A 71719-nucleotide genomic window follows, 5' to 3' on the forward strand; every position below is an offset into this window, starting at 1 on the left:
AGCCCTCCCACACTTCCATTGTCTCTTGAAAGTCTTTTAAACCATCACAGAAACCCCAGCTCTTGGGATTTCACATTGTTTCCCACCCTGGCCCTTAATTCTGTGTTCCTTTCTCACAATAGAAAAACCTTCTATCTTAAAGTTAGAATGCCTGGGATTGGACCCTGGCTCTGGACCTTACATGATGAATGAACCTGGACTAATAATTTGAGGGATAAGAGAATCATCATCATCATCAAAGTGCTTATTGGTTGACTTTATCTACCATTATCAGCATCAAGCTTCACAACAAATCACTGGAGCAGCTGTTATTCTTGTCTACATTTTATAAGTAAGAAAATGTGTCACAGAGAAGCTACCTACACTCGTTCTTCCAATCCACAAATGTTTTAAGGTACATATATGTGTGAGTGTGTAAGTATGGATAAATTCTCTCTGTTGTCATGAGCCTATCAGGTAGGTATTATCATCATGATAAAGACGAGGAGACTGAGTCCCACAGAGACTTTAAAATCTGTCACACATCAATGAGCGGCGAAGGCAGAATTGGAGCTAAGAGCTGACTGTCTGCAAAACCCAAGCTCTCTTGATTAGATAGGATTCTGAAATTTCTCAACCACAATTTCCATGTTCGCACATGAAGACCCTAATAATGCCTCCCTCCTCTTAGTGACTATGGTGAAGACCACGGTAGGTGAAGGATGCCATCTGCCATAAGCCCAACGACAGTTGCCTATTTCTCGTCTTTGTCTATGCACACCAACAGTGAGGAGTCTCTCTGGCGGGCTGCCATTTGCTGACTCCGGGTTCATGTGTTGGCTGCAAGTTAGATTCACTCACCTAATTTTTTAGGGCCTTTTACAACTGTATGAAGTCATTTGTCTTTGTTAGCGAACAAGATTTAGTGATGAATTCACCCTACAAGCATAATGAGCCCCAGGCCTGTCGGTCCCTGCGGGAATCCTTCCTATCTTAGCAAAACATAGACAATCTGAGGCGCAGGGGCATGTCACTCTGTAGAGTCTAGCTAATCTAACACAAAACGCATTGAATCAACAGGTCTTTATTCCGGCCACCTCTAAGAGACTCCGTTTCTATCCAAAGCACAACAAAGGACTCATTTTTTTTTTTTTTTTTTTTTTTTTTTGCCAGAATGAAGGTTGATGGAACAGCCTAAACCCCAACTGCCAACTATTAAGAATGGCTGGATTCTTGGTTTGCATTTCTACAGATGTTCCTTCGGGTCTAAAGGAACAAAGGGGTATATTTAGGAAGCGGAAGACACTTGTTATGCTTGCTATGGCTTCGAGAACATGCCTCTACTTGATTTTTCAAAAGACTTTCTGCACAGAAAGGCGAGGTGGCTGCCAGCCGGCCTCAGAATGACAGAAGGGTTTACTCAAAAGAGAGAGATTGCACTTTAATTTTTCAATCATGCTTTGTTCCTGCCCACGGAGCAACCAAAAAATGTGAGGAAATGTTTGCTATCCATCCCCAGTGGCTTAGATCATTTGACTATCGTATGACCTTCGGTGATCTAAGTCACCTCTATCGTTCGTGGCTTTGCCAAAAAGTTGATTGCTGTTCAGTTCTTCCTCTCAAAGGCCATTCAGCAGTAACATGTCTTCTCCCAAATGACTTAAGATAAATGGGGGGGAGGGGGAGAAGGGGGGTGATCCTGTGGAAATCCAACTGGCGGTAGATATGTATTGGCTTAGACGGCTTCTGCCCTCATGTGCTGAACTCCATGTGCTTTCATAATAGTCCTCAGAGTCACCATTTGGTTTCAGTGTCCACAGTGAAGCCAGGAGCCGTATGGGTCGCCAGCTAAAGAACAGAACCTCTCCTCCACTGCCAGCGAGGTATCATGGCCAAAACGGGAAGCATGACTCAAAAGAGAGGATCAAACCAGGAGACCCAGCAAGGACCAATAGATCATAGACACAAAAGACATTTTCCCAGGTATTTTAGAAAGACCACATACATATAGAAAGTCACAGGAACCTTTCTGTTTGGGAAAGCAGATTATTTTCATGGAAAATCCTCACTTTCTCCCACCCTCTCTGTCTAACTAATTCGTAGTCACTATTCAGGTCTCAAATTAGACAACCTTTCTCCAAGAGTTGGTTACCCTGGAATGGAGGTAGGTGCCTCTCTGATGGACTCTTTACCACCCAGTTCTTTCCCCTGTTCCAGTACATCTCATATCTTGTGGCTGTGATCCCCGTTTCCCCATCAGAGGAAGGTTCAACAAGGCAAGGACGGAGCTTGCCTCTGTCATTATTGTGCGCCCAGCTTTAAGTCAGCATGTGCCCTGTGTGGGTGGAAAGGAGTTTCTGCTTCAATTGTCATTGGTCCATTGAGTGTTTCCTATCCCCCTCACCAAGCCACCTATTCCTCTTGCCAAAACGTGGCAACAAGAACCTAGCACCACCAGGAATGATCTGACCAAGCCAAGTGGAGGGAAATGATCCCATCCATTAGTTAGAACTTTTGTGCTTTCATTACTGCCCGTTAAGATCATCCAGATTCACGGATGGACTCACTGTGCAGAGCCTCATGCAGCCCATGTGACAGAGACCGCTGGGTCCGCATTCATTCTCATCTCACCCTGACCTGAGAATGTGTGTGCAGCTCATGTTACTTTATTGGCTAACATTTTAGAGAACAAGCTCAGCAATGCGTACGTTAGCTTTGTTTTAAAATGTATATGGTAGCCGAAACCGGTTTGGCTCAGTGGATAGAGCGTCAGCCTGCGGATTGAAGGGTCCCAGGTTCAATTCTGGTCAAGGGCATGTACCTTGGTTGTGGGCACATCCCCGGTGGGGGGTGTGCAGGAGGCGGCTGGTTGATGTTTCTCTCTCATCGATGTTTCTGGCTCTCTATCCCTCTCCCTTCCTCTCTGTAAAAAATAAAAACAATAAAATAATTTTAAAATAAAGTGTATATGGTAGCTGGACATTTTAGGTGCTCTTGTGATTACAGAGAAGGGGGTATTAGGCAATACTCCTGCGAATTCCCACATCACATTCCGCTTGAGGAGAGCTCGCCTTTGGTGGACGGGTTTCTGTTTAGCACTTGGCAGAGAGCCTTTGTTTGATTCAACTGTATTCCATTTGGAAAAGGGAAAACAGTTGCACGTGACACTAAATTCCTTTCAGAGAATTGAATATTTCTTCAGAGATTTGAATGTTCCCGTGTTGTAGGGCAAGCAGCAGAGAAAGGCTGTAGGAATAACAGAGTATTTGGAATCAGATAAATTTGGGATTGAGTCTCTTTTCTGTCGGAGGGCAGTTTATGACAAGGGAGAAGTAACCAAGTAGTAGCACTGAGCAGCAGTTGCCTAAAGTAGAAAGGGGGACAGAGTTACTCCTTCCACAAAATTAAACCACATACACGTCTAAAAGCTCATTGGACAGATAGTTCCCCTATTCCTGTGCGAGGCTCACAGCAGCCCAACATATGTCCTTGTTCTTGATTTGCTGTCCTTTCCTGCTGAATACAACCTGTCCATCTGGTACCCTGGTTGACCTTGGAGTCTATAAGTCCTGCCACTGAAACTTGCATTTAATAAAGAGCACTTCCTGTGGTCGCCAAAGGGTAAAAGAAGTAGATAAAGAGAGAAGACCTTTAAACCTTGAGATTTGGAGGTTCAGATTGCAAAGTGTGTCAAATAGCCACGGGACCCACTTTGTGAATAGGTGTAGGTGTAGGTGTGTGTTGTGGGGGAGTAGTTATAGGGTGGACAAACGGGATGACTGTTTCCTACCAAGTGATCCTCTGAACCAGCACAATCTGTAGCCAGCGGTGGGAGCTTAGAGCCCCCTAGTGGTGTTTACACATGTGCCATAGTGTTGTGAGGCCACACATGGGCTGGCCCGTACATCTGTAGGCACATGCTGCCATCTGCTGGTTGGATTCACACTTAGCAAATCCCAGATGTTCACTGTTCTAGGAGGGAAGCTGCGAAGACTGGGCCCCTCTCACAAGAATCCCTGGAGATCCAGAGTCAGCTTTTGAAAGGCATGAAAATATAAAGGGAAAATCAAGCTGACTGTCCCCAAAGCCTGTAATTCCCTTAAGACATAATCTGGGCCCATCATCCTCTACACAAACTTCTACCATCACATTTTTCAAAGGGGTCTGTGCTGGCAGTTTTCTTCCTGGTCTTGGAAGCATCAATTCTATGTAAATATGTTGTTGTTATTGTTGTTGTTAGGAATCAAGCAACTTTACCAGAAAATAATTTTTTTAAGTTCTTCCTACACTGAAACAGGTGATGCAAAATACTAGCAAATAGCCTGAAACATAATAGGTATTTTTTACAAATTAATTCCCTTTCTAACGGCTCCCAATATACCACAACTCAACCCAACCACCGCACACATCTGCGGCTGCACAATCATCAGCAGAGGCTTCACCTGTTTGATTACCTCTGCTGAGAGAGCTCTCACTACCCAACATGGCTGCTGGCTTTACTATTGGACAGTATTTGCTAGCAAGTCCTCATTTGTCTCACTGGTTCCTCTTTTCACATAACACCTGTTCAGATATGCAAAGAGGATTTTAGAATCAAATCTCTGTTCAACGAAGTAAGTATTCCTAGGTTCTTCAGACTTAGCACTCACAGCATGCATTTCAAAATCTTTATTGGATGTGCTTCATTTTATAATATCCATCTCCGCCTGAGTTTATCGGGGTTTTATAGAATGCCTTGAGCAGTGCTAAATCTGCACAACCATGATCTCCTTGTTCTGAACACTAGAGTTGCATCAGTGTGCTTTAAAAGGCATAAATATGGTTTTAAAGGATTATTAAACATGTTTACACAATGGCATCCAGATCTTTTTCACAGGAACACTTGTCAAATCTTCTATATACAGACCCTAGTCTTTTAGCATCTATCAATTATTCACAGTCATACCACTGAAATAGGAATTTTAGGGGAATATAGGCAGATTTTGGGAATTTTTAGATTGGGGGTTCATTGAAAAAACATGGGGACACAGACTGGGAGAAGTTACATTTCCAAAAGATGTGAGAGCTGGAGAAGGTACATTTCCATAATACAAGGGAGCCAACAGTTATATTTACGTAAGATAAGGGAACTGGGAGAGCAAAAAGGACTTTATTTACAAAATAAACGAGATAGAAGCCCCGGAAGGAATAGGAGGACTATGAGATAGAAGGACAATGAGGGAGGAGGGCCTCTGGAGTTACTATAGTAACCAATTTAAAAGGAGATATTGACCAATCAGAAGAGAGATCAGGACATAGGGACTTGCAGCCTTTATAAAACCTGGAAACAGGATGTCAGTGGGACTCTGTCCTCCTCCCCAAGTGGGAGTCTGTGCTGTGAGATCCTTTCCCCTTCACCCCATGGGAATCTGTACTTGTTCTTCAATAAATCTCCACCTTTGCTATACCATCTCAGTCTGTGGATTCATTCTTCAACTCTGTCGAACAAAGAAGCCAGGGAACACCACGTGTTCCAGTCCAAAAATCGCGTATCACCACGACAAGGGTCATTCTGCCTCTGTTTTCAGACTCCCCATTTAGTCATCCTCACAACTGTGACAGCTTAAGGCTGTGTGGTTCCTGTTTGCTATCCTTGAACGATGGGAACTGCTGACTTGAACACAAGCCCCACATTGGTCACAACAGTGACTCATTTTATTTATTGATTTTTTTTTTAATAAAGAGAGAGGAAGAACGAGAGGAAGGGAGGGAAAGAGGGGAAAGGGGAAGGGAAAGAGAGAGAGAGAGAGAAACATCTATTTGTTGTTCCACTTATTTATGCACTCACTGATTACTTCTTGTAGGTGCCCTGATAGGAGAGGAGACCTGCAACCTTGGCACATTAGACAACGCTCCAACCAAATGAGCCTACCCAGCCAGGGCCTTGACTCATTTTATTTTAAATGTTTTAAAAATAAACTCATTTTTACTTAAATTCATTTAAAAGATCCGTTTTATTACTATCATATATGTAAGTGATAGCACCCTTTGTCTTTAGAGGAAAATGCAAAAGTAAATAGAAGGAAAACTAAACAAACACATTAAGTTATAGAAAAATATACGTAGTTGCTTGCCAAAGGTTTTATTGAAAGCAGGTGTGGGGAGGAGAGGAGGGCACAATTAGATATTTTAGAATTATTTAAAACTAGAGGCCCAGTGCACGAAATTCATGAATGGGTAGGTATTTAGTGGCTGCCTGCCGCCAGCCGGGCCTCCCTTCTCCCACCTGCCTTCCACCACCGCTCCCTGGTGGTCAACACATCATCTAACTTCCAGTAGTTTGAATTCCTGCCTGTGGGGACAATTTGTATATTAGCCTTTTATTATATAGGATAAGAGGTGTTTGCTTGTTGTTGTTTTTTCAGGAGACAATGGAACATAATTGGTTATAGGATAGAGTTTCTATTTGGGACAATGAGAAAGTTTTGAATATAGATAGAGGTGATGGTTACACAACATTGCAAATGTACTTAATACTACTGAATGGTACACTTAGAATGGTAAATTTTATGTCATATATATTTTACTGATAAATGACAGATCCTCCCTTTCTCCAACTGATGGACAGAGAAAGACGTAAACTTCACAGCCCAAACATTTCTGAGCACCTAACCAGGCACCTTATGTGGACTGTACATTGAACCACCAATCAGCACCTGCCAAATACCCTAAGCCCCCAATTACTAAGTCCCTAATCATGTGCCTTATATGAAACCACCAATCAGCGTGTGCCGAGTACCCTAAGCCCCATCCCATCTCTTTCCTCCCCTCAAAAGGCACCTTCACCCCTGCACATGAGCTCTTTCTTTCTTTGGGAGGCAGCCCAGCAGGGGTCCTTGTCCTCTAATAAAGCCTGTGTCCTGGTTTTCGGCCCTTTCTCTCATATTTCAATAACAAACTGGAATTTCTGCCTCAAAGACCTAGAACCCATCACTTTAAAATGTAACCCTCAAGGAAGAGCGTGCCCCTGTCATCCAGTTTCTGAAGGACACAGCAGCCTGACTTGGCAGGTGCCTTGCTCCAAAACTACCTCCTGTCATTTAATTTTCCTTTGGATAAAGCCAATTAGCTATCGCAAAAGGCCACCCTAATGACCAAATGAACTTAGGGTGGCTTGTGTGTAACAAATGGTGCTGCCAAGTCCGCTGTTTGAGGACTAGTCATTGCCCATCAGTGGGCTGTATGTGGTTGGCTATGCACAAGGCTGAGATTCCTTTGTCTCTTCTTTAGTGAGTGGCCTGAGATGCACATCACATTCTAGTTTGATGCTTATTCAATAATAAAACTGTCTCCTCTCTCTGCTGCTTTGTGTGCAGAGGTTTTCTGGGTTGGCAGGAGACTTTGCTTTGCTTACATTTCCCCAACAAGGTCACACAGTGAACCAGGGCTGAGTCAAAAAAAGGAGCCACCTGATTTCCGGCCTGGCACTCTGTCCACTGGCCCCTCTGCCCCTTGGGGGTAAAGGGGAGCATAACATGCCACCCCAAAATATGCTTCCTTGGCCTATTGGTTATTTTGAGATGGTCATTTTTAAGAAATAGCGGACATGGGGAACGTTCTGAAAACTGAGTAGAAGGCACCCTTTTGAAGAGGCACATCTATATATAATGAAAATGTCCCCATTGCAAGGGTATCTGCCTCTGTACCAGGAAGAGGAGGTGCCTAAATTTTTTTTATCAATGGAGAAGTCAAGGACTTAAATCTGCATAATAATCACCCATATTTGCTGTCATCTTTTTAAAAAAATATATATTTTATTGATGTTTTACAGAGAGGAAGGGAGAGTTAGAAACATCGATGAGAAACATTGATGAACTGCCTCCTGCACACTCCCCACTGGATATGTGCCTGCAACCAAGGTACATGCCCTTGACAGGAACCAAACATGAGACCCTTTAGCCCGCAGGCCATCACTCTATCCACTGAGCCAAACCGGCTAGGGCTGCTGTGCTTTTCTTGATAATGCTTGTAACTGGCCTCCCTTTCCCCCAATGCCTTCTTTCCTCTTTATATTGGGTCGGCAACTAAGTAATTGCTGGTTTCACACATATATGGCTTCAGTTGAATTTTTAGGTTTGCAGACGTAGTACAAATGTAAAACACATTTTGTTATTTGATAGTTGGCTATTCAGCTGTTAATCAGTAAAAAAAGTTTTTTGATCTGTTTTGTAGTTTTCGTTTGGCGTTCGTTGAAAAATGGAAAATCAAAAGGAACATTTTCGTCATATTTTGCTTTTTTATTTCCGCAAAGGGAAAAACGCATCGCAAGCTCATAAAAAGTTATGCGCTGTTTATGGTGACGAAGCCTTAAAAGAACGGCAGTGTCAAAATTGGTTTGCCAAATTTCGTTCTGGTGATTTTTCACTCAAAGATGAAAAACGCTCTGGTCGTCCAGTTGAAGTTGATGACGTCCTAATCAAAGCAATAATCAATTCGGACTGTCACAGTACAACACGTGAGATTGCAGAGAAGCTTCATGTATCACATACATGCATTGAAAATCACTTAAAACAACTTGGCTATGTTCAAAAACTCGATACATGGGTTCCTCGCAAACTGAAAGAATCACAGTTAACGCAACGCATTAGCAGCTGTGATTTGCTAAAGAAACGTAATGAAAATGATCCATTTTTAAAACGACTGATAACTGGCGATGAAAAATGGGTTGTTTGCAACAATATCAAGCGGAAAAGATTGTGGAGCAGGCCAGGTGAACCAACTCAAACAACATCAAAAGCTGATATTCATCAAAAGAAGGTTTTGTTATCAGTTTGGTGGGATTACAAAGGAATTGTCTACTTTGAACTCTTACCACCCAACCGAACGATCAATTCTGATGTCTACATTGAACAACTAACGAAATTAAACAATTCAGTTGAAGAAAAACGGCCCGAATTGACAAATCGAAAAGGTGTTGTATTCCATCATGACAATGCAAGGCCACACACATCTTTGGTCACTCGGCAAAAATTAATGGAGCTTGGTTGGGATGTTTTGCCACATCCACCATATAGTCCTGACCTTGCACCATCTGATTACTTTTTGTTTCGATCTTTACAAAACTCCTTGAATGGTAAAAATTTCAATAATGATGATGATGTCAAATCGTACCTGATTCAGTTTTTTGCTAATAAAAACCAGAAGTTTTTTGAATGTGGGATTATGATGCTTCCTGAAAGATGGCAAGAGGTCATTGATCAAAATGGGCAATACATTACAGAATAAAGTTATTTAGTTCCATGAAAAAATTGTCTTTGATTTTCTTTAAAAAATCCGCAATTACTTAGCTGCCGACCCAATAAATAGCGATATTAAAGTGGTGGCTTGGGCTATGAGGGGGAGTTATTCAGTTTTCTTGGGTATGAGCCATGTATGCAGGAGGTACACATGTTAATACATGTTATTCAACTTCTCTTTATTTTTCTCCTGTTAATCTGTCTTAAGAAGGTGGGGGAAAGTCTCAGCTAAGAACCTAGAAGCGTAGAATGAAAACTCTCCTTTCTTCCCTACAAGAGCATAAGGTGGTGCATGTGCTTTGTTTTCCTGTTGAAGGGGGTCAGCCCAGGCCCCCCAGATACGTGCCACTTTGGCATCTGAGTGATTTTGAGCTGAAGGGAATGGAGCTTCTGTGGGCTCAGAGGAGCCTTGACTTCCACTTTAAAGAAAATCTACTTATCACCAAAACTGGTTTGGCTTAGTGGATAGAGTGTCGGTCTGTGGACTGGGGGGTCCTGGGTTAGATTCTGGTCAAGGGCATGTGCATTGGTTGTGGGTGCGACCCCGGTGGGGGAAGGGGGGTGCGGGAGGCGGCTGGCCTATGTTTCTCTCTTATCATGTTTCTGGCTTTCTGTCCCTCTCCCTTCCTCTCTGTAGAAAATCAATAAAATATATTTTTTTTAAAAAAGAAAAAGAAAATGTACTTATCATTACTCAGGAAGTAGTACTTGCATTATTTACATTTTATTGGAGGCCCCAATATTATATCTTTAAGAAGCATTATATCTCAATAGAGGATGCATGTGTCATAGGCAACCAGAGGGAGTAGGCTTCTCATCGACATAAACAGCTCTTCTAGGCAAAGGGTGCAGAGAGATGGTTTTCACCCCCTTAGTCTCTCTCTGTAGGGCACTTTAACATGCATGTGTATAATCAGCACTCAGAAGAATTAAATCTTTGGCAATGAGAGGTTTTAGAGCTTTTGCAAACTGCTACTGGAGCTTATTATTTATGAGCTCTTTGCTCTTTAAAATGGAGCACAGAGCAATTAGCTTCAATTTCACACCTTCGAGAAGACTAAGAACACAGCCTGCCATCTATTGTAAATTCCAAAGTGTGTTCTTTCACTTCAATTTATAGTTCCATTGTGAGGAAATTTCCCTCTTATTCAAAAGAAAGTTTGAAAGGGAGTCTTTTATTTGGTTCCCTGAAAATGGGCACTGCATAGCAATTTTGTTCTTAAGAAAATAAGCTTACTAATAGGCCCATCGTAAAAATAATAATATTATAGCAAGGCCGGTATTTAAGAGCATGATACTCTCAGGCAGACTGCACCACGTGGGACAATAGGCCCCTTGGTCTGTTCACTGACTGCGGTGGCTGGGATTTTGGAGCCTTGATGACAGTTTGCGTATCAGTCAGTGAGTCTGGGCACTTACTCCGGGTCAGGCACTGTGCTCAGTACTTCCTGGAAACCCTTAATCCCCACAGTGGCCAGATCACACACACCCTACTGCCAACCTCACCTGCACTTGTGTCAGTGAGGTTAGGGTGGGTCACCGAGTAACGCTCAGTCACACGAGGGGGAAGGTGTGACTGTGAGCCCAGCAGCCTGACTAGACCTGAGTGCTTCCTTCTGTGTGTGCTGCCTTCTGCCCAAGCACAGGCAGACAGCAGGCACCGTGAAAGGCTAGGCCAATGGCGTTACACCAACTTACTACAACTCAGCACATGTTCCACCAAAATAAAGTAACTCACTGTTCCTTTCTGATGTCAACAATGAAAATAATAAAATCTCACTCGATTTTCACACATGAGAGCTGCTCAAACAAGGAATTAGACTTGAACTTCTATTCACTTGTTCTTTAGGTCTCAATATTATCATCTCTTTCTCCTATTCTTACTGCTTCGGAGAGGCCCCTGTTGCCTCCTCCTAAAATATTATATTTAATTCGATATCACCTTTCCTCCTCCTGTCTCCTACTCAATTAACTTTTTCAAGGAGTGGTTCTGCTCAGGACCGTGCTACTGCTCAGGAAACCTCTCAATGGCTGCTCGTGACGACACCACCAAGTGCAAACAACCTGGGCTTCTGTGTTCTGGTTCCCAGCTGCCCTCAACGCTTCCCTCCTCCTCCTCCTCCTCCCATCAAGAGGGAAACACCAATGCAACCATCTCCATGTAATCCCCTTCCCCTGCCTCGGCCCAGGACTCCTCAACACACACTACTATCCTGCTGTGTTTAGTGTGGTCTGTGATTGGACTTGAATAAATGCAGATATAAACTCTATGTGGATCCCACTCTCAAGTCAAGATATTTTACCATGCTGAAGTAAAATACCCAAAAGGAAGACTTGGGAGATCTTACTGAATTCAATTAGAAAGTGTGTATTTATCTCAGCTATTTTAGTCTTGTTAACAACTGACGCAAGTTAGCATGCCTGATGTGAAAATGATACTAGGTTTCAGACTGGGAGACCATAGGGTCATGTTGACCTTCAAGAGGAGAGAACTGTACAGCGATTTTTTTTTTACTTCTATTCTGCCTTGAACTCTGTACTTATTTTATTTTTTACCGTAATATATTTTATTTTTCACCCAATATATTTTGTCACTTTCTTGATATTTTCTGTCCTAGAAAAAATTTTTTTTTCACTTCCTGCCTATTCAAACTATATTACAATATACTGCACTGATCTACCAGCTCAGCATGTAGCCTATGTCATTGTAAAGTGACCATTCCCTTCTGTGAGGTCCATTTGCTACCACTGTTCCCCTCAGTCCACACTTCTATCAATATGGAGGGTTACAGAGGGTTATGGGAGCAATATGTTTCCTTCATAATCATATCACATCTACTATATCTGCAGTCTTGTCAGAGCCTATATTAGGTCCCTAAAAATGTGTTGTTTAATATTTTCCCCTCAAAATTCTCCTGTCCTATTCTTTTCTCTACATAGTTTCCTTTTTAAAATAACTTTTCATTTACTTCCTCTATTTTATCCTTAAAAATTTTTCCAAATTATTTTCTAATGCCATGTGCTTCAAACCAGGATGTCTCGGTTAAATTCCTGGTCAGGGTGCATGCCCAGGTTTCAGGCTTAATCCCCAGTGGGGGCATGTAGGAGGCAGCTAAATAATGATTCTCTCTCATCATTGATGTTTCTATCTCTCTCTCCCTCTGCCTTCCTCTCTATGAGAATCAATTTTAAAAACATATTTTTAAAGTAGGAAATTAAAAAATAAAATGAGTTGAAATCTGTTTCTATTACTTAACCTTAGTCTATATCATTTCAAAGTCAATGTCATTTCCTTCGGCATGTCAGCCCTATTACAATGTCAGCTCTTTTCCATTGAATGGCCTGAGATTGTTTAAATCATTCGAGTAGATATCTATTAATTTATATAGAATAAAAGTTAATATTTTATTCAATAATGTATATTCATTAAATAATTTGTATTGAATAGCAGATGTAAAGCAATTAGCAAAGAAGAAACAGAATTACCATATTGACCCATTTTCAAACAGCTTGCTATGATTTATAAGACCCTATATAATTCAAACTACCGTATTTTTCAGACCATAAGACGCACTTTTTTTCCCCCAGAAGTGGGGGGGAAAAGTCCCTGCGTCTTATGGTCCAAATATAGCCTACACATATACTTTAAAAAAAAAGATTTTTTACTTGCCCGGCTCTGTGTGGTCTCTGTGTGCTTGCCCGGCTCTAAAATGGTTCTAAATGCTGCTGTTTACTTTACAGGGTTGATTACATGTGTTTATGGCTGTGATGTTGGGTTTTAATGCACATAAAATATTTTAGGACACTATTTGTTTCAGAATCTTTTTTTCTTCATTTCCCTTCTCTAAAAACTGGTGTGTCTTATGGTCCAGAGTAGGGGGGGGGGGGCGGTGTCGAACTCAATCAGAGAAGGGGCCAAAATCTAAAATCCAGCCTAAATCGCGGGCCGAATGGTTTACTGAACAGTCATAAACTGTCATTGTGATGGAAACGCAGCGGAGTGCAGTGATGACAGCGTGGTGCGGGCCACATTGCAAGGCCTGGCGGGACGGATTTGGCCCGCGGGCCTTGTGTTTGACACATGTGGTCCGGAGCGTCTTATGGTCGGAAAAATACGGTACATTCCCTGGCTTCAGTTCTGCCTCTCAGCGCGCTGGTCCATTTTCAGTTATGCTAACGCTTCAGCCAGCTCCAGACTTTTGCTTAGTACATTATTCCCTTTTCCTAGGCAAACACTGCCAGCTTTTCACTTGACAGATTAGTCATTTCACCGAGTGTGATATAAATACTAATTCCTTGGCCCTAGCCAGTTTGGGTCAGTGGCTAGAGCATCGGCCTTCAGACCGAAGGATCCGGTATCGATTTGGATCAAGGGCATATACCTCAGTTGCGGACTTCTCCCTGGCCCAGGCCCTGAGTCAGGGTGCATGCAAGAGGCAACCAATTAATGTGTTTCTCTCACGTAAGTATTTTTTCCCTCTCTCTTCCAGTTTCTCTAAAAGTCAATGGAAAAATATTCTCTGGTGAGGATAAATAAATAAAATACTAATTTATTGAGGGGTTTGCCATAAGATTTTCTGAAAAATAGCCCAACTAAATTGTTCTCTATCATAACATTTATCAAATATATGTATTTTAATATAAAATTAAAATTTTCATTTGTTCACTTCTTTATTGATTGAATTCCAGATTGAGTTCCTAGGGCAGTGGTCATGTTTGTTTGTTTTTATTAACAACTTATAACTAAGCATAATATAAAGCCTGAAATTCACAGTGCCAGGAGAGTATTTAGAAATCCCATATAATAAAAGGCTATCATGCAAATTGTTCCCTCGGCCTGGAGTTCAACCAGAGGGCGGGGCTGGCCAGCCAACTACCGGAGGCCCCTCCCCCTGGCTGGCCTGCCCTCAATTGGCCCCCACCCCAATAGAGAGCAGGGCTGGCCAGACCCCACCCATGCACAAATTTGTGCAACAGGCCTCTAGTATTGAATAAAAGGAATGACTAAGTATCTCATTAATCAAACCCAACATTTTACCATTAATTCTTTATAAAATTTTACCCTGCACTCTTGTTTTTTCCTGAGCAAACATTTCAATTTCATTTTATAGAGTTTTGTGTTATCACTCACCCAAATGATCAGCCTGTCTAAAACACATTTTAGGAAATGAAGGCAAAGCCATCCCCAGGACGGGACTCATCACAGTTTCCTGCAAAGAGCACTAACAATATATCTCTTTTAAAGAAATGAGGGAGTGAAACTGCCAGCTAAACATCTATTCCAAAAGACAATTTTATTACAGAATGCTGGATATCTTTCTTGTTTATTAACCCACATGGAAAAGGCTGTGAGGAACTCAAATGGTCTACGAGCTGCACAGCTGCAGACAAAGACTGACTGGACCAGGCTGTGTGGCCTCTTTCTCACTGCTTCCCTCTCAACTCTCCCTTATCACGTACCCAGCCCAGGAAGCCTTCTTGCCATGGTCCTCAGAGGTCTACGCTGGTGATGGTCATTTCCCTGCACATGCACAGAGCCGCTCCTGTGCCTTTACTGTGGAAACCACTGAGCAATGGTTACTGCTTTGTAAACATCCAGGGGAAGCTGATGAGAAACTGTTCAACTGCCATAACAGCTGAGTCCGACAATTCTTCTGGTTATAAAAATACTAGTCAAAAAGTTATATTTTGAGGCTATTTCTATATAATACTCCTATGACTATAAGGAAGAAATCCAGGCCCTAACCGGTTTTGCTCAGTGGATAGAGCATCGGCCTGCAGACTGAAGGGTCCTAGATTCGATTCTGGTCAAGGGCATATACCTTGGTTGCGGGCACATGCCTAGTAGGAAGTGTGCAGGAGCAGCTGATCGGTGTTTCTAACTTTCTATCCCTCTCCCTTCCTTTCTGTAAAAAAAAAAAAAAAAAAAAAAAAAATCAATAAAATATCTTTTTAAAAAGAAAAGAAATCCAGGTATTCTGGCACCATACACACACTACACACACACAACACACACACATTCCTGGTATGACAAACCTTGTTTCACCCTAAGAATTCTACTCTTTATTTTCAAATAAATCAGACCAGTTATAACAACTGACTATATTTATGACCTGTCTCCTAGGTTCAGAGATTAAGAGTCTGCTTTTGAGAGCTCATGAATGAGTATGACAAAATAATGGTGTGTAAATACCCAGAGGGCATTTAATTTTAATCTTGTACAAATATATAATACTTGGAGGAAAGCTGGACATAAATGCAATTATACTAGGGAAAATATATTGAAGAGAATTTCATTTTAATGTGTATTGGTTCCTATTTAAGTTATACTTGTGTTAAAAAGTAATCCTGACATATTTATCCACATTATTAATAGGCTATTTTCTTTATTCCTATCATGATCCAAGGATCATAAAACCCAACCTGTCCAAATGGATGTAAGAATAGATCAACCTGCAATTCTAATGCTACAAATCAAGAAGTGAACATGCATCTTGCATTCAATTTGTACATAACTAGGCCTGGGTAGAGGCCCCTATCATGCTGACAGTCTGAGATATTCTTTATTTTGAGCACATGGAATAAGATGAGTAAGTACAACTTCACACAGCCCTACCAGTCACAAGTGTGATTGATGGGATGTGAGCTGCTCTCTGGAGGACTAATGTGAAAAGCCCAAGGAATCCTAATCCCACCCCAGGGTCTCAGCCGAAATGCTGGCTCATAGCTTTACCTCCCGTCATTCACCTGATGCCCGTGTGTGATGCCTGCCCAGTGGTCTGCAGGGGAACTTTAGGGCTTTTCTATTAGGTGTTTAAACTTATATTTCTCTAAACAAAACAAAAAAAAATAATCCCAACTTTTTCCCCACCTGTGCTTATAATTCCTAATTGTGGTGACTTGGCATTCTCCAAAGAAAGTACACTGACACTCATCCTAGCATCACTCTGTGGAAAATGCAGAGTCTGAAATCCATGAACTAGAAGTCCTAGTCCCATAACCAAGGTTTCTGGGCATAGCCAAGTCACATTGCTTCTCTGAGTTTCAGCTTTCTTTATCTCTAAAATGGAATAGCTAGAATATGTCTATACTATATACCAAAAAAGTGTAGCACTTGAATAGACTGAGATAACCTAAAGATTTGTTAGATAACCTAAGCAAGTCATAAAATTACAAATCATTGTAGCTAATAAACTGGCAATGGAGATTACATGGAATAAAAAAAATGCATTACACAAAGAATTTATCAAAGAGAAAAAAATAAGCAAATACCAGAGGAGACTAATAAAACACACACACACACACACACACACACACACACACACACACACACACAGAGTAAGGTGGTGAATTTAAACCCAACCAAAAAGAATCACATGAAATGTAAATAGTCTAAACATGCTTTTGAAGACAGGAACTCTCAGATTGGACAAAAGAACAACGCCCAACTTTAAGATGCCTACAGGAAAGGAAGAATCAAACCCAAGGCCCTTCAGTCCACAGGCCAACATCCTATCCACCGAGCCAAACCAGCTAGCGTGAAAAAATACTTAAAACTTTTGCATCAAGTGGCTGCTTAAGGGATTCCATAATCCTCAGCTGCACCATTTGAATGCCCATAGCCCCTTTCCTTCTGCCCTACCCCACAGAGAGAAGCAGGATCTAGATGGCGAGAAAGTGTGTCCTGTGTGGGGCCTGGAAAGATGCTATAACGAGAAGCATAAAGTAGGAAAAAAAAAATTTTTACAGTCATGCACGCTGCCTAGTCTCTTCGAGCTGCTTTAACAAAATACCACAGACTGGGGGGCGTAAACAACAGAAGTGTGTCTCTCACAGTTCTGGAGGCTGGAGGGTGTCAGCATGGTCAGGGTCTTGGAGAATCTTCTTTCAAGTGGCAAACTGCTGACCTTTCACCCCTGCCTTCACATGGTGGGAGGGGATAGTGAGCTCGCCGGGGTCTCTTTTATAAGGGCAATAATCCCATTCACAAAGGCTCTGTCCCCATGATCTAATCACCACTGTAAGGCCCCCACCACCTAATACCAACACCTTGAGGGTTACATTTCAATAAATGGATTTGGGGGACACAAACATTCTGATCATCACAGACATAAAGGCTGAAAATTTATGTTGATGACAATGATTAATGTGACTTAAAAAAGACTTTTTCTAGGAAAGAAAAATATTATTTGATGGTGATAACCCATGTCTATATTTGTTTTTTTAAATGCTTAGAGAGGATTTTTCTGATCAATTATTCTCATGGCCAATTATTAGGAACTAGAGCCCCAGTGCAGAAAATTTGTGCACTGGTAAGGTCCCTAGTGGCTGCCAGTTGCTGGCTAGGTACTCCTTTTCGCCAGCCACTTGCCACCACTGCTGCTGGCTAGGTTGAAGCTGGCCAGAGGGAGGGCCCATGGACAGTTGGCTGGCCAGATCCGCTACCTGGTCAAATTCCCAGTCAACTCCCAGTCAAGGGGACAATTTGTATATTGGGCTTTTATTATATAGGATGCTATCACACCTTCATGAACCATGTTCACCACTCTAAGGCTTAAGATTTTATCAGTTTGTGTTTTTTGTTTGTTTAAAATATTTTTTATTGATTTTTTACAGAGAGGAAGAGAGAGGGATAGAGAGTTGAAACATCATTGAGAGAGAATCATTGATCAGCTGTCTCTTGCACACTCCCTACTGGGGATGTGCCCGCAACCAAGGTACATGCCCTTGACCGAAATCAAACCTGGGACCTTTCAGTCTGCAGGCCTGAACCGGTTTTGGCTGTTTGTGGGTTTAATATTATACCCTGGCTATGTTTCTCCACAACTATATTTTGCCTTTAGTCTTAGCTGTCTCATTTTGGTGAAGGTCACCCTCATGTCACAAATCATGGAGAGGTGGAAACCCTGTCTCTAATAATAAACAGAGCCTGTTTTATGGCCTAACAATCTGCTGAGACTCTACCCACACCTGAAGCTTGTGAGGCTCTGCAGAAGCTCAAAGACCACAACTGGTGACCTTGTCACAGAGACCACCACTCTGAAACCAAGGGCAGTGGGGATCCTCAGAAGACAGCTTTGTCTAATGCTGGTCCCTGGCAGAAGCCAGACTTGAATGAAAAGCACAGAAGAGAACTTATCCAAAAACCAGAGCCAATTCTTTCCCTCATGCAACTAATGCGGAGAGTGTCCTGGAACCTTAAGTACCATTAACTCCTCAACCTGAGAATGGAGGGAATGATTGAACCTTTAAAGAGGCTGCCAACTTCCAGCCTCAACACTCAGCTGTGGCATCTCCTGGCTCACATAGGAGTTCATAACAAGGAATTCATACATGTACATATACAATATGCAAGGTTTACATGCAGGGTGGGGCAAAAGTAGGGTTATAATTGTTCATTCATATGGAAAATAATAATAAATAATAATACAAGAATAAACTGCGTTCTGCACACTCACAACTGTAAACCTACTTTTGCCCCATCCTGTATTTACATACATTTCCTAAGTAATGTATTTGGAAGTCCATTTTTTTAATGACATGTGGAGAAAAACATTAATTTATTTCCCTAAAAGTGGAACTGCCAGTTCACTCTGAATAATCAGAGATATAACTCTTGATCTGCAAATTCATGTACATTTGTAGGCTGCTAATATGTCAAAAGGGAATTGAGGTCCCATATTCTAAATGGCACATATTGTTAAAACACTTATAGTAACCTAATTATTGTTCTTGGTACATAAAAAACAACAAAAAACTAAAGAAGTACTAAAATCTCAAAACTGACTAGATTCTATGAAAAATCTAACATGACTATAGGGAGACAAAATATTTTTATGCAATGTTTGTTCTTATCTAACATGGATGCTTCCCAGAGAAATTTTGCCTTTTCTTCTAATTAAATGATTAAATACATAATGCTTTTCAGAGTTACCAATATTTATAGCATCATCAAGAATTATGACTCAACTTCCTTTCTAGATAATGGGGAATATAAAAAATTGGCTTATTCATGTCTGGTCACTCATATCAAGATGTAATTGCCTTGCTAAAATCCCACAGATATAAAAATCTGCTTCCAGTTCTTTTGATTGCAAAAAAAAAGGCTAATATTAGAAATAGTAAAAATATCACAGAAAGAGTATGCCAGTGAAAGACTGATAGAAGAGCCATCCTCTGACAAGAATATAAGCCACAGATTGCTGTGATTAAAAACAAAACTAAATAAAAATTAAAAAAAAAACAATGTCTAGTGATTCTTGCAAAAATAAAAACATGCGCCTACATTATCATCATCCGTTGAAACAAAACACTACAATGGTTAAACAGCTGGTTGAGATAGAAAACTTGGTCTTTATCAAGAAAAATATTACCATACTTCTCTTACTATTTTAGCAAAACAATATCTTCAAATAAAATCTTCTATGGCAATCTGTTGGAATGAATAGAAATGCCCTGACTGGTTGGGACAGGATAGTGATGGGTGGAGGCGCTGGATTTCTGGATACTGGACTCTCTTTTATCCTTCTAGATTGCTCCCAAACAATTCCAGTTTTTAAACAGTGTTCTATGACAAGGATAATAGATGGAATAACTAACATTGACTATTCACCACAAGCAACCCTGAGGGGAAAAAAATCCAAGTGAAAAACATGACTCTAAGGTCCTTCCATATCTGTTTATACATTCTCCTCCCTTATTCTCCCACCGCTCTTATCTGCAGTGGTGCTGACAGCTGCCCCAGCCCACCAATGTATCACCTATGTGCCTGCTCACCCACCAGGCAGATACCTATTGTGGAGGTCTTTATTAACACCTTTCAGGTCAGTAAGAGCTCACTGGATGGCTACTTGTTACAAGGTAATGTATTCAGACACCATGGAAGGAACTAGACACCTTATAACCCACTCCCTTTAGCCTAAGGCCAGCCAGCACCACTACTTTTTACTGCCCTTTATCACCACCATAAAAGGGAAAGATGTTCCCTAACAATAACATCTATTCTTTCATGAGAATCTACTATGAACTCTCTCATATGTTCTTAGTTGAAGTACAAATTGGTGCAATCACTTTGGGAAACTGTTAGACAATATATATACTAAAGCCTAACATATGCATAACCTCTGATCCAGAAACTCCACTCTTGGATAGATATGTGAGCATGAGCGTGTGTGAGCGTGTGTGTGTGTGTGTGTGTGTGTGTATGTGTGTGTTCAAAGTGAATGGATACAATCAAAGGCACCTGTCCATGAATGTTGATATATGCACTGATCATAACAGAAAAAAAAGGGATGCAAATCAAATGTCCATAAACATTACAATGGGCATATTCATTCAATGGGATACTACCCACCAATAAGAATAGACAAACTACAACTGCTTATAATAAAGATTAATCGTGTGAACATAATTCTAAAGGAAGGAAGCCAGATGAGCGCCCACCCCCCGTCTTCCTCCCAAAATAAGTAAAAAAATTATCTATGGCATTAAAAGTCAAGATACTGCCTTGGCCAGTGTGTTTCAGTGTTAGCGAATCAACCTGCATACCAAAGGGTTGTGGGTTCAATTCCGGTCAAGGGCATGGACCTGGGTTGCAGGTGTTTTGTTTGTTTGTTTTCATATATTTTTATTGATTTCAGAGAGGAAAGGAGAGGGATAGAGAGAGAAATTATGAGAGAGAATCATTGATCAGCTGCTTCCTGCACACCCCCTATTGGGGATCAAGCCTGCATCCCAGGCATATGCCCTGGACCAGAATTAAACCTGGGACCCTTCAATCTACAGGCCAACGCTGTATCTACTAAGCCAAAAAAGCCAGGGCTGGGTTGCAGGTTTGATCCCCAGCTCCAGTCAGGGCACATATAGGAAGCAACCAATGAATGTGTCTTTCTCACATTGATGTTTCTCTATCTCTGCCCCACCCCTCTTCTTTAAATAAATTTTTTTTAAAAGTCAAGATACTGGTTACCTAGTCCCTACACTGAAAGGGATCATAGAGTATTACAGATGTCCTAGTAGCGGCTAGTTTGAGCACTCTCATTTCATTTGTCAAAAGCCACGCAGCTATACATTCATGATTTCTGCACATTTTCTCCCAAAATAATGAAAATAATCCATTTTAAAGTTCACCACATTGACAAAATAATGGAAAAATAAAATATTCCCATTGATGCAGAAAAACAATCTATGGAAGTCAGTCTTCATTAATAAAAACGTTTGTAGCAGACGTGGACTAAAATAGTACTTCATTAATCTGACAGAGAATATCTAAGAGGATTTCCCAGCAAACCTCGTCTGTCACTGTGAAATACTGAAAGCTTTCCCTGGAGATCCGAAATAAGACAAGCATGACTGCCTTCACCAATTCTCTCTGATATTTTACTCCAAGTCCTCTGCAATGCAAGAAGGCAAGCTCAGGAAATAAAGAAATAAAACTGCTATTATTCATAGATGACTTGGTGCACAAAGGACATCCAAGTGAATACAGAGATAAGCTATTATAATTAACCTGTCAGCTTAATAAAGTCATTGGATAGAAGGAAAATAAAGTAAAAAAATCAATTTATTTCTAGATATGCACAATAAAAACAGGAAAATGTAGAAATACATAGAATCAAAATACACCCAGACGTAGGCAATGGTTCATTACAAAGCAACTCCAGAACTCTACTCAGAACATTTCAAACCACTATTTTAAGAAATGAGAAAACGTTTAAGAAATGCTCTATTTAATAACTTTCTACAGTAGTAAACTTTGGAGGCAGGGTCCTTATTTTAATAGTATTAACAGATGCATTTTTAAACTAAAAAGTAAAATTTTAAACTATAAAAAACATGTCAAGATACTTTTCCCTGAAATTCATTTTTAGCAAAAATGTAGGATATATCACTCCAGAGAAATAATAATTGTGTCTAAATTACCACCCCAGCTTTAATATCTAGAATCAACTCATTTGTAAAGCACTTAAATGCGACACCATGTCTTTCTTAGCCATTTGATTGAAGATTGAATATACAGAGAGATTGAAGATACAAACACATAACAGCCAGAACACGAGTGAAAACACACTGAGCCGCAGTCTGCAGCAACCACAACCTGCAGGAAGCCAACCCACAAACCCACAGCACGCAGCAGCTGAGCCAGGAAGCCAGACAGCACCTCCTTCAGCAATTGTCCCAAGAGGCCAGGACTCGATCAACAGCTGATAGCTTCCCTGATGTCTGTCCTCACTTCCAACGTGAGACCTGCAGGAGAAAGCCTCACCCAGTGCGGCGAAATGCACCCTCACCCGTGACACAGGAGGCCTAGCATCCACCCAATCACAGCTTCCTGGGAGGGCAGCCTGAGTCAGGCACATGGAAGCCTTCTGTCTTCCACTCTAAAGCGTTCCTTCTCCCCTGCCAGCCCTGAGTCCCTGCCAAGTACCACTATGGTGGCTGACCCCTGTATACTGAGCTCTGAATAGACAGCCTCTGCCTGCTCTCACCGGGGTGGTCTTCGCTGATGCCAGGGGGCCTGCGATGAAGGTTTTCTGCCTGAGGGCACAGAGAAGCAGGTGTCAGTGTGACTGATAGAACAGCCTCTGCCATGGCCATTTCAGGGGCTGACTCTCCTCAGGAACTTGGGCCTTTACAGAATTTGTCCTGTTTTTCATAATGTTCGCACCTGACTCCTCAGAGGTGTTACTTAACACAGAGGTTTTCTTTTAGTCCGTTCTCTTTTAACATCTGCTTGTATTTTTATTTTTACTCTTTCCTGTGGATTCCCACTTGTCATCAATGCCAATAGGCTATGGGTCAATTGTAACCACGTAAGCACTGTCTTATTCTTAGTCTGTGCCATGTTCCCAAGGAAAACTTGGCAATTATTTTCCAGTGATCCTCTGTTGTCTTTGCCCAGATGCCTAACACTATACAATAAAGACACTGTAATCAAAACAGCCTGGTACTGGCACAAGAACAGGCATATAGATCAGTGGAACAGAACACAGACCCCAGAAATCAACCCAAGCCATTACGCTCAATTAATATTTGACAAAGGAGGCAAGTGCATACAATGGAGTAAAAACAATCTCTTCAATAAATGGTGTTGGAAAAATTAGACAGTTACATGCAAAAAAAGTGAAACTAGAATCACCAATTTACACCATGCACAAGAATAAACTCAAAATGAATAAAAGACTTAAATGTAAGTCATGAAACCATAAAAATACTAGGAAAAACCATAGACAGCAAAATCTCAGGACATCTCTAGTAGCAGTATGTTTGCCAATATAAGGAAAAAAACAAATAACGAGACTACATCAAAATAAAGAGCTTCTGCACAGCAAAAGAAGCTACAAACAAAATGAAAAGGGATCCCACTCTGTGGGTGAATACATTTGGCAATGATACATCTGATGAGTGGTTAATTTCCAAAATATGAAAAGAACTCATACGACTTAACAAAAGAAAGACAAACAATCCAATTTAAAAACTAGCAAACTGAAGGCCTGAGGTAGGAAGGGGGAGTCAAGGGGATCAATGGGGGAAAAGGAGGACATATATAATACTTTCCACAATAAAGATTTAAAATATCAATAAAATAAAGAATGGGCAAAGGACCTAAATAGAAACTTTTCCAAAGAGGACATACAAATGGCCAACAGACATATGGAAAACATGCCCAAAGTCACTGATCATCAGAGAGATGCAAATTAAAACAACAATAAGTATCACTTCACATCTGCCAGAATGGCTACCATCAACAAATCAACAAATGACAAGTGCTGATGAGGATGTGGAGAAAGGGAACCCTAGTTCACTGCTGGTGGGAATGCAGACTGGTGCAGCCACTGTGGAGAACAGTACGGAGTTTCCTCAAAAAAAAAATAAAAAAAAAATGGAACTGCCATTTGACCTAGTGAATCTATTTCTAGGAATATACCTTAAGAAACCCAAACACCAAACGAAAAGAATGTATGCACCCCTGTGTTTATAGCAGAGTTACTTGCAATAACTAAAATCAGCCCAAGTGCCCATCAGTAGATCACTGGATAAAAAAATCTGTGGTACATTTATTATACACCATGAAATATTATACTAAGCAGCAGTTAAAAAGAAGGATTTCTTACCCTTTGAAGCAACATGGATGGACCTGCAGAGTATTACGCTAAGTGAAATAAGCCAGTCAGAGAAAGACAAGTATCTCATGATCTCATTTATATGTGGAATCTAATAAACAAAATAAACTGATGCACAAAATAGATCCAGAGACATGGAAGCATGAAATAGACTGACGAATCTCAGAGGGAAGAAGCTTGGGGAAGGTGGGGGAGCAGGGAAGAGATTAACCAAAGAATTTCTATGCATTTATACATAACCCATGGACACAGATAATAGTGTAGTAAATACCTGGGGGGTGGGAGGGTGGTGAAGGGGGTCAGTGGGACATCTGTAACACTTTCAATAATAAAGATAAATTTAAAAAATAATTTAAAATAAAAAGGTAAGTGCTACTGTTTGAAGGGGAGATGCAATCACAAGGAAAAGAGAGTGAGGGGGGAGAGAGGAGAGATAGGGAATGTGGGGAACCAAAGACCGAATAGTACATCAGTTGGGTGGCTACACCACAAAGGGGAACATTTACACAATGGAATACAATGCAGCTATAAAAAAAGAGGTCCCTCAGCCACAGGAGTCCTCTCTGGTAGCAACTCCCCAGCTCAGACCAGTGCATCAGAGGACAGAGAGAGGGTAGTGTGTCTCCAGCTCCCTCTCATCGCCTCTCTCATTGGCCAAAATTTGCCCCCCTAGCAATTAAATCATTTCCAGCTGTGTCCCCTGAGCTTTCAGACACCCACTGGTGAAGCCAGAGGGCACACCCTGTGCCAGACACTTCATTCCTGCCCAGAAATGCTGGGAGGAGTCAGAGCCTTGGGGGCCTATCAGCTCAGGGCTGCCTTCTGGAGCCTGTGTCTTCCATCAGATGCCAGCCTCGGGGGAGGGGAGAAGAGGATATCTGTGCTGCTCTTAAATGGGGTGGCAGTGGCCATGGCTTGCAGGTGGCAGCAAAAAGTGGGACACTTTCCACGAACAAGTAGCCAAAAGGCTAAGACATAACAAGGCCCAGAGAAACATGGCCCAGGCACAGATCACATGGGAAGACTCTGACAAAGGAGGTGTCAACACAATAAAACTCCCCAAGAAAAATAAATAAATCCTGCCCAAACTCAAAATAGAAAGTTGTAGGACCCAGACTTAAGTGGTTAATGGCCACCTATCTTCCCAACAGAGTGGGCAGAACAAAGTCATGATATGCAATAATGGTACCCCTTGCCTTGACAGGTGTGGCTCAGTGGATAGAGCATCGGCCTGAGGACTGAAGGGTCCCAGGTTTGATTCCAGTCAAGGGCATGTACCTTGGCTACAGGCACATCCCCAGTAGGGGGCGTGCAGAAGGCAGCTGATGGATGTTTCTCTCTCATGGATGTTTCTGGCTCTCTATTCCACTCCCTTCCTCTCTGTAAAAAAAAAATCAATAAAATATATATTTTTTAAAATAATAAAATAAAATAATGGTACCCCTAGACTCTATAGAGTACTAGTCTTTAGCTGATATGCATACAGAGAAGCAGCATGGAAATAAAATTAACCTTCCCCCGAGGCCAGGATTGTAGTGAGGCTGCCCAGAACTAAGATAAGACATAAAGAGATCATAAGACATTGTTTATGGCTAGAAGGAGTTATCTTGAGGGAAAAGGATCAATGTTGACTTTGACATGTAAATATATTCCTGCACACATAACAAGGAAAGAGCAGTCATTGAAGGAAATGCCACGTTGGAAGAGAAGCCGAGATGTTTGCAACTGTTTATTGCATAACCAAACACTACCAGCATTATTTTATTGTAGTTCATATGTGTTTGTGTTATAAGAACGTAGAAATTTATAGCTCAAAAATAACAAAACATGTCTGTGTCTCCCTTGTATGCATATATGCATAACCTATGGACACAGACAATAAATAAGGTGGTAAAGGCCTGGGGCGGTGGGTGGGGCAGGCTGGAGGGGGTCAATGGGAGAAATAGGAGACATAGGTAACACTTTCAACAATAAAGATTTATTAAAAAAACAACAACAAACATGTTTGTGTCTGTCTCGGAGCTTTGAGTGAGTTAGGTCCTGGGATACATGGGGTCTTGCAAGATTCATCATCAAAAGTGCTCCTGAAGAGGAACCAGGATGGTGGCACAGGTTCTTCCCACAACCACATCAAAATTACAACTAAAATACAAAACATAAAACAATGATCACTCAGAACCGCCTGAAAGCTGGCAGAATGGAAGTCCTACAATGAGAGGAGAAGAAAGCAGCTGAGACTGGAAGGAGGGCTGAGGCACAGCACGCTGCTTTTATAATTGGGAGATCATCTCTGCAGAGGCCACCCGTGAGAAGCAAGGGTCCCAGCCCCATACCAGATCGCCAGCCCAGGGTCCCAGAGCTGAGAAGAGAGGTCCCTGAACGGGCTGTAAAAACCAGCAGGTATTGGGGCTGAGAGACATGGAGGCTGCTGGAAACCCAGGTGTCCCTCTTAAAGACACAAACTTACTCTGACTCACTTCCTCTGAGCTCCAGCGCCAGGAGGTGTTGAGGGACCCAGATATGTACGGTGAGGAGCTGGATTGTCTGGCATCAGGGCAGGAACTCGGGGTGGCTTCTCCCAGATGGGGGTACTTGCAGGAGTCACTGGGAACTCCCTTGTTGCAGGGCTGACTGGCAGCCATTTCTGTTTCCTCTGCCCCGGTGATTCCCTGAGACCCCACCCATCCAATCTTCAGCCCCACCCAAGCTGTTTGCATTGGCTTTTGCATATGAATGTCCTGGCTCAGGCTTCAGACTTACCTAAAATCTCTCAAGCTGCAGCTGGGTCAGGTACCCCAAATTTATCAATAAATGGCCGAAGACCCAGCACTAGCACCAGCCTGCCTTGCTTCTCAGCTGGGCCTCACCTGAGTACTCCTAGCCCAATACAAATGGCTTCTGCAAGGTGGCCCCAAGCAGTGGGCTGACCTTGCACCTCCCTGGAGCTCTAGAGCCTGGGGGGCAACTTCAGACCATAGCAGATTACAACTCTACACATCCATAAGCGACACACTCCGTGAGCACCAACGCCCCACTGAAGCAAGTCTTGCGCCATAGGGGTGTCTCCTGCACAGCAGCTCTCCCACTGTAGTCCCAGCTGGTCCTCACAGCCAATCGGCCTGGAGGTCAATTCCTCCCAGTGATGCCAACAGCAATCAAGGCTCAAGGACAAGTCTGTGCACACAACACACACAGGGGCACACTTAGAGTGCCCAGCTCCAGTGACTGGGGTGGCAGAGCCCCGGGCCCTAAAAGGACACCTACTATATAAGGCCAGTCTACCAATTCTAGGAATAATAGCAGCTCTACCCAATACATAGAAACAAATACAAGGAAGCAGCTAAAATGGAGAGACTATCACAAATGAAAGAAATGAAAGCAAGCAAACTTTTGGATACAAAGTTCGAAAACCACTGTTAGAAGGTTACTCAAGGAACTTCAAAGATCTTAGTGAGAAAGACATAAAAAAAAAAAAGAACCAGTCAGAAAGTAAACATACACTAACTGAGATAAAGAATAATTTACAGTGATTCAACAGTAGAGGGTCCGAGAATCAAAACACCCAATCAGAAGAGCAAAAAGAAGAAAGAATCCAAAAATATGAAGATAGTATAAGGAGCCTCTGGGACAGGAGAAGGGTGGTACTGGAGGCAGCTAGGACCTTCTCATGAATTTCAGGAATTATGTGTGTTGGTTATTAAACACAGCCTTTAGTAAAAATTAAGCTACAGCCGAAACCGGTTTGGCTCAGTGGATAGACCGTCAGCCTGCAGAGTGAAGGGTCCCAGATTCGATTCCGGTCAGGGGCATGTACATTGGTTGCGGGCACATCCCGGGTGTGTGTGTGTGTGTGTGTGTGTGTGTGTGTGTGTGTGTGCAGGAAGCAGCTGATCAATGTTTCTCTCTCATCGATGTTTCTAACTCTCTATCCCTCTCTCTTCCTCTCTGTAAAAACTCAATAAAATATTTTAAAAATTAAATTAATTAAACTACAGAAACTCATTATGTTAAAAACAAGGGCAGCAGATACTCAAAACAACCCTCCTTAATTGTGTCATTGTGTTCTACTATTGTCTATGCTCTTGAGATTATTTACTCCTACTGTTTGTTCTTGGAAATGCTATACAATGGGTGCTACTGCGTATCTTTTCTAACAGTGAAGACACTTCATATTGGTAGCCTGAAATCAACTGTGGTATATTTACACTGCAGAAATTGGCCAACGCTGCAATCCAGGCCTTAATCTACTCGCAGGGGTCTTCAAACTTCTCTCATTATGAGAATCACCTGGTGGAGGTGTTAAAACACAGATTCCTGATAGCACTTCTTATAGTTGGGATCCGGGAATCTGTGTTTTAACAACTCCACCAGGTGATTCTCATAATGAGAGAAGTTTGAAGACCCCTGATCTACTGTACGTAATTGTTTACACCAGAAGCTGGCAAACCAGACACAACCTGTTTTGGTTCAATCCTTAAACTAAGAAGATTTTTTTTACATTTTAAATATAGAAGGAAGAAAGAAGAGGACAGGGGGGAAAAGAAAATACGTGAGAGAGACAGACATGGCTGCAAAGCCTGAGAGATTTGCCAGCAGGCCTTTACAATAAATGTTTCACAAGCCTGAAGCAAAACATTTTAATAATTCGGTGAAACTGAGAAACTTCCTTGCTGGCTGTCAGCTCATAGAAGCAACCTCAGTCCTGGTCATATGGTCCCCTCAAGCTTCAAAGCCAGGAAGGGAGAAAAAAGCCCTGTATTGAATCCTTCTTAGGCCTTAAGTCTCTGGCCAGGAAGCACACAGTCCCTGTAAAGGTCAAGTGCACTGAGGCTGGTTACCCTTTCATGGAGTCAGCTGTGCTTACAGCATCATCTAATCACAGTGTGACACCCCCTCACATTCATCAGACCTGCCCCCACCAAGAGGATGGATTGTGCATGCCTTTGAATCACAGCATCATTCTAGAATTCTTTCTACTACAAGGGAAATCTCACAGTTTCTGTCATATCTACCTCTTTCATTTCCATTATTATTTCAAGAAGTTGAAATCATGGATGTATAATATAATAACATATATATATGTATATATATATATATATACACGTATATATAATATTACATAATATTATATATATGAAGCATGAGTGTTTCATATACATATGAAGCACTCATGCTTCTTCTACAGAAAGAATTACCACATCTAATTTGAGCCTCTTGATAAGTAAAAGCAGTATTTTAAGACTGATAGTTAACAAGAATTTACTTCAGGTGCAGAAATAAAGAAACAAGCAGCTGTATTTTTCATGAGGTCCTCAGAAATACCTGGTTAATAAAAACTTACTTCATGTGCAGAAATAAAGCAATAACCAAAAAAGAGGTATTTTTCACAACATCTGCAGAAACATTTGGACCCGCATGCATTTAGATGATATGTAAAGAAGACTTTGCCTCTTCCATTTCAAATGCTCAGAATGTCACCTTCAGCCTAGCTCTTTAAGAAGGAAAATGCCTCTAGCCTTTGTTAAAAATCAGTACAGAAGGCCCAAAATGGGCCTAGGCCAATAGTTGGCAAACTCATTAGTCAACAGAGCCAAATATCAGCAGTACAACGATTGAAATTTCTTTGGAGAGCCGAATTTTTAAAACTTAAATGTATTCTAACGCCACTTCAAAATACCAGGCCATGGTATTTTGTGGAAGAGCCACACTCAAGGGGCCAAAGAGCCGCATGTGGCTTGCCAGCTGCAGTTTGCCCACCATGGTTCTAAACTTTAGAATCTAAAGGAAGGGGACCCACTGGCCTTTTGCCTGGTGAACTCCCTGTTCCCACCTCCTTCTGCCCATCACAGTCTCATTTTGAACAGCTCCTCTGAGTGCCTTTCTATCTGCTAGATGGCATGCTGTCCAACTCAAATAGATGTTTGCTCAAATAAACAAATGTTTAACATGCGCCAGTGTATCTTTTAACAGTTCTGGCCTCAGAAGAGGGAACCAAAGGAGACACCCCCACGGCCCCAGGACAACAAGCAGCCCGGACAGGTACCTGCAGAGCCCCTGGCTCGCTGCCTTCTCGCTGCCTCTGGAGGTGCCGGGTGAGGCCCCGGGCTCCTGGATCCGCTCCCAGCTCTGCGTTAGGCACATTGGGACTGAGCACTGCCTTCCCTGGAGTGCGGCCTGGAACCACAAGCCACACTGGCTCAGAATGAGGCACCTGTGCGCTCAGGGTGGGACTTGGTCTGACTTGGAAACCTATTCGGACTGGGACTGAGACTGAGACTGGGACTGGGACTGGGACTGGGACTGGGTCTGACTAACGCCGGAGTGGGGCCAGGGTGAGGCCTCAGGTGAATAAATCCTATGTGAAGGCTGAACAAGCAGGTTTACCTTATCAGAGAGAATCAAATTAGAGTGGCCACAGCGGAGAACGTTTAACCTCGATGAGCTTACCCACTCATAAAGTGCCCAGAGTAAAAGGGGTCTCATCAGGCACTCTTCACAAAGGATAAAGGGAAATTATTTTTCTTCCTCTACAGTTTCAGGGGACTGGGATGAGACCTTCTGGGGCACCCCCTCAGTCCAGAACCTGCAGAAGGGACCCTGGGGAAACTGGCAGAAGCTGGCAAATGGGGAGAATTCTTATTGGAGTCAGCTCTCCCACACCTTAATCTATGAGGCCTGGTGGAGAGAGAGAAGTAGAATTTCATGTTGTCCTTTGTAAACTCCAACACTTGTGGATTTGATTTGGGGTACTCACTGGTTGTTAATTCTTCCTCTCCTGAGACAGCAATTGCCTTCTTTTTAAATATATATTTAAAGAATAAGGCCTTTTAATTCCACACTGTGTGTGCCTGTGTGTGCACGCATTATATGTTGTATGTATATGTGCATGCTGCATGCATGCAAAGCACACACACATTTCACCTATTATCTCCACCATAACTACCTTCTCAGCAGTGACTTTAAAAATCTGAATACTGCAGCAATGTTAATTTTATTATCTTGACAGAACTTGTTTTCCCAATAATTGCTCTGCAAGAATTAAATGCTAAATCAGCAAATTTCTAGAGTATTTAGGCAATCTGCTATTATGCAAGATGATGCCTTTTCTGTTAAACGGTTCCCAGAGGCTTACAAAACAGGATAACTTTGTCCTACTTGTGGATTAATTTCCTTTTTCTAGTTTTATTTACATATATTGTGAAATGATTACCATACCAGGTTAATCTAACATGCATATCCTCAAATAGAGACAAAAGAAAGAATAAAGAATACTTAATGGATTATAAACCCCTGTTCTAAGTGACTCACACAGCTCAGTTTTCCTCACTGAAAGACTGGGCATAAGGAATCATCATAGGTGATAGCCAACATTGACTGAGTGTTTGCTGTGCGCCAGGCCCTGTTCCCAGAACTCTATTCAGACTAGACAGACAAGGCCCAACCTGACTGGGTCGCCAGCAAGCCTTCCATATCATCTCCCTCCCTCTTCTCCTCATTGTGTTCCTTCTCCACGTTGGCCTCCAGATGCTCCCCAAGCAGACTGAGCTCAGTCCCCCTCACAGTCTCTGCCCATGCACATTTTCCCACAGACTCATAGGGTCCACTCCACTGGCCCGCTTACATGGTCAGGGAAGGTCTCGCTGAGGAAGTGATGTCTGAGCAGGAAGGTGGGTACCTACCTGCTCAGACATCACTTCCTCAGCGAGACCTTCCCTGACCATGTCAATTAAAACCCAGGACCTTGCAATAGTACTTATTGCTGCTACCAAAGAGGCATCCAGCAAATGCTTGTTTAGTCAGTATATGCTTACAGAGTGGCCTGCTGCAAGGTGTCTTTTGGGATTGGCTACCTCCCTCCCTCTCTGCGCCCCCCCCCCCATCCGCTCCCCTCAGCTTCCTGAATAGCTGGCATACGTACAGCCCAGCTAAGTAAGTGAGGGCAGAAGCCCCAAGGAGACCCGAGGAAAAGCACCCCAGATGAGGGCTCTAAGATAACAGCGCACTTGGAGAAGGATGGAAAGCTAGAACCTAGCCTAACATGTGAGGGGGAGCTCAGGTGGGTGGCAGGTCTCAGAGGCCCCAGAAGCCAGTCAGCAGGAGTCCCTGCGGAATGCAATGCAGGCACTCTAGGATTTCACGCTGACACACAGGAATCCGACACAACCCGATGTGGGTTTTTAACACCTTTCCTCTTGTGGGTTTTTAACACGTTTCCAAAACCGACTGCTCAGGAGTACGAGATGCAGCCATGGAAATGGGGCCGACTTGACACCCCCTTATTCACTGAGCTGCTCAGGAACCTACAGTGTTGAGCTCCTGAGAGCGCCTGCCAGGCCTGGGGGCGGACTCTTCGCCCCACTCTCTCCACCTTCCCCCGCGACTCCTGGAGCACAAACTCAGGCCTGGAGGTGAAGGAGCATCTCTAAATCATTGTCTTTATTTCTCGGCGGGCCTTGAAGTTGGGGATCGGTGGGTCCCGCTGGTCCAGGGGGACCTACAGAGCCAGCTCCACCCCCGGTTCCGGGTCCTTCTCGCAGCGGGCGGACTGGGGATCCGGGTCGGGCTGCGGGGGCGGAGGAGAGTTAGGTTGTTAAGCCCTTGGCTGCCTTTGCCCCGTCCCCGTCAGCACCCAGAGGTGCCCTGCTCCCCATAGACCCTCCCTCTGGGGGACATCCCCGCCCGCTTTGCCACCCTCTCTGCCCGCCTCGCCTCCATCCCTGGCTCCCGACCTCTGCTTTGTGAGCCGGGTCGTCCTCCTCGGGGCTCTGCGCCTGGGTGGGGACTTGCCCACCGGGTTTCTCCAGCTCCGCCGTCAGCCTGCGAAGGGAGAAGGGGCAGAGGAGAGAGACGGGGAGGGAGGAGGAGAGAGAGCTAGAGCGGAGGGTGTCAGGAAGAAACCACCGAGACCCAGTGACCTGAAGAGGCCCAGAGCCAGTCCTTCTAGGAGGGGCGGTGCGGGGGGGGGTGGGGTGGGCATTGGCCCTTTCCCTTCCTCGCTGCCCCTTCCCCTGCCCGGGGCCTCCTTTCTCCTCTTACACTTCTTCGGCTTCGGTCACTGCCAGGGCGCCCTCCACCGCAGGCGAGGAGCGCAGCCTCTGCTCCACCCGCTCCAGCTTGGCTCTGGCTAAGTTCTCTGCAGGGGGTGAAGGGTGGGCATCACGGCGGGGCCCGAGCTCCCTGTCCCAGTCCCCCAGCCCGCGCGGGAGTCCCACCTTCAGTTTGCAGCTGCTCCTTGCTGCTCTGCAGCGCGCGGATCTCGCAGGCCAGGCGCTGCTCCAGCACCTGCTGGAGAGAAAGGGGCCTGTCTTTGGTCTGTAGTCTTGGCGCTCTGCTCCTTCGCGCCTCTCATTGAGTCCTTACTTGAATTCGGTCATTCATTCATTCATTCATTCACTCAACTATGCATTAACTCAGAGGGCAGTGGTGGAGACACTTTTCTCGCCCATCGCTCGCCATGTCCCTGTGTACCTCTCCTCTTCAACCGTAGGTCCTGCCACTCTCCTTGCCCCTCCTGCCCATCCTCATTTGTTCGTCCCCAAATGTCCAAGGCAGAGTTCAGCCTGAGGGCCTTTGTATTGGCCTTTCCTTCCGCCTGGAGCATTTGCACCCATTCCTGCCCGCTTCCTTCCTTACTTCCTTCGTGTCTGCATTCAGATGTCACCTGCTGAGGCCTTCCCCAACTGATAGTACATTCTCTATCTTATTTCTTCTTTTTTTAAAAAATATATTTTATTGATTTTTTTTTTACAGAGAGGAAGAGAGAGGGATAGAGAGTTAGAAACATCGATGAGAGAGAATCATCGATCAGCTGCCTGCTGCACAGCCCCCATTGGGGATGTGCCCACAACCAAGTACATGCCCTTGACCAGAATTGAACCTGGGACCCTTCAGTCCGAAGACAGACGCTCTATCCACTGAGCCAAACCGGTTTCGGCTTACTTATTTTCTTATTTAGAGTATGGGGTGCCTCCCCTTGCCTCAAACCATCCTGGGACCAGCAAACACTCGACCCTTGGGCTCCCACTGTCTCCCCCTGCCTGGAATGCTGCGAGGTGCCTGCAGGGACATTAGTTGAAGGAACAATCTGACCGTGGCTTTTTCAGGGTTCCCCTTTGCCACTGCAAGGTGAGCACATTCCGGGTGAGCAAGAGGGGAACAGGGTCAGCGATGGTTACTGTGACAGTCCTGGCCACGTGTGGCAGTGGGGAGTGGTGGTGAGAGGTGGCCAGATTAAAGGTAAAAGCTGACAGATTGAGTGGATGGGCGAGAAGAAGAACCGTGTCAAGGATTATGCCATGAACTTGGGCTGGCGCAGATGGACCTGAGCAGCCAGTGGAGACGCAGCAGAGAAAAGGCTTTGATTGGAGGCAATGATGATGGCTCACCTGGAATTCCCAGAGGTCCTTGTGCTGGCCCATCAGGTCCTCCAGCTGTTCTTGCACGTGTGACCTAGGAGCCAACGCCCAGGAGTGAGAGAACACCTGCTGGGACTTGACACCCAGCCCGGCTCATTTCTGCGGATTCCTCACGCACAGGCCATGACATCTCTGCCTGGGGCTCCCTCTGCTGGGATCCCCTTTCAGGTCTTTCTCCTCCAAGCCGTGGTTCCACCAGCTCCTCTCCCAACAAATCTCCCTGATGCAAACCCCACGCCCACTCCCCACCCAGTGCCACGCCCGGCCCCAGTGGTTACCCCAGCTCCCTCTGTTTACAACTCTCTTCAATCGGAGTTATGGATGGAAATTTGATCCATGAACTCCTGCAACATGTGCTTCTGAGGAAGGGAAAGACAACCTCAGTCATATTCTCTGAACGTTTCCCCCACTCCCTCCTGCAGGAGTGGGAGTTCGGGTTTTGTCGTAACTGTCATCGTTCCTCTTTCTTCTATTGATTGGATGTGAAAATCGATGGGCCTCTGTCGAGACTATCATCCTGTCCCCCATCAAACCATGCATTTGGGCCTGAGCAGTAGGTAGGTCTGAGCAATGAGTGAGCAGAGACATTGAAACAAAAGAGGAGGGGCTTGGTTGGAAGGACACTTTGTGAGGGGAGAAGTAGTTTAGTTCCGTAGATTCTAAAATCCTGCCTGAAAGCCTGCACCTGCTATTCTACTGTGATCCTTTTACTGTGTAAGAGGTCTCTGGGCCTTAGTTCACTCATCTGTAAAATGGTGGTAATGATGGGAGGGTGACATCAGCCTTTAACTCCTTCAATTGTCTTTGGGAGGATTATGCTGATAAATGAACATAAATTGCTTATCAGACTCTCTTTGTGTGTGTGTGTGTGTGTGTGTGTGTGTGTGTGTGTGTAGGGAGGTAGTTAAGCATTCACACACTATCCATCATCAGGTTTTCCTGCACAATTAAAATCATGGTGCACCAGAGTGTGACAGCTCTGGTCACAGAACAGTTAAGTAAAGGTCCAAATGGTGGAGAAATGGATGGATGAATGGTTGGATGGACAGTTAATTGGATGGGTGAAGGGCTGGCTGAAGAGATGATGGCTGGCTGGAGAAATGACCAGTGGAAGGAGATGGCTGGGTGGAGAAATAAAAGGGTTATTAGAAGGCTAGAGGATGCCTGGGTGGGTGGGTGGGTGAAGAAATGAACAGCTAGAAGAACAGATAATTGGAAAGATGGAGTAAGATGAATGAATGATTAAATGGATGGAAGATGATTATCTAGAAGACTGGAGAGATACTGTCTGTCTGTCTGACCGGATGAAGGGTTGGATAGTAGAACAGATCTATTGATGGGTGAATGGGTTACTGGGTGAATGGATGAATGGGAGGCCTAAATGAGCAGATAGATAAACAAATGAATGGATAGCAGAAGATCTGAATAACCAATAGGAGAAAGCTTAGAATAACACCCGTGGATGACATTTATAAAGAAAGTATCAAGGAGTGATTAAATGAGTGAGTTCATCTTAACACCACTACCTAATATCAAAGACGCACACAGAAGTCTTTTCTCTAGCTAGAGTATATTATAAAAGGGGGAAATGAGGAGTGTGTGTCCAAGATTTATTTTCCCTTGCCCTTGCTCCCTGCTCCTTCAAGCTGGGGAGTAAGGTGAGCCGAGCTGGGCAGGACCTCTTACCTCTGCGCCTGGCTTTCCTTCCTGTGGCAGTGCAGCTGGAGGATCCTCAGCGCTTCTGTGGAGAGGAGCCAGGAGGGCCATGTGAGAGCTCCTGGGCAGCCAGGCTGGGGGGAGTAATGGGCACTGAAGGGCACTAATAGGACTTGAGTGTTTACTTCAAGTCAGGTGGCAGCCGAGGGAGAGGTCTGAGCAGAGAGGGAAGCAGCCTGACTCAGGTTTCAGTGGGGTTCTTCTGGCTTTTGTGGGGTGATGGGGTAGGGTAATAAAGACAGGACAGCTGGTAAATACCTTGCTTTTTTCTCAAGACCTCCTCTAGGTGTACTTTCTCTCCATTCACTGGAAAACACAGTATCACGTTGAGCCTCCAAGGAAGGGGCTATATCCCATACCCATGCTGCAACTTCATGCAAAGGGCATGCCCAAGGTCATACAGAAGGCCTGATGCAGCCCCAGGAGAGGGGAGGTATAGTATTGCCACCCTGCACCCATGTCCACTGGGGACCATCCAGATCCAGATTCTCCCGGTGGGTGCCCACATTCCCTGTCAACTCCAAAAAAGTAATGACTCTGCAGGATGCACAATGTGTATGCCGGGGAAAGAGATGACTGACTAGAAATAAACAAATGCACCAAGTCAGATGAAAATAAAGGGCATGAAGAAGCAAATCAAGCAGGAGAGTGAGAGTGACAGAGAGAAAAGATGACATCCCATTTTACATGGGACCATCAAGGTAGGCCTGCTGAGTAGTCTGAGCTAAGAGCTAACTGGAGGTAGCAAGAAGCAATCTAGATTACACAGCACAAGGGCACTGCAGACAGAGGGAACAGCCCATGCACAGACCCTGAGGTGTGCACAGGAACACAGGCAGTGCCATGGGATCTCTGGGTCCCTCTTTGGGTCTCACTTACAAGAGTCCAATTCCCTATGCAGCGTCTCCAAGAGAGTTTGGGTCTCTCCCAATTCCTCATTGGATTTCTTCTTTGCTGAGCAAAAACACAGAAGAAGACACTGTGAATGCAGCCTCTAGCTGGCTATTCTCTCTTACATTATGATACTGCACGCTATCTTCAAGCAACCTGGAGGGGCCTGAATTTTAGAGCTGAGGAAGGGGAGTCATTCCAAGTCCAGGGCCCACCTCAGTCCCAGTTTACCATGCTGAAGGTCATTAATCCGGTTAATCAGATCTTCTATCTGTGGCTCCAGGCTTCCCTCTGCAGAAAGAAAGAAAGATAAAATCAGAGGAGACTGAAGCCTGGCTGTCCGAGGCAGATGGAGGGTGGGTGGGAGTTGGCATTGTGTCTCTGCTCCTATCATCAACACACATTAATGGAGTGCCTGTTGTATGCTGGGCTCTGCAAGAGGCTCTCTGCAGGGCTTGCGTTCTGGGTGGGAGAGATGGACACTGAACAGAGAGACATAAATCAGGGTAGGTGGCAGCAACTGCTGTGAAGGGGAATAAAGCGAAGCAAGAGGTTGGAGAGTGAACACGTAGGAGGTGCTTCTTCAGATGTGGAAAGGCCCAAATGAAGACAGGGGAGGGAGCCCTGCAGTTTTGTGGAGGTGTGGGGTGTGGTCGGAGGAACCCTGCCAGGCAGATGGATAAGTGCAGAGAGAGTGAGGCAGATGCCCAAAGAAATAGCTAAGGGGCCATGTGGCAGGTGTGAATCTAGTATTATAAGCAAGTGGGGAGTAGCAACAGGCAAGGTGGTGGAGAATGAGGATGCAGATCGCCGAGGGTGTCCAAGGACATGGTGGAGGCTTCTGGTTGTAATTCTGAGCACGGTGGGAGCCAGTGAAGACCGCCTGCCTGCCCCTCCCTGTTAAAAGCCTGGCAGAGAGCAGTTGCCACCTCTGTCCTTCCAGACCCTTAATTATTGGTCCTATTAGAGAAAAATGGGGAAATGCTGCTTTAATTTTGTGGGTGGCAGCTTTCAAGTTCTCTGCTGGCAGGGAGGTCACTGCCTCTGTAGCGTAGCCATCTCTACCTTCTGACAGCCCCATGATCAGTGTTTGGTATGGAGAGGCCTTCTTCCTCGCCCCTCTTTTGGCTTCAAGATCAGCAGCACAGAGCTGGGGCAAAAAATAAACAAAGCTTCCCAGCCTTTGCTGGGTCTCCAGCCCCAACACTCTGAAGTGAAGAAACTCAAGCCCTGGATTTTCCGAGGCCACCCACTCCAGCTCCTGTGACTTCTAGCAGGTGGGTGCTTCCAAGGTGTTATTTATGGCGGACAAAGCTCCAGTCCTGCAATTTCTCTCATGTCAGCCTGGGCAGGAGCCCCGGTGCACTTCTGCGGGAGCCACAGGGTCGGGGGGGCGGGGAGGTTCCCTTTTATTAGGAACCGATCAATGCACCATAAAATTTAACCTGAGGGTGGGCTGTGGAGGGGTGTGTCCAACCTCCAGTCCAGCTAGAACTTGGCCCAGCCTTGATGGAGAGGGCTCCAGGCCCCCTTCAACAAGCAAAGCTAGGCACAAAACTATTTGTATGGCCATTTGGATATAAAGAGGGCAGGCAAAGAACACACACCCATGAATGTATTTTTTTTTTTTAATCTCTAGAAAAATACCCAAGAATTTAAAAATAGTCACTGCTGGCCTGTGGGTCAGGGAAACGGATGGCTGGTGTGTGTGTGTGTGTGTGTGTGTGTGTGTGTGTGTGTGTAAGAGCATAGGGTTCTCCATCCCCTTATCCTTCTTGAATTTTGAAGCTGTGCTTTTGGTTCAAAGAATGAATTGTGTTAAAGGGAGAGAGTGCCATGGGATAGTTCTCCAAGGCTGTGAGTTGAGGGAGCTGGGTTTGAGCCACACGCCTGACTAAGAACCCCGGGGGAGCCTCAGGTACGGTATGAGGGGACACACCACCTTTCTGCAGCTTTTTCACCATGGCCAGCAAGTCCTCAGCCTTCAAAGATGTGGTCTGCCCTGCGAAGACGAAAACCAGAATTACAGGATCCAGTGAGAGTGAGGGGACTGAGGAAAGGTCCAAGCCTGTCAGAGAAGGGTGCAAGGAAGCCCCAGTGGGTTCTTCAGACACCCCTGGGCTGGGACCCAGGACAGGCCGAGGGCGAGGCCTCCAGCAAGAGCAGGGCCTCTGTAAGACCCGGCCCCTTGCCCCTGAGGTTCCTGGTGTGCTGGATGAATCAGGGACCCTTATGGCCAGCTTCTCCCTGAGGTCAAAGGACACCATAAATCCCTTAATACAACACATGCATGAGAGAAGGTGAAGCACTTTTGTGGCTGCTTTTCAGAATCAGTAGGACATTCTAACCAATGGATAGGGTAGAGAGATTTCATATGAATTCTGTAAAATCATTATAGGCCAGAAACTGCAAATCTTAAAGAATTTATGGGTCTTGCCGAGACCGATTTGACTCAATGGATAGAGCGTCGGCTTGGGGACTGAAAGGTCCCGGGTTCGATTCCGGTGAAGGGCATGTACCTTGGTTGCGGGCATATCCCCAGTAGGGGGTGTGCAAGAGGCAGCTGGTCGATGACTCTCTCTCTCATCGATGTTTCTAGCTCTCTATCTCTCTCCCTTCCTCTCTGTACAAAATCAATAAAATATATTAAAAAAAAAAAGAATTTATGGGTCTAGGAAATAGCTATTAACGACTGCTAACAATAAAAAAAGACAACAGGGTATTATGAGCTTTTTGATGAAGAAACATAATACCACCTATGAAGGATTCTTGCCAATTAAAAAAATATATTACTAAGGTTTTCATATCTAAATGCCAACTCAAAGGAAGTGCAAGGGGCAGTGAAACATGTTAAATTGTATCATGGGGATGTGAACAGCATTATAAGACTCTGGCAAATTCCACAAGACAATCTTATTTCTTCAATAAATAAATTGCAAAGAAGAAAAAAGGGAGAGGGGCAAACCATGATTAAAAGACTTGAGACATATATCAATCAATTATAATGAATAACTAATTTGGATCTTAATTCAAACACACTTTAACCATATATACTTCTATACATTTAAAAATACATATATATATTTTTAATGGTTTCAGAGATGAAGGGAGAGAGAGAGAGAGAGAGAGAGAGAGACAGAAACATCAATGATGAGAGAGAATCATTGAATGGCTGCATCATGCAAGCCCCACACTGGAGACAGAGCCCAACAACCCAACCATTTGCCCGTGACCTCCTGGTTCTCAGAGGCTGACACTCAACCACTGAGCTGTACCAGCTGGGCCTTCTATACATTTTTACCATGAGCCTATGTTACTTTTAGAATTATAGTAACAATAAAATATCAGAAAAAATATATTGACATCTTAAGCTTTTGAAATCAATGATAAAAGGTCAAATCCCAATGACTCACCCCTCTCCAAGGAAAATTGGGCAGAGAATATGAAAGGCAGTGCACAAATCACATGTGATAGCTAAAAAGTAATATACAGAAAAGTCTCTTCCCCTCAGACCCTAATTCCTCAATTTCCCTCCTCAGAAGTCACTAGTGTTACAAGGTCCCAGGTTTGATTCTGGTCAAGGGCATGTACCTTGGTTGCGGGCACATCCCCGGTGGGCGGTGTGCAAGAGGCAGCTGATCGATGACTCTCTCTCATCGATGTTTCTAACTCTCTATCCCTCTCTCTTCCTCTGTGTGAAAAATCAATAAAATATATTAAAATAAATAAATAAATAAATAAAAGATGGAAGCAACCTAAAGATGCCTTGGTTGATTATAGCAAATTTGTAGGATGAAATTCTTCGAAGCCATTAAAAATCATGTTGTAAAACAGGGGCTCATAACCTGAATTTATTAAATTTTGTTAAAATATTTGGTGGTGTATTCACTCTCTTTACATATTTTTGTCTTGCCTGAAACCTTTTAAAATTGTATGCATTAATTTAATTTTGCATTTGAATGTTTAAATTACTTATTAAACAAATGTAGAAGAACATAGAGTAAAAAATGTCTCCCTTCACCATTAGCCCCTTCCCCAAGTCAATTCCCTTCCCAGAAGTAATTACTGCCAACAGTTTGGTGAAGACAGGCAGATCTTTTAGTAAAATGTATTTTATGCATTGCTTTAATTCTTACTTTCTTATCCTAGTAACATTCTAAAAGCATTCAAACACTAAAATGTGAAGTTAAAAATGAAACTTTCCCTTCTCTCCTTGGCCCCAAAGCTCAGTGCCTTTCTCTGGTATTATTATAATATGCTGGTATGTATTCTCTGAGACTTTAACCAGTTTTACATACTCTTACTACTTGGAAATTAAACAAAAAAAGTAAAGCTACTTTAATAATAAGGATAAGTATTTATTTTTTAAAATAGTTCATTATGACAACTTCCAAATGCATGTAAAAGTAGGGAGAATACCGTGATGAACTCTGATTTACTCATCGTCCAAACCTAACAATTAATATTTGCTTCAACTATGTTTTTCCAAGCAAGCCACAGGCTTCATAACATTTCATCTACATACTTAAGTTTCACTACCTGAAGACATTTTCTTAGATGACTCCAATCCTGTAATTATACCGATATTAACAATTATCACTAATCATTGGTTCATTAATATCAGCTAGTACCCAGAACATATGTGATTTCCCCGACTGTCCCCATGTCTTTTATAGCTGGCTTTTGCAACCATTTTTGTGAAAGCTCCATCTATGTTTTTCCTCTCCCCTCCACTCCTAGCCCTAATCATGGGGTAAGATCATGGGTGATCAGTAAATCTTTTAAATAATCCAACTAACAACTTAATAAAAAAATTTTTTTTTTAAATCCATGTTGTAAAACAGCTTATAACGCATGAGCTCCTTTTAAACATTTTATTTTGAAATAATTTCAGATGTACATAAAAGTTGTAGAAATAGACCACAGTGCTCCTACTTGTCCTTGTATCAAGTTTCCCATTTGTGAGAGCGTTTCTGTACCATAAAGTGCAGGCACCATGGCCTATTATTCCTTAATGTTCCAGTGTATATTTCCTCTAAACCAGTGGTTCTCAACCTTTCTAATGCCTCAACCCTTTAATATACACTTCCTCATGTTGTGGTGAACATAAATCCAAGCAAGCCCCAGGCTTCTTAAATTTTTCATTCCCACACACTTGGGTTGTGATCCTCAGGTTGAGAAACGCTGTTGTAGAGCCTAAGACCATAAGAAAACAAAGATATTTACAATTCATTAACGGTAGCAAAATTAGTTATGAAGTAGTAACGAAAATAATTTTATGGTTGGGGTCACCACAACATGAGGAGCTGTATTCAAGAGTAGCAGCATTAGAAAGGTTGAGAACCACTGCTCTAAACAAAGGGAATCTCTCAGATAACCACAGTATAGCCATCCAAACCAATATGACAATATTAATAAATATCAATATGATTCTCGATGTAATTCAAATTTCCCTCGTTCTCATATTTTTAAAAATTACACAATACTACTTAAAGTCTCCTAAAAGAAAAACAAAAAAATCACAAAAATGCCTCCACTTTTGCACAGCCCCTAACATCCAAGTCCCTTATTAAGAGTCATCAGTGAGGCCTTCTGCCTTCAAATAACTTTTCTGTGCAACCTACAAAGGGCTATGGCTCACACTGCTTTCTACCTTATTTTGAAAATCCAGCCTTTTTCCTCATAAAAATATCTTTTTAGAGTTTATTCTGTGTCAATAAATCATGGTCCTATCCTTTTAAATTTTAATTATCTTAAATTAATTTGCAATCTAACCATGTTTTTATTGCTGCTCAAAAATTTTAAATGTCCCCCACACATAGGCATTCCACAATATGCATGAATATACCTGTTTAGTCATTTCCATGATTGCTTTTTTTTTTTTTTTCCATCAACACCATTTTAATGACTTTTCTGGCTCAGATGTCTCTGTATTCTCCTGATTACTAAGTATGGTGACCGACTATAAGGAATAACATTATAGACGCTAAAAATGTTCTGCCAAACTGCCTCCAAGTGTTTACTGGTCAGCTCTCCAAGTGAGACAAAAGATGGCCTTTCCCCCAGAGTAATCAATATTAGATATTATCTCTCTTCCTATAGAGCCGATTTTAATGGCTAGAAATGGTAACATCATCTACTCTTAAATTCCCTCCTTGCTGAAGCGCATACACTTCAATTGTGACAAATTTGAAAGTTGATGCTAAAAGCTTTGTAGCATAGTAGCAGCTGCAGCAGGCGCTCAATAAATGATATCTATTTGCATCCGTCTCATTTCTGTCTGTCCTTTGTTGAAAGCTGGCATTCAATGTGTGGCCCTAATCTGAGAGAGCTCTCCATGTTAGTTATTATTCATACAATGAACAAAGACAATTATTGAACACCTACTATGTGCCAAGCGGGCATTGTTTGGGTTTTGGGGAAAGAGCAATAAATGGTTCTCATGGAGCTGACATCCTAGGACAAATAAATAAGTTATTGTTGATGTCCGCATAGACAGGTCTGGACAAAATGCAACCATGTTTATTAACATAGGGGCTTCAAGACTGCAGAAAGGGGGTGATGGGCGAAAGGAGAGCAGAAAGTTGACAGTGATGGGTATGTGGGCTTTCATCATGCTATTTTCTGTACTGTGGTACATTTTGGAAAACTCCTGTATTTTAAAGAACGCTAGTGGCATAGTGATGGATCAGTCTTGGGAGGTTTTCTTCTTTTGTCTAGAGGGCAATTCCCACTTGTCTGTAGGCAATGTTTTCCCCTCTCAGGAAGGAGTATCATTATCAAAGTGCCCTGGAGAAAAGCTGTCTGTGGGAGTGGCCATTCTAATTAGGATTTGAGAGTCCACACAGTGTGTGAACGTGCTGGGTGTCAGACATGGGGAATTACTGTGAATTTTCTCAGATGTGGCAGCAGCGGAGTGGTTTTTGTGAGACTGTCTACCTCCATTCGTTGCTTGAAGAGACGCATACTGACGTATTATTTACCTTAAAATACTAAGCAATATGTCCAATAAGGCTGACAAGTTAATCTAGGTGAAAATATGCATGTTATTTATCTTCACATTGCTGAACAGTATTTTCTAGAAGGCTTACATGTTTACTTTTTTTTTTAGTGCCTCTATCAATATCTCTTTATTGGAATGGGACAGAGGCTTCTCCTCTGCCCTGGCCGGGAGGACCAGCTTACCGGCATATCCCTCGCCCTCCACAGCCTCCTCCACGACCTCCAGCGGCTTCAACTTGGCCGCCATTCTCCAAAGCAGGAGTTAGGCGCATGCGCCTTAGACAATTGGTTGGGGGGCAGGGGGAGCACGCGAGGCAGGAAGGCTCCGCAGCAGCGCGCATGCGTGCAGCGTGCAGTCTGCTTACTGGACCAGGATGAGAGCAATGGAGTTTCCTTGAGCCTCTGACTCAGTGACATGCGGCTGTAATTCCAGTTTGGAGAAAGCAAGTTTAGAACTAGGATCTCAGTGGATAGGGGACTGAGTGTTGTGAGTACATATACAAACTGGAAAGAGGTCTCGACCCCTCCTGGTTGCTCCGTGTAGTGCAGGTTGTAAGAAAGACTGGGGGCAAATGAGTTCCGAGTCCCTTTCATTCACAAATGCTCACTTAGCCAGGGAGAGGTCAGTTATCTCTATTTCACGAAAGAACGAATGAGGATTAGAAGCTAAGTGCACCTTCTATGTATAAATTCTGGATCTCGGCTACTGTGTGAAGCCAGGGGCTTTGCCCTGGGTTATACACACACACACACAGACTGTGGGGACCTCCTTTCTCATTAACATTAGCAGCAGCCAACACTGATGGGTCACTTTTGACAGTAAAGATGAAGCATATGAAGGGCGAAGGAATGTCCTTGTGGGGATTGGTTTAGACATTTTCTTTTTTCTTTTTTTTTTTTAAGTATCTTTAGGTCAGTTCCAGCACAGGCTGGCCTCATAGGTCACCCAAAGAAACCTTGGCCAGCCCTGGACACTCAGGGCTAAGAGCTCCAGAGGCCAACTCCAGCTGCAGGACAGGAGAAAGTCCCTGACAGAGGCTGGAACACCATCCAAGTGCGGCAGAGGGAAGGGAGGAGCCTAAGGATTTCTCCCTAGGTGGAGATGAATGAGGGGCTGAGGAAGCAGCCTGCTCACCTATGTGCAGTCATCTCTCATTCGTGGGCAAGCCCTCGGATGTTGCCCTATTTCCCAGGGAGAGGGAGACCAGTCACAGACACCACCGTCAACCACCCCGCCCCTTCCAGCTCCCTCTTTCCAGGGTGGAGACAGAGGGAAGAGCCAAAAGCAGTTGTTCCCAGCACTGCCCAGTCTGGGAGTTCTGCCTCTCAGGATCCAGTGAACAAGCCATTATGGGAAGCTTGGTCCGTAGAGGCAGATGAGGCTGCTGGAGGTGAAGAGTACTTGGGTGGGTAACGAATGAAAAGTCGATCCTCCTCTTTCTTCACCCAGCGTAGGAGTTTGGTCACTACCAAGATGGCGCCTGCCTTGGTCACCAGGGGGCTGAGGCAGGTATAGAGCTCAAACTTGGAGGTCACCTGTGGGTTTGAGAGGAGACAGAGTCAGTTGGGCTGGAATTGGTCATCCGTAACCCTGTCCATCCAACCCTAGCCCCATGCCTAGCTCCTGTTTGGAAGACGCACCTGGCAGCAGCTCCCACCTGATGCTGTCTGGTCACTGGGCTAACGCAGGTAAGCTGGTATTATTGTGTCATGGGTGAGCCAGGGGTTCTCAGTTGAACCAAGGGTGGACCAGGTTCATTTGAGCCAAGGGATCATTTAGAGCTAGTGGCTTCAACTGGGTGATGCTGACTGTGATGCTCACCTATAGAATGGGTATAACAACAACAGTGCTTTTTAATGAGCAATTGTTGTATACAAGGTCTTGTTCTGAGCTCTACACACCTATGTCTTCATCATTTGTGCCCTGAGGATTAATTCCATTTAATCCTCACACAATCTGAGAGACATACTGTGATCAGATCATCAGTTTTTCCACACCACTTCTCACTGCTCACCCCTCACTTCCTCTGTTCCAGCCTCTTTTTGCTCTTCCTCAATCATAAACCAGGCTCAGTCCCACCTCACAGCATTTGCATAGTCCTTACCCTCTGGCCAGCTGTACTCTTCCTCCAGATACCCAGGAGGCCCACTACCTCCCTGCCCCACTTACATAATCCCCCGATCACCCGATTTAAAATCCTGGGCCTACCATATCTTGGTTTTGAATTATCATTCTCCACTAAAAGGTACAAGGGCTACTTGGACAAATGGACTGACACAGAGAAAGTACGAGGTGAGCTTGGAACATCTTGTGCCAAAAAGTAAGAAGTGTTCCAGCAGCGATGGAGACATGTCAAATGACACAAGGGCCAGTGTACCTACATCATGGCTCCCACTGGCTATGTGAGAGACAATCTGAGCGATGAAATAAATAATAGACAAGAAAAATAAACGATATAGAAGGTTTTTAGCCCACTGAATTAAAGAAAAATCCATGAGAACATACTAATATAAAATTAAAAACTCAACAAACAAATATAGGAGGAAAAGGTCTCTAAGACAATAGGATATCAAACAATAACTATAGAAGGAATGATAGGGTTAGAAAAACGACAGTATAGTAAACACCAGAGTAATAACTATTGGAGAATCATTAATGGATATTAAAAATAGTGGGTGAAAATCTGATGAAAAACAGAACATTAACATAATCACCTCATGCTATTTACTAATTACAAAGGGGAAAAATACTAACTTTATAATGGATAAATCTGACAGACACCACCTCAACTAAGTGATCAAGGCTAATATCATCAACAACAGGACAAATTGACATTGTGGGCCTCCTGACTTGATGCAGAGAAGGACACATCACTTCTATGATATTCTTTCAAAAAAGGCATGATCTCAATTTAGTCATGATAAATACCAGGAAAACCCAAGGTGAGGGACATTCTACAAACTAACTGGCTGGTACCCTTTAAAAGTGCCAAGATTATGATAGACAAAAAAGACTGAGGAACTATTCCAGAATAAAGGACACTAGGAAGACACAATAAATAAATCTAAGATGTGATCCTGGACTAGATTCTGGACCAGTAAAAAAAAAACATTAGTGGAACAACTGGTGAAATCTGAATGAAGTCTGTGGATTAGATGCCATTATACTGGTGTTAATTTTCTGATTTTGGTAAGTTACTGTGGTTATGTTAAAATATCTGGAGAAACTAGGTGATGGAACTATTTATAGTAATTTTTCCTACTATTTTGCAACTTCTTCTAAGTCTAAAATTTCTTGAAAATAAAGTTTAAAAAATTAAAAATATAAAAGTCCTCGGCCTAGAACAATGCCTGATACACAATAGGTACCCAATAAATTATTTAATAAATGTGCACTGAATGGCAGAGCCTGGGGGGAAGGTGCCATTTCCAATGGGGTCACCTTGACCAACCTCTCAGAATAGATAACATTTAATACACCCATAGCAAGTGAAGACTTCAGGGAAGGATATCCCAGGTAGGAGGCACAGTATGGAACCAAGCCTTTGGTATTCAAAGAGTTCTGAACTGGTGCCGGAAGACACACTGGCGGGACTAACGGGAATATAGGAAATCAGCAGATGGAGTGATTGTTATGAATGGGGCCTCTTGAAAGCTGAAGACATTGTACCAGTTGCTAATGGGGGAACGGCAAACAGAATGATGGGGCTAATGAGGTTGGGAGACACTGTGATTGACCGACTGACCCTTATGGGTGTCAAAGACACATGTGTAATAAATGGCAGGGATAGTGTTGAAAGCAAAGGTACACATAGCCCAGGCTACCTACGGATGGAGTTTGTTATGGCCGGGGGATACAATGGAGGCAGAAAGAACTGAAGCAGAGAATTAACCCCAAAGAGTCCTCTCCCCAACTCACCCAGGCCAGCAGCGTCTCCTTCTCAGCCACGTGGTAAATGAGGCGCAGAGGCCGGGAGGTACTGTGGAGGCGAGCGTGCAGGCGGTGGTACAGGTCCGATAGGCGCTGCCGTTCCTCCTCTCTGCTATACGGGGCCTCTAGCTCAGGGCTGCAGGGAGGGAGGCCGGCAACAGGGTCAGTCTAGAGCTTTCTTGGCTGGCCATCTCCCCTCAGTCTAAGGTAGGGGTGTTGAACTCAATCAGAGAAGGGGCCAAAATCTAAAATCCAGCCTAAATCACGGGCCGAATGGTTTACTGAACAGTCATAAACTGTCATTGTGATGGAAACGCAGCGGAGTGCAGTGATGACAGCACGGTGTGGACCACATTGCAAGGCCTGGCGGGACAGATTTGGCCCGCGGGCCTTGTGTTTGACACATGTGGTCTAAGGAGTTCAATTAAGTTAGGGAGCTAAGCCTTCCCCATTAGGACTTAAAGAATGTCTATGGTCAGAGACCCAGCTTTCCCTCCAACTATGGGATTCCTTGAATACTGGGGCCCTAGTTTCCATCAGAATAAGGGATTCCTTGAGATTGGTAGTTGAGCCTCCCTTATCAGTTAGACACCCATTTGATTCCATCATTCTAGAGCGCTGGTCGCCAACCATGGCGACTGCTGCTCCAACCGTTTCCTTAAACCAGCGGTTGCCGACCTTTCGGACCTCATGGACCGCCAGTGGTCCACTGTTCTAGAGCATGGCTGGCTTTCTTTCCTGAAACATGTCTATGAGATGCTGAACCTTCCAGTTAGATAAGCCTTCCCAGCTGGCAGATTGCCCAAGGGTCAGGACCCACCTGGTAAACTGAGGCAGCTGGCGGTGATGGTCGGGGATGTCCAGAGGTTTGTAGAGGAAGTGCCAAAGGCCAGGTGCTCCCACAGCCTGCACGCTGTAGGATGGGGCAGTGGCTGACGGGGCATTAGAGAAACTGGCAGCCTCTCCAAGGGTTCGCATGGCACCAAGCGTGTGCATGCCGTCTTCCACCAGGCGCCGGCAGGTGGCCATGTCATGGAAGGCCTCGGGGTCCGTGGCAAGCAGCAGCAGGCAGACAGGCATGGCGTCCAGGCGGGCCACGTAGGCATAGAAGAAACCATCCGGGTTGAAGCGGGGCAGGCACACAGGTGCCCATGCTTCTCCGGCTGCAAAGGCGGGTGCGCTGACCCAGTTGAGCAGCAACTGCAGGTCCGCTGGGTCCAGCCGGCACTCAGCCAACACATTCCGCTCCTGGGCTGCTGTCACCAGCTGACCACCCACCGCCAGCACGGACAGTGCCAGGCCGGGTGCTGTGCAACGTCGGAGCAGTGTGCCCAGTGCTTCCCGCAGCGGGCGAGTGAGGGGCACACAGCGCACGGCACCCAGGAGCAGCGCCCCTGGGTCCCGCTCCACACTGTCCAGAAGCCGGTCTAGGGTGCGCTCGGAGCCAGCCAGCAGGCGGCGGAGGTCGTAGTTCTGCTTACGGGCGAAGATGCGGGCCACGCTTGCGCGCGTCAGTGTACTCACGATCTGGGCGTGCACAGCCAGCAGCTCCTCCCGCAGCTGGGCTGCTGACTGAGGAGTCCTCGACACGGCCACCAGCAGCAGCGGGCCCTGCTGTAGGAACACCAGCTTGTGGTCCTCTAGGGGAGGGAAGGGATGGGCACGAGGTAGCGATGAGTCGATGGTGACTGAGAGGATTAGGCGAGGCACTTCCCGCCTTTCCCTGAACACACACCTCTGGCCCAAGCTTGCGCGGTCACTCTGTGGACACTCGGACTAGGGTTAGGACAATCTGGGGGAGGCTGAACATTTGTAGAGACATGATGGGATGGCCAAAGTGTCAGGTTAGACATACAACACGAAGTGGGGGGGAGATGAAGCAAGGGCTGACACAGCCAGAAAGATTTGCAACGCAGCCACACAGCCATGCTGTCAGATAAACAAGGAAGTATCCAGCCAGCCACTTCCATCCCAGGAGTTAATCACTCAGGACCCAGAAGGCCAAACGGACAAGTGGACACAACACCAAACCCCCAACCCTTCAGGGGACTGGAAAGCCATCCACACACACTGACCCCCACCTGGCTGGCTGGACAGTGCCTCAGGAAGTCAGACAGACCTACAGCTAACCAGACAGCCATATTCACATTCGCAGTCCCTGCCCCGGTTTCACCCCCTGCCCCCTTGCTCACCAGCATAGATGGCGCGGATGGTGTCTCCTGCACTCTGCACGAAAGACACAAGAGCTGTCATCACACCCATGGTAGTCGACAGCGCCTCCACACTACCGTACCTCGAGTAGATGGGCTTGCCCGCCTCACTCAGTACAAACACGTGCTTCCGCTTGCTGCGCCAGTCCTCGTCACTTGGGTCTCCGCCTTGGCCCCCAGAGTCACTCTCAGAGTCACCTGTGACATTGTTCTCAGAGGCTGCAGGATCCCAGAGCCCACAGGTAGAGGAAGGGGACTCTGATTGGGGCAGTGGTGACAACAGGCTGGCTGGCTGGTCCTTGGTCTCGGGTCCTGGAAGGGAGCCCCTGGTGGGTCGTCTGCCTGTGGACTCCCACTCACCCCATGTGCCCAAGGACCCACCAAATGCCTACCAGCCTCCTCCCCCAATGACTCCTGATACTGACACAGAACTCCAGGTATCTCCTCTCCCCCTCAATTATATCCACACGATGCCCTTAAAACCCCAATAATCCAATCTCTCATTGTCATAATTGAGCCCTTTTATGTCCTAAAGACCAATGATTCCCCTTTCAATGACTGTCATTTCTAAGTCTTCAAAGCACCCATTTCCTGAATAACTTACATCTTCAATGATCCCCCATTAATAACCTCTGACTCCTCATTCTCTTGATATCAACTCAACCCTCCACAGATGTAATGACCACTAATACCTCTATTAATATTTGGGTCTTTCACTGCTCCTTGTCTCCACTACCTTAACCTCTTAGTTATTCTCACTGATGTCCATGATCCCTAAAGACCTATTGACTCTCTTAAGCACCATTTATATTTTTGATGATGACCACTAATTCTCCCAATGACGGCATGAATATCCACTAACACCCAGATCCTTAATCCCCTCTATTTACTCCCACTGATCATTACCATTTCAATGACCCCCACATAACATCACTAATACCTGAATCTTCAATTACCTTCACTGACTGCTCTGACCCACAATCTATTCTACTCCATGTCATTCCATCCCTACCATAACCACTATTAATGTCCATTAACATCCAAGACTTCCAGTGACCTCTGGTGACTCTCCTAACCCTCTTTTATTCCCTTCTCCCCAATGATCACTATTAATCTCCACTAACACCTAGGACTTCAATAACCTCCACTGACTCACTTGACCTCCCTTTATTCTCAGTGGTATCCACACCCCTCCCTACACTAACCACCATAATATGCACTAACACACAGGACTTTTTTTTTCTTCTTTTTAAAATTTTTTTATATATATATTTTATTGATTTTGTACAGAGAGGAAGGGAGAGAGAGAGTTAGAAACATCGATGAGAGAGAGTCATCGATCAGCTGCCTCTTGCACACCCCCTACTGGGAATATGCCCGCAACCAAGGTACATGCCCTTGACCCAAATCATACCCTGGACCTTTCAGTCTCCAAGCCGATGCTCTATCCATTGAGCCAAACCGGTTTCGGCAACACACAGGGCTTTTATAAATATAACCTCCACTGCCTTTCCCCATGATTATTATTAACAATTACCAATGAAACCCACCACTTCAATGCCCCCTACTGACTCCCCTGACACACCTCCTACATAATCTAGTCAATGTCCATGGAATTGCCCCAAGGACAACCATTAGTACCCATTGGCAACTATGTCTCAACAGTTTTCTCATAAAGTCCCAATGACCTCATATTCCTTCATCCTCTCATTGACATTCTATGACTCCACTTGCCCCCAATTACCAACGACCTCCTCCCAATATCTGCCATTACTTGCAAATTCCCAAATTCTCAGACACGCACCCCCTTCCACCATTTAATCTTAGAGATGTCCACTGGTCCTTCCCAGTGACCTCTCTAACATGCACTAATTCCAAAGTGATCAATGAGCAATGCCCCCAATGACTTCCATTGACTCTCCACAGAATACCTTTACACATCCACCTGGGTCTTCAAGGACTCTCCTACTGGCCCTCTAACTCTCCAAATAATCTCATTGATGTCCACTGCCTCCCCACCAATAGTTGCCATTAGTATCCACTAACATCCGGTTCCTTAAAAGAGTACCTCCAACAACTCACCATCGTCTCCTCAATGATGCAAATACTCTGAGTGCCCACGGGCTTCCACGGACCCTCTTCTCCACCTCAATGACTTAAATGACACCCTAGTCCCCAATGACACTGATTTCTGAATAGTCCACCTTTGACCCTCTTAACTTTCTTTCGGTCACTCATTGGCCTAACCATCTTAAACCCCCAACGCCCCTCCCTGACCCCCAACTACTGGCAATCTCTTTTTGATACCCCGACGACCTAGACTCATTCCAAAGCCCCCAGTGAACACTCACTGATGCTCACTGACTGATTTTTCTCCTTTTCATTCCTCAAAGAGTTAAACTACAATGTGAGTCAACGATGACCTCTTACTGACCACATGAAATCCTGTTAAGACCCCCCCCAAAAGACTCGTTACTGGTCCCTCGCTGACCTCCCTCAACAATGACATTCCTATTCATTCTTTCGAATGAATGTATAGTGAGGAAAAAGACATACCTCTTTCCTCCAGGCTACGGTCTTCGGACTCTGTGGGGTCCTCCTGAACCCCTCCACCGTCTCCAGCCTCCTCACCGAGGAGCCGCGTGTCCTCCAAGTCCTCTGCGTCCCCGGGGGCTGGGGCAGCCGTGTCTCCTCCGGCCTCCATCTGCACATCCCTGGACGGCAGGGGAAGTGAGGGTGATGGGGCAGCAAAATAAACTTCCCTAAAAGCCTCTCCTGAGCTCAGCCCTCTTGGACACACTCCTAGTGCCCGTTTACCCTCGGTTTCCAAACAGGAAGAGGCATTTAAAAAATGTGACCAAATACTTGCATCCTCCAACACACCTGCCGAAAAGGAAGGATCTACCGAACCTCAAGAATTAAAGATACATAAAGCATCTGTTTTTAAACCCGGTATCTCAACCGGCCGGGTACCCTGACTTCCCGTGGCCTAGGAAGCATCACACTTCCGGGTGCGACTGACATCTGGTCCCACTTCCGGGTGCGACGACGTTGGAAGGAACCCGGTGCTGCAGACCTTCTTCATTCGCAGCCCGCGGGCCCGCTCCCTCGCCCGCTGCCCACTGGTCTCCGCTCACCGTTGGGAAGGAGCGCGCCACTCCGGGTCGATGTCGGGTCTGGTTGGGAACCTGGCGAGGCCCCCGGTGCTCTGCTCTGCACCAAACCGGCTCCACGGCGCCGGGCGCACTTCTGGTAGCGAAGGCTGTTGGCGTGAGGGGGGCGCGGCTCACGGTCAGCCAATCCGGAGTACGGCCCAATCAGGAGAAGCCGGCTTTCTTCCGCCCGTATCCGCCTCTTCTCTCTACCAATACTGTGCGTTGGATTTGCGATTGCACCCGCCCACTCCTTGACGGACAGTTCCCCGTACCCAATCGAAAGCTCGATCCAATTCCCCCTTTTTTCCGCTCCAGGAAGTTCCCCGCACCAAATAAGCGTAGGTGCCGTACCCAGGATGTTTGACGGACAGCCGCCGCTTCCAGTGGGAGTGCCGTGCGTCACCTGGCCAGCCTATGGAACTCGGCGCTGAGGCAGAAGGCGGGCCTCTCAGAAATAGGAAGTAGTCGCTGGTCTCAGTGTTCTGCCAGGCAAAGGGCTCATAGCCTCTGGAATAAAGGGAACGTAATCACGGCGCGAAGGAATGAGCTTGCTAAGGTAATGTGCAGGCTGATCGGGCAAAATACCGAGCTAACCTCCTTTCAAAAAACAAACAAAAAAACAAACACAAAAACAAACAAACCACGGCCTTGTGGGCGGAGCTATAGAGATTGGAAGTCCAAATCTGACGGAATAGCACGTGGGCGTGGCCTTGAGAGCGTACGGAGTCCCGTGGGTTGAAGAAACGCCGGGATGGCTAGGCGGGGTTGGGCTCGTCCCCCGGGAGGTGGTGTGGAGAGAGACGCGCCTGGAGCTCCTTTTGCCCAGGGTGGCATTAGAGAGCTCCCAGGAAAATTATTTCAGCGTGAGGATGAGCGTGGTGTGGACACGCCTGTTCAGGACTCTCTCTGCCTGCGACTCCGGTTTCTGACTATTTTTGTCTCTGAGTGTCTCTCTGCGTCTGCGTCTCTGTCTCACTTCCTGTGTCTGTGTTTCTGTATCTCTGTTTCTGCCATTCCTCCCTATCCCTTCAGCTTTTTCTGTCTCTGTCGTTTTCTCTAAATCTTTATCTCTCAGGCGTTCTTTAATTTTCCTCCCCTCTCTCACATCGCTCTGTCTTGGTCTCTGGCTTCCCACTCACTACCCCTGTCTAGCAGAGTGGAGGCCTCCCCTCCATAGAGCAAAGCCCCCGAGGACCAGCAGCATGGAGTCCCCTCCACCACCTCCCCAACCCCCTGCGCTGTCACCCGCAGGATTCCTCTTTACATTGGGGAATCTTTGGAGACATAGACGCTGACCATTCCTCAGGAGATTGAGGGTTCACTCCTCCCTCCCATCACTGTAGGGTTTTCCTGAATTGTAATGTACCCTTTCCCTCAGTGTGCGGTGTTAAATTCCATGTTTTTTGTCATGTTAGTGAGACTATGCTTTTTCATGAATCAGCGTCATGTAAACAAACCAACTCTTCCCACAGCCATGTTTCCACCAAAATACAGCATTAAAAAGCAGCTCTGGCCAAAAGTATGGAGTTTCTGGAATTCAGTAAATTCTGGTGAAATAGTAAGTCCCTGGATTCACATAAAGACTCTTCCATCCTCACTACAGAAGATCAAGGTAACTGAAGAGTATCTGAGTTGCATTTATGATCGCAAAGGAGAATAATTGCACTTATATCCCAAAGTGGGCATCCCTAATTAGAAATTCCTCATCTGGAGTGAGTTAATCAGTCTTCAGATACTTGCCTTCTCGCTCTGCTAAACACTTCCGTTTTGGGCCCTGCCCACAAGCCCAGGAAAGAGTCCTTTTCTGTGCACATCTTCTTTCATAAGGTCACTAATACATTATGTTCCCACGACTGAACAACCATGCCCACTTCTATGCTTGTCCCAAGATGCGTTGAGCATCTGGAGCTGAAAAGTCACAAACCACATTAAGAACTTGTCTGTGTTTATCTGGATAGATCGTGGTGACCCTCATGCTATGGGTTCTTTTCTTTATAAACTTCCCGAATGCTAGGAAATTGAACTTGACTATGTGGTATAAATTGAGATGGGAAGAGGAACACAGCCATGAACAGAAATGAGGAAACTTGTAGTGTATTTGTGTAGTTGTGTGGTTGTGACTGGTTTCCTCGGTTGTACCTGCAGTGTAGGGTTATTTGGTGCCCTTATTTCCCGAGTATCTGCCTTTGTAGCTATTCCTTGCCTTGCCTCTCTTTTCTGTGCCCCATCAGCTAGTTCTTTTCTCTCTTCTCTGATTTGTATCATGGGTCCCTGCTCCTAGATTTTCTTTTCTGCCACATCATGCTGTTTTCTGCTCTGTCTCCACTATCCTTGCTCTTTACCTGTTCTTTGCTTTCTGTCTCTACTTGTCATTCTTCTCTTTGATCCCTTGCTCTTATTATTTTCTCCAGATAGTGCTTTGAACAGAAATGGGAGAAGAATGATGATCTTAGCTACATTTATCTCATTGCTCAGAGTTCCAAATTAAGATGTTGGATACTTTCTTAGATACATAATTTTGAATGGAATACCTCCTGCCCTGAATTCATCAAGTACAGCAAATGTAGCAGCTGCCCACCCTGTGGGACTAATCAATGTAAATGGAAACAAAAATTTAGAGCTTTCTGCATTCTATGGTATTTCACTCAATAGGGGGCTAGCCCTATGCCCAAGCCTATCACATTCCCAATTTAACCAATCCACCAATTTAACCAAACCCTTAAACACACATATGTTCTGGACCTTCATAAAACACTCAATGCCTCCAATTCCAAATCCTCTCCAAACACGTCTCCCCAAATCTGATAACCTTTTCCAAGCCTCATCCTCACCACATTCAACAATGTTCCCCAAACTCTCAGACTCCTCAAGCCCACGAAAATGCCCCAAAACACTTGCTTATCTCAAAAAAACATTTGTGAACCTATCCGCATGCCTAAGACTGCTAATTTTCACAAATCTACAACCTTCTAGAAACACCAATCTCCAAAACCAAATACACAAACATTTCAACCTCCCAAACTCACCAGTGTCCTCTGCCCACCAACCTCTTCAAGCCTAACAATGTCCCATGCCTCACGTCTTCAAATCCAACAACTTCCCTATGCCATTCTGATGCTGGAGGATTGGGTGGGTGGAATTTCTTCCTCACTAGTGGGAATGGGGTTCTTGCAATTTTTTCAGAAAAGAATTTTCTAAGATTTGCACTGGAGAATTATGATTTTTATTTGTGTAGAGTTACATCCCTCGGTTTGTAAAGTCCCATGGTCTGTAAACCAGTTCTGGAAAATACTGGGTCCAATGTTTCTTCAGTCTAGTTAGAGCTCATTAATCCATTACGTGGAGTCCACATGGTCATGGGCCACATGGGTGAATGTTGGAGAGTTCACCCTCTGGAACAGAAGTCCCAAGAGAGCCAAGAGCATAAGAAAGAGCCAAAAGAGGGAACTTCCTTTGTTTGGGAGTTAGGTATCATATTTCCCGCCCTTGCAGTGGCCATGCCTATTCTGGCCATTGACTCACTCCCAGGTGTGATGACAATTAAGCATCTTCCCAAGTTACCCAGACCTTCCTGGCCATGTGTCTATTGTCCAGTCCCTTCCCCCAGCAATTTGTGGAGAACAGATTTGGAGAATGTTAACTGTAGCTATCTGGCAAAGCTGTTTAAATGGCATATCTATATTATCTAGTCTTCCCTTTTCTCCTTTTCTGTTAAATAATAACCAGATTATTGTAACAGTTTCACCAAGAGCCAATTACGAAAGTTAGCTAGGAGATCCTCCTGCAATTGAGTCTTGAGATGACTGTAGTTCTAATTTTCACCTTGGTTCTAGTCTCACAAAACATCCTGAGCCGCAATTACTAAGGCTAACACAGAAAAATTTGATCCATTGGACTTAATTAAATTTTTTAAAAGTATGCTCTTTGCAAGGCACTTTTAAAAGAATGAAAAACAAGTTGAAGACTGGGGCGGAAAATCACATATCTAACAAAACCCACCAAAACAGTTAGTGGGAATTTTAGCAATGTATGTACAAGACCTATATCCAGGTTACTATAAAATTTTTCTGAAAGAAATTAAGAAGATCTAAATACATTGGGATTATACTATGACCATTGGAAAATTAAAAAAAAAGTTTATATTTTAGTGTAATGGTAATAAATATTCTACCATAAATTTTGAAGGAAATATGACATTATCATGCAAGAATGGGCCTTCCTTCCCATGCTGCCCAGAGGCCCGGAGTGTCTTGGATGATGTGTAAGGTCTCACCCCCAGCCACTGGGTGCCTACATATGAAAACTAACCTGCCATCTTTGTTGGGTTTATTTGCATACTCACTCCTGATTGGCTGGTGGGTATCACAAAGGTATGGTCAATTTGCATCTTACTCTTTTATTAGTGTAGGGTAGGTGATATTATCTTAATAAGATGGGGACTTTGAAAGGTAAATAAGTTTAGAAGGTCATAAGGGTGGGTGCATCTGAGGGGATTAGTGGTCTTATAAGAAAAGACCAGAGAGCTTGCTTTCTCTTTTCCTCCTCCCTATGAGGAGGATACAGCACAAGACAGTAGTCTGCAAACCAGGAAGTGTGTCCTCACTGGACACCAGTCTACTGCCACTTTGATTTTAGACTTTCTAACTTGCAGAGCTGTGAGAAATAAATTAGTTTGTGCTATGTTATTATAGTCATTTGAAATAATGAGAACATCACCATATTCCTTAATCCCATGTTACATGCCTGCCTTTAATTGCAGAGGATCAAGTTAACTGAAGGGATATTTGAGTTCATTTATATGACTTCTAAGGAGGATAATTGTGTTGTGGACATCTCAGGAAAAATTCATCACCTAGGGTAAATTGGCCACTCTCCAGATTCCTATCCCTGTTCTTTAGTGTACGTGTTTCTAAAAAGTGGATCCCAGGACAAAAGGTTCCCCTTTGTGCACATTATTCTTCATGAGTCACTCAGCATACTGCACTCCCAAGAGTGGCTAACCATGCGCAATTCTACACCTGCCTCAGGGTGTTCTGAGTCTCTATAATGGACTATTTGTAAAACACGATGTGTTCTTTTTTGTGGATATCTGCACACACTGAGGCGATTCACAGGCTATGACTTCCATTCCCACACACCTTTCTGAATCATAAGAAATGGAAACAGAGTATATGCAGCAGAAATTACTGAGTAGAAGATTTCTAGCTGGGAACACCAAAAGGCAAAACTGTGGGTCTACAAGAAAACACACACACAATTATGCTATTTAATACTGTTCCTCAGACATTTTGGGTATTATATGACATGTTTCCATTTTATTAAGTGGTCAACATGTGTTGGTTTATAATATACACTCTGGCCTAGTGTTAGTGGGGCTGTAGCTCAGCTATGAATTTAGCTTCCAAAGCCTTTACAGTGCAATTCTGGTCTCCCTCACTTGTGTGCTACCCACAAGTCAGTTTTGAAACAGGTCTTGCACTCAGTGCTGTAGTTCAGTTCTCAAATCTTTTGCTTGTGTTAGTTCTGGTCATTTTCATACATGCATCTCTTAGAGGTTTGCCAGGACATCTTACACAAACTAGAGGCCCGGTTATGAAACTTGTGCTCAGCCTGCACCCTCTCCAATCTGGGACATCCCTCTCAATCTGGGACTGCTGGCTCCCAACTGCTCGCCCGCCTGTCTGCCTGATTTTCCCTAACCCTTTCTGCCTGCCAGCCTGATTACCCCCTAAACCACATGTGTCAAACACAAGGCCCGCGGGCCTTGCAATGTGGCCCGCACCACGCTGTCATCACTGCACTCCGCTGCGTTTCCATCACAATGACAGTTTATGACTGTTCAGTAAACCATCCGGCCCGTGATTTAGGCTGGATTTTAGATTTTGGCCCCTTCTCTGATTGAGTTTGACACCCCTACCCTAAACACTCCTCTGCCAGCCTGATCAACACTTAACTACTCCCCTGCTGGCCCGATTGCCCCAACTGCCCTCCCCTGTTGGCTTAGTCGCCCACAACTGCCCTCCCCTGCAGGCTATCTTGTGTGAGGCTGTGATGGTCAATTTGCATATTATCTCTTTATTATACAGGGTTTAGTGAATCTTTCTCTTGCCTGTTCTTTTCTATATAGCTCTCCATATTCTCTAGTGGGAATAGGGACAATGTAGGGAGTGAACAAGGACGTAGGGATGGAATTCAGAGCTGTAGGCCACAAACTCAAAATAGTTAAACATAAAGATATCTACACCTAGTTCCTGTGGATAAGTATCACCTAGTCTAGGCCACTGTTCTAAGTGTTGCCCCTTGGCAGTTTTAGCTGAGATACTTCACAAAATTTCTGCAGGCCTTGCAAGCTTCTTGAAGGATAGTTAACTGCATTTTATTTTCAACTCTTGAGCATATCCATTTGGGAATGATGAAGGGTTCACAAATCAATTGGAACGCTTTAGAAGAGTTTCATTTAGAAGTGTCACAATTCCACCTGCCCTCGGACTCCTTTGCTTTACTGTATTACTTTTAAGACTTTTTACAATTTTATTTGTACATTTCAACTTCTTAAATGAACTTTTAATTTTGGAATAATTTTAGATTTACGGCAAAGTTGGAAATTTAGTATGGAGAGTTCCTATATACCTTTCATCCAGTTTCCCCAAAGTTAACATAATATATATATATATATGTTATTGATTTCAGGGAGGAAAAGAGAGGGAGATAGAAGCATCAATGATGAGAGAGAATCATTAATTGAGCCCGCAATCCAGGCATGTGCCTTTGACTGGAATTGAACCCAGGACCCTTCAGTCCACAGGCTGATGCTCTATCCACTGAGCCAAACTAGCTAGGGCCAAAATAAACATTATACATAACCATGATACATTTGTCAAAACTGCAACATTAATATTGGTAACAATACTGTGAGTTAAACTTTAAACTTCATTTGTGCTTAATCTGTCTTGACACATCCTTTTTCACTTCCCTGATCTAACTCTGGATAACAAATTACATTGAGTCTTCATGTGCCATTAGTCCTCTATAACACATGACAGTTTTCAGTCTTCTCTAGTTTTTCATAAACTTGAGAGTTTTGAAGAGTGCATGTCTTTTGTAGAGTTTCTTTCATTTTTGGTTTGATGTTTTTTCTTGATTCGATTTGGACTATGATGTTTCTCCACTGTGAAGTCACTGTTTAACTTTCCACACTTTATTCTTTGGAAGTGAGTGAGTAACCAAGTCCAGCCTGTGCTGAAAGAAGAGGGAAGTGGCCCTAACCAGCTTGGCTCAGTGTACCTGCAGACTGCAGGGTCCCGAGTTCAATTCTGGTCAAGAGCTCGTACCTCGATTTCAGGCTCCATCCTCGACATGTTCCAGGCGCATGTGAGAAACCAACTGATGTTTCTCTCTCCCTCTCTCTCTCTCTCTCTCTCTCTCTCTCTCTCGCTCGCCCTCCCTCCCTCCCTCCCTCCCTCCCTCTCTCTCTCCCTCCCTCCCTTCCACTCTCTCTGAAAATCATTGGAAAAATGTCCTTGGGTGAGTATAAACAAAACAAAAAAAGAAAAAGGAAGTGAAGTCCTGGAGAGGTATCTACATGTTATTTGGAATTCTCTTGTAGGAAAGATTTGCCTCTTCTCATTTATTCAATCTTTTATTTATATCCACATGCTTTTGCATATGTATTTTATTCTTTTAGAGTTTAACTCTAGAGTATCAGATATTTTGGATAGATTATTCCAGCTTTAGCCTTTGTGAGCTCTTTTCAGTCTGCTCTTATATCTTGGTAGTTTTGTAATATTTATTTATTTAAAAATTCTACTGTACATTTTTCTAGACCATGGTCACCTGGGGTGGGGAAAATGAGATGAGGTTGGTTAAAAGGAACAACTTTCAGTTATAAGTGGTTACATTCTAGAGATCTAATGTGCAGCATGGTGACTATAGTTAACCATATTGTATATATACTTGGAATTTGCTAAGAGAGTAGATGTGTTCTCAGCATGCCAGAAAGAAGAAAAAAGTCAAGTATGTGAGATAACAGATATGTTCCTTTAGCTTGACTGAGGTAATCATTTCATAGTATATATAGATACCAAACAATCATGCCATACAATTTAATAATATATGATTTAAAAAATAAATTATACCTCACTAAAGCTGGAAAAAATAAATGTGCATCCTTGATTTATGGCACCAGATGACCCCCAGAATCATTTTGCATTTTCCCTGCTTGATGCTGCACTTTGTCACATCCTACTGAATTACTTCCTAATGCAGAGTCTTCCAACTAAGGGCTTCCCACTAAGTCAATAACTAGAAAAAAAGTCACAATATAACACATCCAGGATACATTGAGCCAGCTAGTAAAATATGTCAATATGATGGCAGTATGTGATGTCATGTAATGCAAGAGCCAGGAATTGGTCATGGGACCAGAATCTGGGGTTTCTGGGTAAGTGGTATTGAAGATTAGATTTGAATAGGGTGTGGTGAGAGGAAGATACAGGATTTAACACCATGGCAGGGACTTCATCAGATGTTGTGAATATGTCTCCAGGATGGTTCCTGGAGATGTGGGATGACTAAAGTACTTGGTGGAGAAATACCAGAATTGCTATGGCAGACAGTAGGAGTAGGAAACATAGAGCCATTGAGGTAGGCATAACTGTGTAAGACCTGGTCATTTTATTTTATTTTATTTTATTTTATTTTGCTCCAGGCATCTGAGAGTTGTTAGTATGCCTTGTAGTGATTTTGAACAATGTCTGTCACTTTCCTGACCTTCTATCCTTCTGCTGACTTCCAAGTTAATTGAAACAGAGATTGAACAACTTGCATCAGTCTTTCAGACACCCTCCAGACAGGTTTGAACAGACACACACTCTAATTTAAAAATAATGTCTGCTCTCTTCCTCCCTGACTGAGGGACCAGATGCCTCTCTGGCAATGTGTGTGGCTACCGCTTTAAAAGCACTGCATGCCAGGGAGGGGGTGGAACAAGGGCAAGTAAAATCACCACTGCAATTGTCTACAAGTTTGAAGTCACATTTTCTCTTGATTCAGCATTTGCTTGGTTGCCATAAGTTGTTGATTGTTTTGCAGAGTTCTGATAAAATTGGCCCTGACATTGTCTGCTTGTTTTGATGTGTCTGCGGGGAGATGAAAGCCTGGAGCTGCCTACTCTGCCATTTTGCTGACATTACTCTTCCAGATATTGGTTTTTAAATACCATTCTCCGATTTTGAAAAAGATGGGCTTTGCATATGGGCACGGAAGCCAACATGGAATTGCTCTCAATGGTCAAACTGAAACAATTTAAGCAAATACATAAATAATATTAGTGCTGCCTTATAACCCAAGAAACAAAATAAGTATCCACGATTCCATAATAATATAGACGAGTAAACGAATAAATAGATATGGGGAAAGGGGCAGATCTTCTTTATGGGACAATTTGAATGAGTTCCAATTACTTTCTCTCCCCTGGAGTGTGAGCTAGAACTGTGACTCACTTCCAAGCCAGAGGTCTTCACAGTGCTGAGACCTGGTAGAAACCACCTTAACCCAGGGATCAAGGATAACATCACCAGAGATATCAGGTGCATATAATGCACCCTTGATCTGATTTGATGAGAAGGGCACTTCTTTTTTGTGTGGTAGGTTTTCTTCCATAAAAACCCCTCTTTCAGGTCTGAAGCATTTAGGAATGATGAGTGCTGACATCTCAGATCTGAGTCTGTCTCAAGGAATTGCCCCTTTTGGATGGTAATCACAGCAGTCATGTGTATGCCTGCTTCCCGCAGGCAGCCTGCATCGAATGACTGGTCTGGGTGGGATTTAAAGTCCATAGACAGTCTGTTACTAAAACTATGTGCCCCATTCTTTAAGCATACAGACTCCTATTTGCTTCCTAAAACCCAGAACCACTGGTCCCGTGAACCTCATTCTGGCAGCAAGGCTATCCATCACCCACATACCAATCCTGCAGCCGCCCATGACTGACCCAAGAGACCCCATCACTATATTCAGAGCTGATAGACTCAGACTCCCTGCCTATCACAGAAACCCTACCTACTAGCATAAGACTCCATATCCTTGAGCCTCCAGACTCTAGGCACCCCATCTATTTTTTATTTTTAATATATATATAGTTGATTTTTTTACAGAGAGGGAGAGAGATAGATAGTTAGAACATCGATGAGAGAAATGTACCTACTGGGGATGTGCCCGTAATAGAAGTATATGCCCTTGACCTGAATGGAACCTGCGACCTTTCAGTCTGCAGGCCGATGCTCTATTCACTGAGCCAAACCAGTTAGAGCCAGGCACCCTGTCTAAACAACACTTGACCTACAGACAAAATAGATTTCACATGTCAGATATTTCAGTCTCCAATTCTAGAAATTACTTCTAGAGATCCCATCGCCACCTCTGGAGAAACCGATTTCTGATTCTGCAGTCTTTCCGTCACTCAGCCCTCAGCCCCACTCTCTGACTCACAGACCCCTTACTACTGAACATCTGGGCATTCATCACTGACTCCACACATGCTTATCACTGTCTCCATGTACCACCACCATTAACCCCCAAACCCCTGTTACTTATCCCACAAACCCAATCCCACAACCCTCAGCTCCATTGAGGTTTGTAGCAAGGCCCCAACTGTGCCACAAAAGAGAGACATCAAAGACTCCATCACTTTTGCTCACACAAAGACTGCTGTCCTTCTCAAAAATGACCAGTAGATGGCAGAAAAATCCACGATTCTGATAGACACCTACTCCAAAAATTACGAAGCTCTGAGAGTTTATACAGTTTTTCTGAGGAGACCAGCTCACCTGCCTGGTAAATATGAGAATTGGAGAAGTTTTGATATAAGAATATTTTCCTTTGAGACTTTCTCTTCTCAGCCTAACATTTACTACACAGCCTATCCCACTCCCATGCCATTTAACCAAATCTGTACCAGTCTAATAAGTCTTGTGGTCAGTCTCATCTTTCTCTTCATTAAAACCCACTAGGAAGACATAATCTGTTTTGAAAACTATTTTATGAAGGGCCTGAATATGGTATTTCATGTTCTTTACCAGAGTTTTCTACATTATCATGGAGATTCGGCAACCCAAAGTGATGAATCTGTAATAGCCAGATGGTGTATGTAATATTTTGGGACAAGCAAAGAGTTCATCTGCTTCTAAAATTAAGTTGGTGGAGGTAGCCTTATACTTTTTGTAATAATAATCAGAGTGGATATTTATTCAGCTCTGACTATGTGCTTGGCACTAAACACTATATTGGCAAGTTTAATCTTCACAGTACCTATGAAGTGAGGGATATCTCACACCCTTTACTAAGAAGTACACTGATGCCCAGAGAATTCAAGTAATTTTCTCAAGATATACAACAGAAAAATGACCAGGGCCATTTCGTATGCATTCACACTCCATGCAGTTAACAATATGGTGCTTGATATTGGCACCGTTGGACTTCATGAATTCAGATTGTTCTCTTGACTCTGTGACACCTGGTCAGATCTTCTCATTATCAGATCTGGGAAAGAGTTTCAACTGTGTCACTCCGAGTAAGGAGCACAGATTCTTAAGAGAGCATCGTGACAATGCTGACATTAGCAGAATGTGTTAAACCAGGACTGTCCTGCTGGCTGCATGTTATCTGACCTTTGTTAGTGCAGTGGAGAGTTTAAGTCATCCCAGCTGCTTCCGGGGACCAACTCAGTCCATCTTCTCCCTCCCCGGCAGGCAAAGCCTCATCCACTTCTTCCAACCTGATGTGTCTCTGGTGGCCCAGCGTACCCCCACACATGGTGCATCTGGCTTCTGGGGGCCTGTCCGCCCTGCCAGGGGAAGAGGCACCACACTGAGGGTACAGACCAACGAGGCTGCACCAAAGAAGCTTCTCTTCATAACTCTGCTTTGTGTAGACCTTGCTCAGAACAGCACAGGGGTGGTGGATGGTGTGTGAGGCTCCATCTTGATCCAGTGTTGGGCTCCTGTGGATAATCAGTTTTTCTGGTCAGAGAACACTCTCCCTTGAGAACTTTTCCTCCCTCTCCTATATGGCCTCTTTGGTCTTTGAATCACTGGGCCCCACCTTTCCCTGGACAGAGCAGAAGGCTTGGGTGGGCCCTAGCTGGGTATCTCAATTGGTGAGAACCTTGTCCCGGATAGGCCAGCGTTGTGGTTTGGCTCTCTGGTCAGGGCACATAAAAGAAGTAACCAGTGAATACATAAATAAGTGGAACAACAAAACTCCCTCTCAAAAATAAAAAAGCCTGCCATAAAGAAAAAAAAAAAAAAATGGCCTGGACCAAGCCAGTCTAAGCAGAGTAGCAAGCCCTGAGCATGAGGATTGGTTGGTGAAGGGCATGTGACCCAGCGAGAGTTTGTGGCACTTTTTCTGCTTGGAAAGAGAAAAGACTGTCTTTCTCAGTGGGGCTGCCAAACTGGCAGATGGGAGGCTCTCAGAGGAATGATGCCAGAAGAGCTAAACAGAGCTGTGAGGTGGAGAAACAGACTAAAAGCCTGGGAGGTCCTGAGTTTTGGGGTCAAGCCACGCCAGAAGCCACAGGGAAGTTCTGTATGAACCAATTATGAGAGCCCATAAATACCTCTTCTTATATAAGACCCCAAATTTGACATTGCTTTTAATAATATATATTTTTTTATATGTCTCCCTTGGGCAAGGGAGACAAACAAACAAAATAAACAAATGGGATTACATCAAACTAAAAAGATTTTTCTTATCAACAAAACAAAAGTTCAACCTTTTGTTTGAAGGGGAGAATATATTTGAGAATGATACATTTGATAAGGAGTTAATATCCAAAATACATAAGGGATCCACACAACTTAATACCAAAACAATCCAATTAAAAAGTGAGGAGAGCACCTGAATAGACACTTCTTCAAAGATGGCCAATAGACATAAGAAATAATGCTCAATGTTACTAATCATCAGGAAAATGCAAATTAAAAAAACCATAATGAGATATTACCTCATACCTGCCACAATGACTGTCACCAATAAATTAACAAGTAACAATTGATGATGAGGACGTAGAAAAGAGGGAATTTTTGTGCACCATTGGTGGAATTGTAAATTATGCATCCATGATGGAAACCAGTATGGAGCTTCTTCAAAAGTGGAAAATAAAACTACCATAGGACCCAGCAATGCTACTTCTAAGTATTTGAAGAAATCCAAAATACCAATACAAAAAGATATATACTCCCCTCCCTCAAAACACATGTATGCACCTCAGTGTTAATTGCAGCCTTATTTACAATAGCCAAAATATGAAGCCAACCTAATTGTCCATCAATAGAATGGTTAAAATAGAAGTGGTACATATACACAATAGACTATTACTTGGACATAAAAAAGAATGAAAGCTTGCCCTTTACAAAATTATAAATGGAGCTTGCTGAAACTGGTGGGTAGAGCGTCAGGTACAAGGTCTCAGGTTCCATTCCAGTCAAGGGCATGTACTTTGGTTGTGAGCACATCCCCAGTACGGGGTGTGCAGGAGGCAGTTGATTCATGTTTCTGTCTCATTGATGTTTCTAACTCTCTATTCTTCCTTCCTCTCTGTAAAAAATTAATAAAATATATTTTTTAAAAGGAAAGAGAAGTATATTTCTAAAACATACTTAAAGGTGGTGTGTGTTACTCATTGCATATCCAAGAGGTACAGGATAGTGATACAAATTATCACTGCTGTATAATTAAAATTAATACTGCAATTAAGAATGAAAAGATACTTGAAAATTGGAGCATAAATCCACATTTTTATGAGTATTGTGAGGTTTATTTAAGCAGTGCTCATTATTGCTAAAGCATTAGTAATAACTACTAACCATAGGGTATACGCTACAAATCCAAATTTATTGAGTGTTTGCTTGACTTCAGGTAATATTTCAAGTGTGTCCCATGTATTAAATATTTAATCTTGGCAGTAATTCTGTAAGAGAAGTTCTGTAATTATTTACACTTCACAGTTGAGGAATCTGATGGAAAGAGCTGTTGAACGGCCTGCCCTGAGGTACTACAGTCAGGAATTAATACAACTTGGATCTTAATCTCAGCACCTTGAGTCCATGTTCCATTTAGTTAATCTCTGGGTTTCTCACAGTGATTACAGGAATACTTATCACAAATCACTAATATTATTTACCCACATTCTGTCACTATTATAATGTTATATCAAGAGGAAGTGTAAGAAAGTCTCTTCCTAGCCGAAACCGGTTTGGCTCAGCGGATAGAACATCGGCCTGCGGACTGAAAGGTCCCAGGTTCGATTCCGGGCAAGGGCATGTACCTTGGTTGTGGGCACATCCCCAGTAGGGGGTGTGCAGGAGGCAGCTGATCGATGTTACTTTCCCATTGATGTTTCTAACTCTCTATCCCTCTCTCTTCCGCTCTGTAAAAATCAATAAAATATATTAAAAAAAAGAAAGTCTCTTCCTAAATCCTTCCTGACCCCTTGTACTCACCTGGCTCCTACCTTCCTGGAGGTCTTTGCATCCTCCTGGCTGATAAGCAGGTGTGGGCAGGCCTGCTCTTGTGCAGTTACACCACTGGATTGCTTCCCTAGAAGTTGGTGAAGCTGGTAAGTGGTGAGTCCCTCACTATGGAGTCTCCCCATGTATTTATAAGGGATTTCTCCCTGCTCTGGGGGTTGAGTGAGGGATCATGGGCGTGGGGCTGCATATTTTGTTGTTTTGAGACCTGGCTGGAGGTACATAAGTGGCATCTTGATACCTAAACACAAGGGGTCCCTTGCATACTCTTTCTACCCTCTCCATCATGATTTCTGTATTCTAGGGCCTGGCCAAGTCAACAGGAAAATGCAGCTCTAAGAGATCATATTATCAGAGGAACCCTGCCAACTTCTCCCCACTCATTTCTCCCCAGGAAATCAGATTTTCCAACCTGCTCTGACCCACAGAATATGCAGGGCGTCTGGAGCCTGGCAGGTCCCGGTTAAACACCAACCCTCCAACCCCACACCCCATGCCCTTCAGTGCCAAGTCACTGTCCTCTTTCCTCCACAGAAGGCCAACTCTCCTGGGAGAAATTTGAATTTACAAGAGAGATGAGGAAAATGTCATAATCACATTGAAGCATGGATCTTTTCAGCAAAACATAACTCCCCTACGGTGAGCTCACCCTCCCTCCCAGCCCTTGGCCTACTCTGACCCCTGCATGGGAACCCTTCATTTTAGCCAAACAAACCAGAAACACAGTAATCGTAGCTCCTCAGTAACCTAGGACATTGTGCTCCCAGGATTACCCACCCATGGCTGATTTGGGACCCTGCCCAGGGTATCCTGAGGCTGGACTCATCTAAACCACCGAGTGTTCACACAGTGTGCTGATGTCTGTCCTCATGAGCAGTTCTGAATGACAATAAGTTAAAACTGACTAGGCGCAGCATGAAATACAGAAAAGAGTGCAGCTAGGAGGGAAAGATGGCATCCTGATAGCTACAGGATAGAAGGTCATTCTACCAGTGACCCACCAGCTGGGTTTTCAGCCCAGAACTTGTTGCATACTCCTTCCCACCATCCCTCGCTATATCTCCCTCTTCCCTTCTCCTTCTCTCTTTCTCTCATTGTTTGTTTTCTCTCTGATTTTGCCTCCTTTTGCCCACTGGATGAGCCTCCTGATCTTCCCTTTTCTCTTTTCTACCTGCTTCTACTTTCTACTGTTTGCTCCACTTCCTGTCCTGTGGTTCCCTCCCTTTGCTCCATGTTCCTTCTCTCTGCTCACAGGACTGTCTTCCAGGCCCTCAACTCCTGCTGCAATTTTTTTCTATTATCCACATGGGAAAGGGCATAACAAGACACGCTAATCTTTACTGTGCTTGTTGCACCCCAGAGAGACTCCCATAGAGATAGGTCACTGCTTCCTCACACAGGTAAGATTGCTCCTGCCTTGCATTCAAGTATAATTTGCTGAACCACACACCTGTCTACACTCTGCAAACAGTCATTTTGAAATAACTCAAATAAGGCCCGCACACATCCCATGCCAGTGTGCAGAGAGTCGGCTGCAGACTGAAGGGTCCCGGGTTTGATTTCTGTCAAGGGCATATGTCTTGGTCGCAGGGGCCCTGGTCAGGGAGAGTGCAGAAGGCAACCAATCAATGTGTTTCTCTCACATTGATGTTCCTCCGTGTCTTTCTCTCTCTTTTCCACTCTAAAAATCAATGGTAAAGTATCCTCGGGTGAGAGGAAAAAAACCCCATAACTAAGTATAATAAAGAGAGAAGGGACTAATTTGGAAAGAACTCTGGATAATTTTTAAGTTTATTATGTTCAAAGGAAAACTTCAATCCATACCCCAAAACATTTACTATCCAGAACTCACTTGTACAGTAAGCTGTAAATCTACAATTCCAATCTGTGTCTGCATCTTATATTTTTACAGTGTTTATGGCACTTTATTCTTAGAAAGATGTTTTATTTTGAAGTAGTCAAATCTGTCAGTATTTTCTTTCACATTTTTTGTCTTTTGTGATTTGATGTCCTAAAATTAGTCCCCTTTGTGCTCTTATAAAAGTTTATGTGCTGTGCCAGCACAGCCAAGGGTTCGGCGAGCCTGAGTGGGGATGACAGGATGGAGAAATGACAGACAAAGAGAAAAAGCTGGGTCTAGGTGGATCTTCTGTGCCTGGCTGAGGCCACAGAACAGATCCAGACTGCAAAGCTGATGCCTTATTTACTGTCAGGGAAAACAAGGTAGTTTACAATGTTCTTGTAAGTTTTACTTGTTTTGGCAGCACTTACTGCCCCTTCCACAGCCGACTAGCTACCCAGGAAAGATGTAGGGAGCAGTTACAAGATCAAGCTTAATTATGCTTAGAGGGCTGTGCCCTCCAAAGCTCGGACTTGTTTGCGATTTTGCCAGTAGGTCAGTCCGAGGCTTAACCCTATAACTGCTTCCTACAAGTTTAAAAGTGTAATATTTTATACTCGGGATCTTACTATGACAAGGAATGATTTTTATATTTGCTAAGCAGTCTTGATTCTGTGGGAACAAGGAATGCCCTTTCTCCTTCACCCGGTGGGTTTTGATTCTGCCAATCCTCAGGGGAAGTGAAGGGATGTCATGTGGAGTCTGACCCTAGTCTTTCTGGTTTATCTCTTTGCCGGGGCCCGAACTCTGCTTTTGGTAGGATGAGGAGATGCAGGAGCTTTAGGATGAGAAGGATTTTAGGGTTAGGCATGCTGTTGTTGGATGAATGGAAATGAAATCTGATTGAAGAACTGAGTTAATAAAGGAAAAGCTGTCACAGTTGCAGTCTTGGATTTATTTTTTGTAAATTTTATGGATGCATACACTGCTTGCAGAAAGTAAGCAAAACTTAGGTGCTTATCCCAGTTCAGTTAACATTGTCCAGATCAAGCAATAGAATATTAAAACCCTAGACCAGAATTCAAGAAGTGACTGGAATAGGTGCTGAAGCTTGGACTCCAGTCCACACACATTGATTAGTTATGGAGGGAAGACACATGGAGTGTAAGGAGTGATTTCCCTTCCATGAAGAATAATCACAATTTGTTTGTTCCCACACACAGTCTGTGAGATCAGCTTCCGGGCAGCCAAGTGAGCAGATGAGGCAGGGTTCAACCTACAGGTGGAGAGAGATACAGGATTTATTGTCATTCCCTTCCCACCTCTTGTTCACACCCCCCATCCTAAAAAATACAAGGGTGAAGGAAGGGGTAAAGGGATGGGGGAGTGCTCTGAATCCAGGGAGAAGCTAAAGGGGACAATGAGAGGGGACAGGGAATAGGAAGGAAGCCGGGAGGGAGGCCAATGTCATCCAAAGAGGGAGATGACAGGGAGGAAGATGTGGGAACAATGACCAGAGCCTGGGCTGCAGAGGAAACACACTAGGAGGCTACTCACCTGACATTTGCAGCCTCTTCCATATGCTCCCTCGTAACCTATCCTCTGGTCTTCGGTGAGTTGGTTCCAGGAAACCAGCATATGGCACTTGGTGAAGA

At 44.1% G+C, this 71719-nt stretch overlaps 2 protein-coding genes across 5 annotated transcripts; both read right to left on the reverse strand.

Moving 5' to 3' along the window:
* Nucleotides 1–32733: 32733 nt before the first annotated feature.
* SYCE1L (synaptonemal complex central element protein 1 like) lies at nucleotides 32734–44647 on the reverse strand. 2 transcript variants are annotated; one of them, XM_036440563.2, is made up of 11 exons: nucleotides 44584–44647; nucleotides 39341–39400; nucleotides 37630–37689; nucleotides 37387–37461; nucleotides 36766–36813; nucleotides 36478–36532; nucleotides 34762–34825; nucleotides 33589–33661; nucleotides 33413–33509; nucleotides 33106–33193; nucleotides 32734–32939 (listed from the first exon to the last, which is right to left on the reverse strand). In XM_036440563.2, the coding sequence occupies exons 1-11, from the start codon at nucleotides 44645–44647 to the stop codon at nucleotides 32871–32873; spliced, it is 753 nt and encodes a 250-aa protein (XP_036296456.1). In that variant the 3' UTR covers nucleotides 32734–32870. The 2 variants fall into 2 exon arrangements, with proteins under 2 accessions (XP_036296456.1, XP_036296455.1); XM_036440562.2 differs by lacking the exons at nucleotides 39341–39400; nucleotides 44584–44647 and having other exon boundaries at nucleotides 33415–33509; nucleotides 37630–39151.
* MON1B (MON1 homolog B, secretory trafficking associated) lies at nucleotides 43078–53818 on the reverse strand. 3 transcript variants are annotated; one of them, XM_036440560.2, is made up of 6 exons: nucleotides 53679–53818; nucleotides 53098–53255; nucleotides 50524–50853; nucleotides 49152–49971; nucleotides 48320–48467; nucleotides 43078–45936 (listed from the first exon to the last, which is right to left on the reverse strand). In XM_036440560.2, exons 2-6 carry the CDS (start codon nucleotides 53243–53245, stop codon nucleotides 45727–45729), a joined length of 1656 nt encoding a protein of 551 aa, XP_036296453.1. In that variant the 5' UTR covers nucleotides 53246–53255; nucleotides 53679–53818; the 3' UTR covers nucleotides 43078–45726. The 3 variants fall into 3 exon arrangements, 2 of the variants coding, with proteins under 2 accessions (XP_036296453.1, XP_036296454.1); XR_004988462.2 differs by adding an exon at nucleotides 46042–46222 and having other exon boundaries at nucleotides 45796–45936; nucleotides 53098–53808; XM_036440561.2 differs by lacking the exons at nucleotides 53098–53255; nucleotides 53679–53818 and adding an exon at nucleotides 50067–50133 and having other exon boundaries at nucleotides 50524–50662.
* Nucleotides 53819–71719: the final 17901 nt, after the last annotated feature.

Source organism: Pipistrellus kuhlii, unplaced genomic scaffold (genome assembly GCF_014108245.1).
Source record: "Pipistrellus kuhlii isolate mPipKuh1 unplaced genomic scaffold, mPipKuh1.p scaffold_m20_p_17, whole genome shotgun sequence".
Lineage (NCBI taxonomy): Eukaryota > Metazoa > Chordata > Mammalia > Chiroptera > Vespertilionidae > Pipistrellus > Pipistrellus kuhlii.

Bases quoted from the DNA above. Each gene is read 5' to 3' on its own strand.
- SYCE1L (XM_036440562.2), bottom strand. From the start codon at position 37,792: ATGATAGGAGCAGAGACACAATGCCAACTCCCACCCACCCTCCATCTG. The intron at 36,533-36,765 runs GTATTTACCAGC...TCCTCTCCACAG, and splicing joins GGTCTTGAGAAAAAAGCAAG to AAGCGCTGAGGATCCTCCAG. The intron at 34,826-36,477 runs GTAAGAGGTCCT...GTTGGCTCCTAG, and splicing joins AAGGAAAGCCAGGCGCAGAG to GTCACACGTGCAAGAACAGC.
- MON1B (XM_036440560.2), bottom strand. From the start codon at position 53,245: ATGGAGGCCGGAGGAGACACGGCTGCCCCAGCCCCCGGGGACGCAGAG. The intron at 50,854-53,097 runs GTATGTCTTTTT...GCTCCCTTCCAG, and splicing joins CCGTAGCCTGGAGGAAAGAG to GACCCGAGACCAAGGACCAG. The intron at 49,972-50,523 runs GTGAGCAAGGGG...TCCCTCCCCTAG, and splicing joins CATCCGCGCCATCTATGCTG to AGGACCACAAGCTGGTGTTC.